The sequence below is a fragment of the Juglans regia genome, chromosome 3 (genome assembly GCF_001411555.2).
Source record: "Juglans regia cultivar Chandler chromosome 3, Walnut 2.0, whole genome shotgun sequence".
In the NCBI taxonomy this organism is placed as follows: Eukaryota; Viridiplantae; Streptophyta; class Magnoliopsida; order Fagales; family Juglandaceae; genus Juglans; species Juglans regia.
Genome location: NC_049903.1, coordinates 30,838,990 through 30,896,877, shown reverse-complemented (window position 1 = coordinate 30,896,877; position 57,888 = coordinate 30,838,990). Strand labels below are relative to the sequence as shown.

Genomic DNA, 57,888 nt, shown 5'->3' with positions numbered 1-57,888 from the left:
AAGAGAAGCATGGCGATTGTTAAACTAGAGGTGTATTTTAATTGATTGGTTGCTACCATGACTTCAAACGAACCTATTGCACCCGAGAAATTTGGAGGAATCAATTTTAAGCGTTGGCAAGAAAATATGAAAATCTTTCTTACAATGCTTGGATTATATTTTGTTATTGAGAATGATCCTCCTTCTGATGATTTACATGAGCCCGCACGTACAATTGAATTGCAAACATATACAGAAAAAGATAATTTGTGTAGATGTAGGATTTTAAATCATTTAAGTAACACACTTTTTTATGTTTATCTACACATTAAATCTGCCAAAGATATTTGGAATGCTCTTGATAAGAAATATGGTGTACAAGATGCCGGAATGGATAAGTATACCGAAAGCCAATTTCTTGTTTTCAAGATGGATGATTCCAAATCTGTGGTAGAGCAAGCCCATGAGTTAACTATTCTTTACCATGAATTGGGCCAACGGGGAATGGGTATTACCGAGCGTCTCCAAGTTGCTTGTACAATAAACAAGTTGCCTCCTTCATGGAAGAATTTTGGCCTATCTCTTAAACATAAGACTGAAGATATGACTATTGAAACTTTGATCTCTGCCATTAGGATCCAAGAACAACACTTGGAAAATGATCTCATCCCACCATTGGTTTCTGATTTTCAGTCTAAAGCAAATATTATAGAAGGCCATAAAACTCATAAGAACCCACTACATCAGAAGTCCAAATTCAATAAGGGTAAAACTAATTATGGGAATAATTTGAAACCAAAATCCTATATTAACAAAAATTATAAAAGACCTATTTGTTTTAACTGTAACAAACCGGGTCATTTGGCTAAAAATTGTCGCTATAAGAAGAGGAAATATCAAGGCAATGAACAACCAAGATCGCCTAACCCACAGGCTCATATGGTGCTTTCCGGGACCGACTCTGTTGGAACCAATGAACGGTATGTAACCATAAGTCCCCAAGTTTATTTGGCTTATAGTGCTACTGATTGGATAGTAGACACAGGAGCCAATGTACATGTCACTTCTAACTCAAAATTTTTTCAACATATCAGGATACAAGCGGCATGAAAGTGACGATGGGTAACTCCACCTCTGCACAAGTATTTGGAGTAGGAAAAATTGTACTCAAATTAACATCTGGAAATACTCTTCCTTTAGAAGAAGTATTTTACGTACCAGAGGCGAGGAGAAACCTAATTAGTGGATCTTTACTCAATGGAGCAGGCTACACATTATTATTTCAATCCAATAAAGTTATTGTAACTAAATATGGATCATTTGTGGGGAAAGGCTATGTGAGTGGTGGTTTGTTTGTAATAAATATTCAAAATAATGTAGTAAACAAATTTGATTCTAATAATAAATTTATATTTTCTACATGTTCCTCTTCAATATGGCATGCTAGATTAGGCCATGTTAATTATCATAATGTCAAAAGAATGATAGATTTAGAGATTATTCCTAAAATTCCTGTTGATTTGAATGAAAAATGTTTAATTTGTGTTTAATCAAAACAGCCTAGAAAACCATTTAAATCTATTATAAGAAACTCATCGCTATTTGAATTAATTCATAGTGATGGTTGTTATTTAAATGGTATCTCCTCTAAAGGTGGTAATAAATACTTCATTACTTTTATAGATGATATGTCCAAATTTTGTTATGTTTATTTGATGAAAACAAAAGATGAATCATTTAGTAAATTTGTCATCTATAAAACTGAAGTTGAAAACCAATTGGAGAGAAAAATTAAAATTATCAGGTCTGATAAAGGAGGTGAATACTCCTCTAATCAATTGGCTCAATACTGTGAGGAGAATGGTATTATACATGAGGAAACTGCTCCATATTCTCCTCAATCCAATGGTGTTTCTGAAAGGAAAAATAGAATTTTGATGGATATGGTCAAATGCATGCTCTCTAGTTCCGGCCTACCTGAACAATGGTGGGAGGAAGCAATACTTGCATCCTGTTTTATCTTGAATAGGGTATCATTTAAAGGATCTGACAAGACACCGTATGAACTCTGGAAGGGTAGAATACCCAATATTAATTTCTTTAGAGTTTGGGGTTGTCTTGCAAAGGTTAATGTTCCAAAAATTAAGAAAATGAAATTAGGTCCCAACACAGTAGATGCAGTATTCATTGGGTATGCTAGACATAGTTCTGCATATAGGTTTTTGATAATCAAATCAGAAGTCCAAGGTATTGATCCCAACATCATCATGGAGTCTAGAGATGCAACATTCTTTGAAGATCTATTTCCTTTCAAAAATAAATTAGAAAGATCTTTACCTACAGTAAGTTTTCCTTCCACCAGTAGTCAACCTACCATTATAAATAATCCTGATAGTGTATCTGGATTAGAAAATGAACTTGGAAGAGGAAAACGAGTTAGAAAGGAAAAGAATTTTGGACATGACTTTTATACTTATTCTATGGAGGAAGATTGACTTTCAAGGAAGCCATGCTTTCTATTGATTCTACTTTCTGGAAAGAAGCAGTAAATAGTAAGATAGAATCTCTTAAGATTAATGGTACTTGGAATTTATGTGATCTTCCACCTGGATGTAAAACCATTAGATGTAAGTGGATTTTTAAAAAGAAATTGAGACCTGATGGTACTATTGATAAATTTAAAGCTGTGTTGGTTGCAAAGGGCTTTACACAAAGAGGGGGTATCGATTATTTTGATACATATTCTCCTGTTACTAGAATAACCACAATTCGTGTTCTAATTGCTCTAGCAGCTATCCATAAACTTGAAGTCCACCAAATGGACGTAAAGACTGCATTTCTAAATGGCGATCTAGAAGAAGAGATATACATGGATCAACCAGAGGGATTTGTGGTTTCAGGACAGGAAAGAAAAGTTTGTAAACTTATTAAATCTCTCTATGGTTTAAAGCAAGCTCCTAAACAATGGCACCAAAAGTTTGATGAAATAATTTTATCTTATGATTTTAAGATAAATGAATCTGATAAGTGTTTATACACTAAAATAGTTGATGGTGCATGCGTAATGCTATGTCTTTACGTTGATGATATTCTCATCTTTGGTACTAATATAGATATTGTTCTTGATGTTAAAAATTTTTTATCTAAGAATTTTGACATGAAAGACATGGGAGAGGCACAAGTAATTCTTGGTATTAAATTAATGAGATCTCGTGATGGTATTAACATAAATCAATCTCATTATATTGAAAAGATTCTTAAAAAATTTGAGAGATTCGAATGCAAACCTGTTAGTACTCCTCTTGATCCTTGTTTGCATTTAAGTAAGAATTTTGGAGATCCTGTGTCACAACTGAGATATTCTCAGATTATTGGTACGTTACTGTATATTGCTAATTCTACTAGACCTGATATTTCATATGCTGTGAGTAGACTTAGCAGATATACTAGTAGGCCTGATAATTCTCATTGGAAGGCATTGGAAAGAATTCTTAAATATTTGAAAGGAACCATGACATATGGTATCCGTTATTCTGGGTATCCCACTGTATTAGAAGCATACAGTGATGCTAGTTGGATAACTGACACAGTAGATCGTAAGGGAACGAGTGGATATATTTTCACTCTCGGTGGAACAGTTGTGGCTTGGAGATCTTCTAAGCAAACTGTGATTTCACGATCTACTATGGAAGCTGAATTAATAGCCTTAGATACTACCGGACATGAGGTAGAGTGGCTTAAGAATTTATTATCAGAAATTCCACTAGTTAAAAAACCAATGCCAGCCATTTCTGTTCTTTGTAACAATCAGGCTGTGATAAGTATTTGTAATAATAAACACTTTAATCATAAGAGGAGACATTTAAGTATCAGGCATTCTACGATAAGATACCTGATAAAGAATGGATACCTGACTTTGGAATATGTAAAGTCAGAAGATAACCTTGCGGATCTTTTGACGAAAGGACTGGCAAAGTCGAAGGTTATACGTACATCAAGGGGAATGGGACTGAAGTCCATTAATTAGGTCACAAATAGTGGCAACCCAACCTTCCTGACTGGAGATCCCAAGAAGAAGGTTCAATGGGAAGAACAAACTATTTGAGTGACTGGATAGCACTATTAAAATATTATTATAGGTTCATCCCTAGGGTGTGAGTGCTTCAAATGCAATGGCAAAGGAAAAGCGAAATGCTTTGAATGAGTCCAAGACTAAGGCGAGGTATTGAATTGCAGGTACCCTTGGAGGACTCACCTATGTGAGTGTGACTGTGGGGCCGCAGTCTATGGCAATTGGGCTATTTCCTAGAGCGCTTATGAATCCAAGATACGGTGCACGGCCTTTATGCACCACTTTGAAAGGAACCTGATATATGTCGTACTATGTGTGTGGTGTGAAGAAGCCTGAGTTAAAGATTTTGGTTCAAGACTTGGTTCACCATGGATTTTTCAGATGGAAACACGCTAACACTAGGTAGACATTCAAAGCCGCAAGCTACCTTTATTGATGCATAGTACTTAGTCCAAAGAAATAAAATTGTATTCTATTCTGTTCTTTAAAAATATTTTAATCAGGTGGGGGATTGTTAGTTTTTCATCTTATAAATGATTAAAATATTTGATGTAAAGTGAAAAATAATATGAACCATTACCATTGTTCAATGTATCGGTTCGGTTATCTAGGTTTTGTGTCTTGGTACTTGAACCAATATATACCTCTTAGGGATATGAGCCTTAACCGCTTCCCAACCAAACAAATGGTTGTGTCCTTTGGTGAATTAGAAACATTTTCAATGTATTCTCTAATATTTGAGAAGTTGTGACTTCTCAAAAGTGATCATTCATTTAAGTTGTGACCTTTCACAAACACCATTTCATTTATGTGATGTGACTTTTCACATGTACCCTTTAATTTAATAAGTTGTGACTTTTCACATGTGACCTTTCATTCTCTATAAATAGGGAACCCCACCCACAAATTCATTAACTAAAAATTATCTACAAAATTTAGAGAAACACCTCCTTCTTCTCTTTGTCTTTCTTTCTTTGGGATTTGGCTATTTTATATCAGGTTCGAGGATCTCCTTTTGTGTGCACCGACGAGGAGATTAACAGGAACCAACGTTGTTGTATCTTGGGAGTAGACTGTCAAGAAGCCTAGTGCATGTTTAATATTGGAGGCGACGGAATCTACTCTAAGGAAAGCGTCTATCACAACGTGCCTCAACACCGGGTTCTCTCTTTCAAATTTGTTCTTGTTATTTTACATATTCTCTAGTTTACAAAGCATTTCAGAATATTTCACAACAATGATGGCCTATAAATAGGGGTCATTGGTGCACAAACAAATGCACTCAATTTCCTTTGCTCATCACCAACTTGTGGGACAAATACCCTCACGGGAGTGTTACCATATTGTCGTAATTCCGTTTCTATTTGTTGTTTAATTCTCTACAGTGGTATCAGAGCCAGGTTATGTCAGAGGAAATTTTATCGCGCATTACAAAGACGATAAATAGGCAAGTACTTGGTTTGGCAACCACACTTGCATATTTTAATCATCTTCGTTTGCTTGAAAATCTGAGAGAGAAACTTTTTCAAATCACGGTGGGGGGTTTAGAGTATACTGGTAATCTTCAAAATTTAGTAAATTGTTACTATTTTGAAGAAAATTATTGGTATTATTTTACACAAAGAAATAGTGATTTAAATAGCCCATTTGCACACAAAGTTACTTTTTCTGCCGGTCGCCGGAGCCCCTCACCGCCGCCGGACGTCGTGGACCTCAGGAGCACGTCGGAGTCATCGTCGCCGGCCACCATTTGGTCGGACGGAACTGAGGAAACCGCACGCAGGGACACTGCAGTGGGCCAGCGTGAGGTTGAAGACAACCCAGGACGAAACGGTGCCGTTTCGTCCAACGGTCATCCCATTCAAATCTGTCCAGGGCTAAACGACACTGTCGTTCAGCCAATGGAGGTCAATTCCGACAAAAACGACATTGTCGTTTTGCCCGTTTCTAAACCTCTGGAGTCGAGCCACCAAGCCGAGCCGAGAGCGGAGCCATTGACCGAGCCGAGAACCGAGCCGTTGACCGAGCCGCCGACTCAGGATTTTCTCCCAAACCCGGCTTGAACCGGCTGAACCAGTTCACCCGGTTTCCTGAACCGGTTTAGGGCAGAAATTTTCAATCGGGCCGTTCGAGATCATTTCAAGCCCGATTTCGTCCGTTCAAAAGCCGTTGTGCTCCAAATTTCAAGCCAAATCATTATAAAGCACCTGTTGATCGAAATTATCGCCAGAAATTCTTTGAAAGAGGTGAAATATCAAGGAAAGGTCGTGGATATCCTCGATCGGGGCGTCACTTTTATCATTCTCCTTATATAAAATATAATAGGAGAATTTCTAGGCTGCCACCTTGGATTAAATCCAAGGGTTATTATTACTAATTAAGTTTGTAATAATTTTAATTTTTCACAGTTAAACTATTATATTTAAATAGTACACATTTATTATTTCTACATTCTTCTTGTTGATTAATTTTTTAAGGTTTATTATTCATGGCACCGAAGAAAAGTATTGATCCCTCGGGGATAGAAAAATTGAATGGAAGAAATTTCCGAGCCTGGAAAAGGCATATAACTTTTCTTCTAACCCATGAAAAGACCTTATATACATTAACAACACCAAAGCCATGTGAAGGAATTGTAGAAGATGATGAAAGTGAAAGTGTAAACAGCATTTCAAATGTAGATAAATGGATATAACACAATGCATGGGCAAAAGCTTTAATTTTGCATTGCATGAGTGATCACATTATTCCTTTATTTGAAGACTATGAAACTGCTAAAGAAATTATGGATGCAGTTGAAGCAAAGTATGGTTTAAGGTCGGATACTTATATACAGTTATTGTTGGATAAGTATAACCGGACTTGTATGAAAGAGAATGATGATATTGGCAATCATGTACTTCAAATGGAGTTGATGACGAAAGAATTAAATGATGCCGGTCATCCTCTCACTGATAAAATGCAAATTACAACCATACTAAATAGTCTTCCTTCATCTTGGGATCACATTATTACTTCTTTAACACACAGTGGAAATGAAGTAACAATGATATCGCTTCCAGTACTTTTAGTACTTGAAGGAGAAATGATGAAAAGAATGAATAAAGATGGTGAATCATCCAATTTATTAATGGCTCAAGATAAGCGTTCTACACAGAATAAGATAAAGACAAAACAGTTCAAGAAAAAAAAATGGTTAAAAAGAAAACAAAATAAACCATTTTCTGGAAACTGTTTTAAGTGTGGAAAGAATGGTTATTACAAATCACAATATCCTAACAAAAGAAAAGCACAAGAAAGCAAAGAATTTGTGATGACTATCTCAGAAGTAATGCTAGTGGAATCAGTGACAAATTCATGGTGGGTTGACTCTGCAGCGACAAGACATATATGTAGGAACAAATATATGTTTGTCAAACTTGAAGATAAACAAACTGGAGAGCACAAAGTCTATATGGGCAACAATACATATTTACGATGTCTTGGGGCAAGGTACATGTAAATTCAAAGTGAATAGTTTCATTATTTTACTTAGTGATATTTTATATGTACCTAGTATTCGTAGGAATTTAGTATCTGTGCCTGTACTAGATCAGAAAGGCTACACAGTTGAGTTTAAGTCTGGAACCGTTGTAATAAGTAAGGGAAATGTGTCAGTGAAAGGCGTGAAAGATCACAATATGTATGTACTGAATGTTGATATTAATAAAGTACCTATTTCTGAGTATTTGAATGTGTCTACAAATTGTGCATATTTATGGCATTTAAGATTAGGTCATATAAATAAAATAATATGATCAGAATGTATAAAAGTGGATTAATACCACAAATAAACTCAGATAATTTTGATATATGTGAATCATGTATCAAAGGAAAAATGAGTAGTAAATCTTTTTCAAAAAGTTGTAAATCTACGGATTTACTAGAAATTATACATTCTGATGTGTGTAGACCTTTTAAAACAAAAACTCATAGATGAATGGAGTACTTTATTACTTTCATTGATGATTATTCAAGATATGGGCATATCTACTTACTCAAGCATAAATCTGAAGCAATTGAGAAATTTAAAGAATTTAAATTAGAAGTAGAAATCTAGTTGGGTAGACCCATTAAAAGTTTGAATAGTGATAGAGGAGGAGAATTTGAAGTTTTAGACAATTTCTGCAAATTGAATGGTATAAGACATATTTATACTATGCCATATAAACCTCAACAAAATGGCATTGCAGAAAGGAGAAATAGAACTCTATTGGATATGGTGCAATCGATGATGGCATATGCTGATCTACCAATACATTTTTGGGGTGAAGCATTATCGACTGCTACATATATATTAAATAGAGTTGAAACTAAAGCGAAACCTCTTACACCTTACGAATTATAGACGGGACATAAACCAGACTTAAGTAAGCTCAAAGTGTGGGGTTGTAAGGCACAAGTGCTTATCCCAAGGCCACTAAGGGATAAATTAAAAAGTAAAACTTGGGAATGCAGGTTTATTGGGTATGTAGAAAACGGAAGTGGCTACAGATTTTATCATTCTGAAAAAGGATTGATAGAAAGTAGGGATGCCGTTTTCTTGGAAAACACGAACCTTGTTACTCCTGTTGATCAAATAGATTTATTAAATGATTTAGAGAATCAACGGATCTCCACAGAATCTAACAATGAAAATAATGATATTATTCAAATCCAGAATAATAAAAGAAAGTCAGATGAAAATCAATCTTCAGGCATTGATGTTAGAGACAGTGGGAGTAAAAGATCCAGAAGACCATCAAAATTATTTCAAGATCATTATGCACTAAATACCAGTTTGGAAAATTTAGATAAGGATCCTGAAAATTTTTCTGAGACAGTTAATAGTATTGATTCAGATAAATGGCTTGAGGCCATGAAAGATGAAATAGAATCAATAAACAAAAATAATGTTTGGGAGTTAACAGATCTTCCAAAAGATAGAAAAGCTATTAGCTGTAAATGAGTTCTCAGAAAAAAATTTAAAGTTGATGGCAGTTTGGAAAGGTACAAAGCAAGATTAGTGGCCAATGGATATACTCAACAACCAGGTGTAGACTTTGTGGATACATATTCGCCTGTGGCGAAGTTCACATCCGTAAGGATCATCATGTCCATTGTTGCTAGGATGAATTTGGAATTACATCAGTTAGATGTAAAAATAGATTTTCTCAATGGTAAATTAAAAGAGGATATCTTTATGATTCAACTAGAAGGATTCCAAATTAAAGGACATGAAGAGAAAGTCTACAGGTTGAGAAAGTCACTGTATGGACTTAAGCAATCTTCAAGACAGTGGTACTTGAAATTTCACCAAGCCATTTTGGAAATGAGATATGAAATGAGTCCACTAGATCACTGTGTATACATATGGAAAAATGATAATCAATTAACATTATTATCATTGTATGTTGATGATATATTACTGGCAAGTAATTGTCTAGATATGATGCATGCAACAAAGGAATTCTTGAAATCTAAATTTGAAATGAAAGACATAGGTGAAGCCGCTTATGTTCTTGGTATAAGAATTTCTAGAGATAGAAATTCAAATCTATTGTATTTAGATCAAGAGAAATATCTAGAAAAAGTACTTAAAAGATTTGGTATGGAAAATTATAAATTTTTAAGTACGCCTGCTTGCAAAACTCATACTTTAAATAAAAGTATGTGCCCAAAAGATGAGGATGAAATAAGTGAAATGCTTAAAGTTCCCTATGTTCAAGCTGTGGGAAGCCTCATGTATGCAATGATAAGTACCAGACCAGATATTTGTCATGCAGTTGGATTGGTAAGTAGATTTCAATTCAATCCAGGTAAAGAACATTGGCAAGCAGTGAAGCGTATATTGAGATATTTACAAGGTACCAAAAATTTGAAATTGTGCTTTGGAAACAGTGATCTAGAATTAATCGGCTATAGTGATGCTGATTTTGGAAGTGATGTAGATGATAGAAAATCTATAACTGGATATATATTTCTATTTGGTGGAACAACATTTTCTTGGTTAAGTAAGAAACAGGGCTGTGTTGCTAAGTCTACTATGGAAGCAGAATATATTGCTTGTAGTACTGCAGTGAGTAATGCGGTGTGGATAAAACGCTTTGTTGAAAGCTTAAATTTGGGAAAACCCACAGAACCAATCAATGTGTTTGTGATAATCAGTCTGCCATTTCTTTGATAAAAAGTGAAACACAGAGTTCTAAGGGAAAACACATTGATGTGCATTATCACTATATTTTAGATATAGTGGAAAGAGGTGAGATCAAGGTTAATTTCGTTTTCTCGACCGAGATGGTAGCAGATCCAATGACCAAAGGTTTATTTCTGGAGAAATTTAGAGAACATGTGACTAGAATGAGATTGAGAGAAACCTAGGTGAACCAATCTCATGGTCAGCATGTATAACTCAGCAAATTCTGGGGACGCCTAGAAAATTGGAGTTATGGAGATACCCAAATGAAAATTTTGGTAATTTGTAAAGTCACTGATAAGGTGATCAAGAAAAACCTCAGGAATGGCCTTAGGGTGAGTACTTGATAAAATTTCAGTGCAAATTGATTAATCAAGTAAAATGTTGATCATGGTAAAGTCGCTGATAAGGTGATTAAGGAAAGACTCAGGTGAGTAAGTACTTAACGAAAATTCAGTGCCATTCACTAAAGTTTTAGTAAAATGTGATTTGATTACCCAAGTAAATGGTTAATCATTTGCAAAGTCGTTGATAAGGTGATTAGGGAAAAACCTCAGGAATAGCCTCTAGATGAAGTATTTAACGAAAATTCAGCGCAGGTCGATACATGTGTTATGTATTCGGCTGAAGTCGTCAATTGTGACAGAGATATGAATTGTTGATCCAGTTACGGAGAATTGATGCCATTCACTAAAAATTTTTAGTGAAATGTAGTCACCCCTAATATGTGATTAGTGGGAGCACATATGGTAAATGGTGCGGTCAGATAAGGTAATGACAAAAACGTGTGCACGTAGAGGCTTGTCATGCTCTGACGCCGATCTGCAAGAGTTGCAGATGAGAGTTGAGTAGTGGAAAGCTCATATTGGTACCAAGGTAAAATACTCAACTGGATCATCACCGTTTTGTATGATCAAGTGGGAGATGTTATTCTAAGGGGTGTGATCACCAAACGGTGTATCCATTGGAATGATATTCTCTAATATGGTGATGTTAAAGGAAGTGTCAAGAGACACAACCTTTTGATTTAGTCAAAAGGTTGTGTCACTTCTTAAGGATGTGACTTTTGGGTTACCATTGGTTTACCAATGGTTATGCCCTTTCACAATAGGATGTGTCACTCCTTAAGGTTGTGACCTTTGGGTTACCATTTGTTAACCAATGGATGTGCCCTTTACCAACCGGTGCATGATGGCCTATAAATAGGGGTCATTAGTGCACAAACAAATGCACTCAATTCCCTTTGCTCATCACCAACTTGTGGGACAAATAACATCACGGGAGTGTTACCATATTGTCGTAATTCCGCTTTCATTTGTTGTTTAATTCTCTACAGGTCTGCGTCCAGTACTCTAAACCCAAGGCCAGGAAGCCTTTCAATATAAAAAGGGTCTATCAGTCACTGGCTTTGGTCACTGCTATCTAGCACTGTAGTAAGTCTCTTTTAATACAGAGTGATTCCCTAACCTAGAATATTGCAACCTAAAAAAGAGGTCAAGTCATTCATATCCTTGAACAAAGATGCCACTTAATACCATATAAAGTGTTATGCTATCTAAGTGGGGGGTTTAGGAAATATTGAACGACACACCATTGATCGATCGGCCTCGTTTGTTTTCGTATATGAAATGAAATGAGTTAAAATAAAATTAAATAAAATATTATTAGAATATATTTTTTTAATATTATTTTTATTTTAAGATTTAAAAAAGTTGACTTGTTTATTTTATTTTATGTGAAAATTTAAAAAAATTATAATAATTAGATGAGATGAGATAAGATGAGATAAAAAGTTTTATGAAAATGAACGAGGCCAAAATTATGATAATCACGTATTCACAATATGGATAAATAGAAACTATTAAAGATCATGTAGTTACTAGATCAATTTCGATTGTGAAGTAAATCATTGCACCTACAATCCATTAAGTTGAAAGAGAATTGATAGATTCTTTTTTGGAAGCAATTTATCATTCTGGAACACAGCATATAACTCTCTTATATACAAATTGAATTCGATAAACTAAATCATAGAATCTACTTAAAAAAAAAAAAAAGAGTACACGGTGTTTATATAACACATAACTTTATCTCGTATTATTTTTTATTATAAATGCTTAGAAGGAAAAAATCCCTAATACTTAATTAAGATATTATAATTTGAGCTAATTACACAAGGCTCAACCTTTGATCGTCTTAATGGAATCGGTGACACATCATCCTTATCATGTTTTTATTCCCCCACCGACACCCACAGATGAGCATTTCTCAATTTGTTTCTCTGGGGGACGTAAAAGAGCAGATCAAGCTTATAGTGTAAGGGTACGGCCATTGCTTTGCTCCGCCAATTAAAATCTTGCTTTATGATTGTAGTTAATTAACTAAAGCTTAACTAAAGCTCAACTCTCTCTTTTCCCTTTTTTAATCTTTCATATGAAAAATAAAATAAAATGACAAAACAAGCTTTTTAAGGTTCTTCTATCTTTTTATTTTATTATTATTTAAGAATTCTTTCATCTTTATATATATATATATATATATATAGATTTTGTATATTATCTGCTCTCTGTTTATGATTATTTTGGATTTAGAGATGAAATGGTTTTAGATGAAAGATAAAAGTTAAAAAAAATATTATTAAAATATTATTTTTTAATATTATTATTATTTTAAAATTTAAAAAAATTAAATTTATATTTATTATATTTTGTATAAAAATTTAAAAAAATTATAATAAAGAGATGAGATGAAATATTTTTTAAATCTATACGGAGCTTATATTAGAGAAACTTTGATTCACAGTGCGCACAGGGACGAAACCTTCAATGGAAGCAATGCATATGCCCATCGTCAAGCTGAAACTGAAAGTGAAAAGAGAATAGATAAAGCAAAAGATAAGAGAATGGTGTACTCACTGAGCCACTAGTGATGTCTCCAGTTCCACGAACTTCCTTAAAAAGGTCGCAGCTAGCGCTGTCAAAATCAATACTTGTGACAAGATAGATAGCTGGAAGTCCTTCCCCTACTACCTAGCTACTTCCCTTGCATCTCTCTACACAACCATCCATCTCTTAAATCAAACTCTGTATGAGAAGAACAAAAAACAACATGACAATGTCTACTTCCCTATTTCTCCGGCCCCTTCTCTTTTGTCTAGTCGCCTCTATCTCATTCACAAGTAATTCTTCTGCTATCTTTATCCGTGGTTTTGTACATTTTCCATTCAACCTCTGATGTCTTCTTTGTTGTTCTTATTTATTTCTTTTGTGTTTTTGTAGATGGGGCACAACTGATTCTAGTGAACAATTGTAATGAAAGTGTATGGCCCGGAATACTTGGTGGTGCAGGGCATCAGACCCCAAAAGATGGTGGATTCCATCTTGGCAGTGGGGAGGAAGTTGTCCTTGACGTGGCTGAGAAATGGTCAGGAAGGATCTGGGGCAGACAAGGTTGTAGCTTCGACAACAATGGAAAAGGCTCATGCAACACTGGAGATTGTTCAGGCAAACTACATTGCCAAGGCACAGGAGGTGTGCCGCCAGCAACAGTAGTCGAGATGACACTCGGCACCTCCATTTCTCCCTTGCATTACTATGATGTGAGCTTGGTCGATGGCTTCAATTTGCCCGTTTCGATGAAACCAGTTGGGGGTGGCATTGGATGTGGTATTGCATCGTGCGAGGTTGATTTGAACATTTGCTGCCCATCTGCATTGGAAATGAAGGTAGGAGGCAAGGTGGTGGGGTGCAAGAGTGCCTGCTTGGCCATGCAATCTGCAAAGTATTGCTGCACAGGGGACTATTCCAACCCAAAGAATTGCAAGCCCACCCTTTTCGCAAATCTCTTTAAGGCTATTTGCCCCAAGGCTTATAGCTATGCTTTTGATGACTCTACCAGTCTTAACAAATGCAGGGCCACAAGGTATGTCATCACTTTCTGCCCTCCCAAGTGAGAAGATCAGGACCAAGTTAAGGTTTGCTGTCTGTCATTCAAGTTCTACAAGGATGTTGATTTTGGTGCCAATTTAGTAGTATTTTGGAATACTCTTAGATCATGATTATAATTGAAAACCAAGAGCTTCTTTTGGCTTGGGAATGTACTTAGATTTGCAGTTTATATTAATGTTTGTTTAGTTATACATTGTATTGTCTGGTAATAAGTTGTTGTTTTGGGAATGTACTTGGACTACCTAGAGTTAAATGAGTTAATGTTATAGACTTATTAGAAGTACTCTTATGTATCCCATGTGAAGAGTAATTATAGATCAAATTAAGTTGATGAGTACTATATATTGTTCCATGTTCCTCTCTTCCTTCAACCTAAACTATTTCTTGAGTGATTGTAGTATCATTCAGATTTCAGAGATAAACATTGAATCATTTGACAATTTATCTTGACACATGAGCATATGGCTTTATCGAATCCAAGATCTATGCAGCTTGCAACTTTCTTTTCTAAATTCAGATCCCATTACCTCTAACCCTTGATGCAGTCCTGGTAATTTTGAATTCAACTTTGACTGCACTTTACCTTGTACTAGTGGCATGCATGCTGTACGAGAGGTTTGGATAGTGAGTTGAGTTGAATTGAGATTAAATGAGATGAAAGTTTAAAGTTAAATAAAATATTATTAGAATATAATTTTTTAATATAATTTTTGTTTTGAGATTTGAAAAAATTAAATTGTTTATTATATTTTATATGAGAGTTTGAAAAAATTATAAAATTATGAGATAAAATGAAATGAGCCATGCAATACACTGTCTTTGTGCAAGCTATGCAACAACAAGACGTGATGGAAATGTAAATGGATATGATCCATTCGTTATGGAGAAATTATACTTGCAGTCGTGAGTGTGTAAATGTCATGCAGTCGTTTTGAAAAAAGTGAATAAATACGAAACCCACATGAAAAGAAATTAATTTTTTAATAATAAATCATATTTTTTTTCAAAGCGACTGCACGACATTTGCGCATTCCACGACTATACGTAGAATTACGAGAAATGATACTTGCAGTCGTGAGTATGCAAGTACCGTGCAGTCGCTTTGAAAAAAGTGAATAAATATGAGATTTACATGAAAAGAAATTAATTTTTTTAATAGTAAATTCTATTTTTTTAAATGATTATACAATATTTATAAATTTTATGACTATATATAACATTCCTCACATGTCAATTATCAATTATCAGGAGGCGGAGGCCACTAGGGAAACGTTCATGCAGTAACGAAAATAGAGTTACAAAAAAATCCAAATCACAAACCACCAACCTCAAAATTAATCATTTTACGCTTGGATTCTGATCTATCAACGTCGAGATTGAATGTCCTTTTTCTTTACGTCCTGCTTCGGACATGGGACCTCCTCACATAAATGTAGGATTAATTATTTTTTAAATCAATCTTAATTTTTTATATAATTTATCGTTTAAATTAAATTATACAACGTAAATGTTACGTCGTGTAAAAATTTTTAAATAAAATTATTTAATTTTGTGTGAATTAGTTATAAAAAATTTCGATTTCTCGAATGAAAACATTAAAAACAAAAAACTCAAAAAACTTAAAACTCTCTTTCAGTGTCACTGGTGGTCTTCTAATTTCAGTATCTTGTGCGGCAGCCGTCTCCTGAAAAACAAAAGAATAAGGTCCGTTTGGATATTGGATAGTGACAAGAGGAAATGAGTTGAGATGGTTTATGAATAATAATAAGATTATTAGTTGAAATTAGATGAAATGAAGTGTTTTATCTCATATCCAAACGGGTCCTAAGTCGGCTTGGGTATAGGGAACCAAAGGAATTATTCACCAATTTAATCTTCACTTCTGGGGAGTTCAAGATCACAAGATTGAAGTGATCATCTATGGCTATAAATTCATGGGAGCATTGAGGAACGGATTACTAACTAAAATCTCAAAGCCCAACTCTTCCAGGCATAGGAAACATGGATTCCAATATGAAGGAATTTGCAGAGGAGACTTACGTTCCCACTTATGCACCATCTCTTCCAGTTCCAAATGTTCAAGAAATGATGAGGTCTGACCCTTTTCAGATTCCTGATAGATACGCAAGGAAACATGACGACATGCAGAATGATACAGTTCAGCCTCATCTTTCCTTCGAGATTCCTGTCCTTGATTTATCATTGCTGTCAAAAGGAGACGCAGAGGAGCTTAAGAGGCTGGATCTTGCATGCAAAGACTGGGGCTTCTTTCAGGTAATTATATTCATTCATATTTTGCAAACTAAGCAGAGATAAAAGGTTGCAGATAAGATGCTATTTTGCATCTTGGATGAGGTTGAGAGTCTCCAGCATATATAAAATCTCAGCTTTCACATTGAAAACGCATTTTGATCAGGTGATAAATCACGGAGTAACAAGCGAAGTGCTGCAGAATACAAAGGACATCACAGCTGAGTTTTTTGATCTTCCACTAGAAGAGAAGAACAGGTATTCAATGCCATCGGATGACATACAAGGTTACGGACATGCTTATGTGGTTTCTGAAGAGCAGACACTCGACTGGTCCGATGCACTTATTCTCGTCGTTTATCCAACCCAATATCGTAAGCTACAACTTTGGCCAAACCAACCCAAGGGAATCAGGTACGTTTCCAATACATTTGAGTTCAAGAAAACTGGAGGATTCTGCAATTTGAAAACTAAGATTATCCCACAAATGCAGGGAAGCCATTGAGATGTACTCGAGCGAAGTCAAAAGAATCGCGGTGGAGCTCCTAGGTTCACTGTCTCTGATTATGGGGACAGAAAAGGATGCTCTGCTTGGTCTGCACAAAGAGTTGGTACAAGCTTTGCGTGTAAACTACTATCCTCCCTGCCGCACTCCTGACAAAGTACTAGGTTTAAGTCCACACTCGGACTCAAGCACCATAACCATACTCATGCAGAAGGATGATGTATGCGGGTTACAAGTTAGACATGGAGGAGCATGGGTGCCCCTCAAGCCCATCCCCAATGCTCTTGTTGTGAATGTTGGAGATGCTATTGAGGTATTGGTCCCCAAGTCTCGACTTTCTCCTTTAAGAAAACATATTCCGCAAGGAATTCCCATAATAGCATAGGAAAAATGCTAATCTACACAAATTTTACAAAAGTTATTATACACAGACATGGCATCCACGTTTTTAGTGTCATGTCATCATTTGAAGAAAACACAGAGGCATGAGAATGAGAGCATTTTTGTAAAATTTTTGTGTAGACATAATATTTTTCTCAAGAAATCTCAAGTTTTTTACACCAAGTGTAGATATAATATTTTTCAAGTATTTTGATCATACTACTTAGTATGATCAAAATAGAATGAGAGTGTGGTGTATAGTATTATGCTTTTTCTAAACTTGAAAGTCCTAAGTGGAAGAAAAGTAGGCACATGAAGAATGCACCGCGTAGGTTTAGATAGTGAGATGAGAATTTTTGGTTTTAGATGAAAGTTTAAAATTTTATTTTTTAATATTATTATTGTTTTGAGATTTAAAAAAGTTGAATTGTTTATTATATTTTGTGTAAAAATTTGAAAAAGTTGTAATGATGAGATAAGATGAGAATTTTGTATCTCATCCCACTTACTCAATAAATATTATAAAACTCACTTCACATGCATATCTCTCTCCCACTTGAGATTAGGAATCTCGATGCCCTTATAACAAGTAATAGAGTTCATGCAAGACTCTAAGGTCTAGAATGGAAGAGAGAGATAGACACAAAGTAAGTCTCATGACAATTATTGAATATTAAATATCGTGTGAAATCCACTTTATATATCTATCTCTTTTCCAGTCTAAGCCATAGAGTTGGAATCAGAATTCTATGGAATCCAAATTATACCTATTCCTGGAACTCAAGATTTGGTTAGTTTTGTTGTAATATCAGATATGGAGCAATGGGAAGTACAAAAGCATTGAGCACAGGGCTGTGACAAACGGGAGCAAGGCAAGGATATCTTATGCAGCATTTGTCTGCCCACACGATGATGTAGAAATTGAGCCATTAGGGTATGTGTCAGATGCCGAAAGGTCCAGTAAGATGTACAAGAAAGTCAGGTTTGGAGATTATCTGAGGCAATCCATGAAGAGGAAAATGGATGGAAAGGCCCACACTGACTTCGCAAAACTGGAAACACTTAAGTAGAGGGCAAATTGAAAGATTGACAATTTGACATACTCTGTTTCTATGTAACGTTATTTCTTGCATTTCTCTTCTCCACCGTAGCCTTTTCATACTTTGTACAATGAAAGACAACCATATAAATTTATAGGAGATGATTGAACTCAATGTGTATGCTGTTCATTGCACAAACGGTATATTATGAGCAAAGTATCAATCCAAATCAGAAGACAAAAGTTCGAAAAACACTAGATTCTACAGCACATTAACTCATTAAGGCTACCAAACTTCAGACTTTAGTACCAAACTAAGGCAAAAAGCAAACGAGAACTTCTGGCAACATTCCTAAGATTCGGATGTGAGAACAAGCAGGGGAGATGTGCTGAAAAAATACATAACGAAAGGCATGATACGTTAGGAAAACAAAAAATCCCACGCTCCAAAGGCTTGCTCCGGCCCCATATTCTCTCTAGGTTTACCCATTCAACTGTCCATTGGCATCCTCTCCTTCACCTGAGTTATTCCGACCATCTGCAGCATCAGGCGGAGGACCTGATCCTAAAAGCAAAGGAGTTTGTTTCTTTTCAGAACTGGGGCTTTTAGCAGACGGGTTTGCAGCCCAAGCTCTAAGAGGTGGTTCAAAATGCTTGCTGGCAACATCAGGTGGAAGTGCATCTTCCCCAGGAAGAACAAGAAGCCCCTTCTCTCGCAGAGAAGATGGCTCTTTGTAACAAGTATTCCACAGGGAGTCTACAAGCTGCCTCTCCTCCCAAGCAGCCGCAAGATCTTCAGGAGACATCAAGCTGATACCCTTAATCCGTTCTTGGAGAAGCTGCTTCAATTTTTCATCTTCCTCACCTAGACTGCCATTGGCTCCCTCTGTCTTGTCACGAGCAAGCTCAAGAAGGCCCCGAAAGGCAGCTTCTCGTACCTCTGCATCTTCACTTGAAGCTAGGTGCATCATCATGCGAGGAAAGCCTAGCTCACTTACTACATTGCAATCTGAATTATTCTCACGCAGTAGGTAATGGATCAAATTGAGGGCCTTCCTGAAAAGTGGCTAGTTTTGTTAGAAATCTAGATTAAGGAAGTTAATCTAACATATATAGTAAATTATATATGCACCTCAAAATACTAAAACCAAATATATTCAAATCCGGCCTTTTTTTTTTCAATTTGTTTTTCAAGTTTTCAATCATTTCCAATGGAAAAAGAAAATGACAACATAACTAAATAGTTCCCACACGTTACCTTTGAAATCTCACACTATCAGAACCTAAAGCATCTCTCAAAGCTGCATAACCATTTGCTAGACGGAATGCGGTGATACCCGGTTTGTTGTGCCGGATTAAAGCTACAGAGTCAACCCCAAAGCAAAATTTACATATATCAGTCGCAGCCTAAGCAACTATAATTTAACCACAAAAGATGTTCTTTACAGAACTACAGTCAGTGCTTACAAGATAGTGCCCCAAGTGCTTTAGTTTGAACAGCCACATCAGGGTCTGAAGTAAAATTGGAGAGGAGAGGTTCTAAGCCATTTGCTTCCATGACTAGTTGTTGACTGCGGGGATTATTCTGGACAATAGTTGCTACAACTTCAGCAGCCTTTGCCCGAATATTTGCATGGGAGTTTTTCAGGTAACCAAGAAGAGGGACCAAACCACCGATTGAGTGCAGGTCTGGCACAAATGCATTAGCAGCCAAAGAGATGAGGCAAACTCTTGAACATAACTAAAGCAGTATTAAGACAAGAAAAAACGAAGTGCATAATACTGTTATATATATTAAAAATCATTGCATCTGATGCTATATATAAAAATCCAACGACAACATCCTATTATCATAAAACATCGATTCAAATTGGATCAATTCCTCAATTCACCTAACATCATTCAATGGCATGACATTTCATGGGTATTTTTTGAAAATATTTTCAAGAAGAGCAAGCCAAACACTTCAGCAACTTTATCTCCCTCTCGAGTGATTGAAGGAACAGCTAATAAAAATTCTTTGTAATAAGCAGATAGGATACATAATGAAAGCCCTTTTAAGAATATAGCAGCAGGCAAATGACTAGATAATTTAGTGTCAAGCATCCAAAAGACCTGGAGAACATATGATTATATGGTGCGATACATGGACATGATATCAACCATCAAGATGATAGTCACTAACAAGCACTCATTCGCATATTACAACTAAAAGCAAGTACCATAAGATACAACTACCAAATCCCCCAATGTAATACCACCATTAGAGAAGCTTTACAAAACAATATAAACATCCGCCAGATGTAAGAACTTACCGTTGGCCATGTCAATAGACTCCACGTGCTCTTGTAACTCATCCAATATATCTACCAGAATACAAGACCACGAACAGAAGCCCAAATCAATATTCCATAAAAACTGCATGAAAATTGGGAGAAAAAAGGACAAATAAAACTATGCTTTCGTGATTGTCACCTTCAATATCTGCGGGAGTCACTCCTTGAGCCTCTAAGACTTGCTCAGGAGTTTGCATAACAAGAGTTATCTCCTTCATACGCTTAATAACATCAACGGTCTGTGATTGCATAGCCTCCATGAACCATCTTCGATCCTCCTCACTGTTGAACACAAATTAATCAACGCCCATTTCATTAAAGTTAAATGCTGTTCGAGCACCTAACAAGATTATCTTCAAGAACCTTAGATTTCCAGTTACACAGAGAAATTTGCTTCTAATAAAACTTCAGAAAACAGCGAGAAATGATATTTAATTCATAGACTAGTTTACTTGAATCGATCAAAGGGACCACGAACGATACCTCAAATTACGAGGGGGCTGAGTACCATCGGCGTGAGCGAGGCTCCATTTGAGCAATCCCTCCCAGTTGGGTCCGTCTTTAGCCATTATTACTACAACCCAGAAGCCTAAAATTAAAAAATAAAACACCCTTTCTTCTTCTGCTTCGTTCTTCTTCTTCTTCTTCTTTGCTTGGTTAGCGAGGAAAGCGGAAATGTAGAGAAGAATCCTTGAAATGGAATTAGAGTGGTATATGTAGGCAGCAAATAGAGGGTTCAGGAAAGATCTCGAGATTGCGAGAGAGAGGTGGTGACTTGAGATCAGAAAGGTAAAGTTAGTGGGCTTGACTCGTCTATGGTTTTCGGGCCCAATTAAGGCCCGGCCTGTGATGACCAATTTGTGACATATGCGCATGCGAATGTCACAAACCAATTGAAAAAAAAAATGCAAAGTAGAAACCAATTAGCCAACAAAAATTAAAATAATGAAAAAATAAGAAATATTTTTTTATTGGTTTTAAACGATATTTGGATCAAATTTGAAACAATTATAAAAATCATAAGTTTTTTTAAAGAAAAAATCTATTAATTATTTATTTTATCATCATAATTTCATTATTTCATGATGCGACATTAGATGATTGTAAATTATTTATTATATTTCACTTGTGAACCTATCATCTAATGCCACATCATGAGATAATGAGAAAATGATGAGAATTGAGATGATTAATAGCATTTCCCTTTTTCTAAAAGAATGAAACCTAATGTACGTGACCTATTAGTTCTTATTTCAAGGTTTATAAGCATTAAAAAGATCGAGAAGTTAAATTCTTTTACAATTGAATTATACCATATATTACATTTACATCACACTTTTATCTCATTGTAATAATAAGAAAAATGAGAGTATAGTATATAATATTTTTCTTTATAACTTTTATGATTGTTAATAAAAATTATAATTATAACATTAAATATTTAGTATATATTATGGAATAACTTCGTATTTTTATTACTTGAAAAATATATAAATATATTTATATAATTTGTTAATCAGAGCTTTTGTTCCCATTGAGTCACGTGAAAATCTTAAAAAGGTTTTAAAGACAAACGTTTGAATGACAAATATTTAATGAAAGATAGCTAGATTCGAATATCTTATAAATCTAACTGTTGAAACTCAAAAAGTATTGAAGAGTCTCCTCTTTGGTCTCTCTTGAGAGTTTCCACTTGAGCGAAACTAGAGGTGGTGAAGGTCAGTAGAACTTGTGTTGAATAATAAAGAAAGCGGAAGATTTTTCGAAGAGGGAGTGAGTAGCGAAGGGTGGAATTGAAAGAGTTGGAGGAGTTATGAGAACAAATGAAGTTAACAGAAGAAGAAGCGGAGACAATCGACTTGAATGAAGATGAAACAAAGACAATACAAAAGAAATGAGAGAAATGCCTGATTGGGAAAGTATGTCTAGATCGGGTTATAAGCAAGTTAGTAATTTCATCTACTATGGCTAAGATATGGACTCAGAGTAAACAAGAAACATTTCAAGAAGTGGGTACGAATTTATTTGTTAGTCTTCAATACTCATGTGGATAAGCAAAAAGTTGAAGAAGGCAGACCTTGGCTATTTGATAATAGCATGTTCGTCATAAGGAGATTTGAAGGTGAATCACAATCAAGGAAAATAAACTTTGATCATGAGTCTTTGTGGGTGCAATTGTATAATTTGCCATTGGTAAACACAAATAGAGACACGGGGTAGAGAATAGGCAATTCGATTGGAAAAGTGGAAGATGTAGATGATGATAAAGATAGGATAGGATGGGGGAAGTGCCTTAGAGTAAAAGTGGAAATTGATCTTACTAAGGCACTAGCTAGAGGACAAACAATCAGGGTGAATGGTTCAAGAGTGTGGATTCCATTAAAATATGAGAAACTATCTCGGGTGTGTTTCACCTGTGAAAGAATAATGCATGACACTCAGTTGTGTAAACAATAGAAGGAAATGAGAGAAGGAATGGCAAATTAACTTGGGCCATGCCTACAGGCAGAGACTAGCAGCAGAATAGGAAAGTTTGGAAGTAATGGCGGAGGGGAAGAGGGTAGAGGAGAGGTAACAGACCTCGGGCCTAAATGAGAAGGTGATCATGACAACGATGGGTGGAAAAAAGGGATTAAGGCAAAAAAAAAAAATGGCTAACTTTTTTAGAACCAATCAAAATGTAATGGAGACCGAAAAGGAATTAAAGGATAGGAAGAAATAAACAGATGTGAGTATTCTAAAAGGAAATTCAAATTTCCTAACGGTGGATGAAGGCGAGGGGTTATGGATTCAAAATTGGGATATGATTGTATCTCCTGGAGACAATATCAATGTCCTGGGGGAGAAAAAAGTGCAGGAAATGAAGGAGAGAACCAAAGTGGGCTAGACTCTAATTTATGGCCTAATTGTGTTGACAATTCACTAGAAGAACCATTGGCTTGTATCGACAAGAGCAAAGACACCATTTCACTTGATACTGATGTTTAGGAGACGGTGCTGCTTAGTAAGGAAAGGAAAGTAGAAATCAAGAAGCACGGATCAGGAAGCTAGAAACGACTGGCGAGAGGAAATGGTACATTTTCTAATACTCATGTTATAGTGGGTAAGAAAAGAGATTGGCTAGAGGTAGTGGAAACTGAAATGCATGATGTAGTGGGAAAAAAGAATCAAGAGAATGAATGACGGACCAATGTAGGTGAATGGTGATGAATTGGCGGGGGTTGCTTAGAGTTGGCGAAGGTTGCTAAGCAACCCCACCATTACCAATGAAAACCTTAAGTTGAAACTACTAGTGGCTAGGGAACCCCCGAATAGTTCAGAACCTTATCTTTATGGTAAGGGATAAGAAGCTCAGCTTGGTTTTTCTAACGGAGACCATGCTTAAGTCTGGTTGAACAAATTTTCTAAAAAAGTGATTAGGGTATGAAGGATGTTTTGTGGTGGACTTAGTAGGTAGAAGTGGAGGACTCATGTTGCTATGGAAAGAAGAATTGAATGTTGAGAGTACCAACTACTCACAAAGACATATTAATGGATGAGTGACAAATCAAAATGAGAAATGCAGGTGGATTTTAACAGGCTTCTGTGGCCAACCAGAAGTAAGTAAGAGAAAAGAAAGCTGGGAATTGTTGGAGTCCCTTAAACCACCTACTAATATGTTGTGTGTTATAGGAGATTTCAATGAGATTTTAACTTAGAAGGAGAAATATGGGGGGAGGCCTAGAAATGAAAGTCAAATGGAAAGGTTCATAATGGCTTTATAAAATTGTAATATGTTTGATATGGGTTAGACATGAAACTTATTTATACATGATGTAATAAAAAATCACTGTGATGAATCTTTTACAAAGGAAAGATTAGACAAGGTGGTAGCAAACTTGAAATTGTTTGAATCTTATAGTGATGTGAGTGTAGAGAAGTTAGCAGCTTGTAGTTCTAATCATAAATCTATTATGCTAAATTCGAGTAAGAGGCAGAACAACAATGAGAAAAGCTTCAAGTCAGAACCGGTGTAAACTTTAGAATTACACCAACCAATAAAAAATAGACATGTAAGAGACTCACTTAATTTACCATGGGTGCGCACTGAGAGCATTTTATCATTCTCCAAAAACCTTCCAGTCTTATATCTCTCCCTCTCTCACTCTCTCACTCTCTCTCTTTATCTAAACAGATCCAGTTACAATATTTCTCAGCACTCTCTCTCTCTATCCGAACAAATCCCGTTTAGAACCTTAGCACAACCGATGAGGTCACAAGTTCAACGAAAGCAGCAGTAGTATTTCTCATTCTTCAGAAGAAGCCCTTTCAATCTTGGTCTCTCTCCCTCTCTCGCACTCTCTCTCTCTATACAAATAGATCCAGTTCGGAACTTATTTGTTGAGTGTACTTTTGTCCATTTGCGAAAGTGGGATTCGCATGTTTATGAAGGTTGTTGTCTGGACATGTGGGTTTTTCTAATTCATTATTTGGGTGGGGTTGTGGTTGAGGTGAATGAAATTAATTTCAATTTAATTTGGAATGAGGATGGGATGGTTGTTTATTTTGTGGCTTAAGAACGCTGCTAATTATCTATTTCATCTTGTAGAATATAATTTATGTGTAAAAATATTATCCTAAACTTTATCAATACTTTTCTAATGTTATGACCTTTCAAAGTGCGAATTGTTTGAATTTCACTTTTGTGATGCATTTTGGTGCGTTCTTTATACATTATATGTGGCTGCTATAATTTTGAAACCAATTTCGATGAATATTTTGGGTTAACCGAATATTTGGCAACCTCTAATGCAGACTGAGAATGAAGCAATATACCATGGTAATGTGTTAAGAAAGAATTTAAGAATGTCTGGCCTTACCAGTTTTTACTTCTCGATCAGTTTTACAATACCAGAGAGGGAAGGCTGAGAATCGGGGTCCAGATTATCGGATACTTTGAAGGAGAGAGAAAGGCCGAAATGAGTGAACAAGGAAAACATTGAAGAGAGGGGAAAAAGGCATGGGTCCTGAGACCAAAAGTTCCTACAATTCACTACAATCAATTCTATTTCACTTTTAAAAAAACTCTAATGTATCACCTTATAATTGGATGGTGTAAAAGGTGTAAATACACCCAATCCTGCTACCAGCCACTCCCAACAACAATTTTGCATAAATAATGAAATTTAAGTATGAAATCAGTTGGGCACTAGAGGAAAATTGTGGTAAAATCATAAAAGTAGAATGGAAGAAAGAGGTTTCAATCTCAGCTCCAATGAATAGAGTACAAAGAAGATTACAATTTTTTAGTTCTGCTCTCAGCAAATAGAGCAGTCACACTTTTAAGCATAGGGAGATAATAATCAAAGAGAAAACTGAGCAATTGAGACAGATGCAGTTAAATGAAGGAATTGGGAATATGGAGGAAATAAAGAAGCTAAAGAAAGAGGTGGGTATCATGCTAGAACAGGAGGATCTAAAATGGACACAAAGAGAAACTGGAGAGAAATTGGTACCAACATGGGGATAGGAAAACAAAGTACTTTCATGTTTATGCAACTGAACGAAGGAGGAGAATCAACATACTACAGATTAAAGATACCAGTAATAATTTGTAGACAAGGATGGAGGGAATAAAGAGGCCCTTTAAAGATTACTTTGAAGGAAATTCCTCCTCTACATCTCATTTCTCAGAGGATATAAAAGTTGTTTTGGATACTGTAGAGGTCAGCCTCACAACACAGATGAATGAGCAACTGTGAAAAAGTTTCACAGTAGAAGAAATTAATGAAGCACTCAGCCAAATGTCTCCATTAAAGTCACTTGGACCTGATGGCTTTGGAGCAAGGTTCTATAAAAATATTGGAGCATAGTTAAAGAGGAGAGGTATGAATTGCAGCCCTTGATTTTCTAAATAATGGGATTACTTCACCAACTCTGAATTTTACATATATTGCTTTGATTTCAAAGGTTAATAATCCTAAGGTTGTGTAGGATTTTAAACTTATAAGTCTGTGTAACGTACTATATAAGATAATTTCAAAGACTAGCAAACGGATTTAAGAAAGTGCTACCAGAAATCATTGCATTTTCTCAGAGTGCCTTTATTCCAGAGAAGTTAATTTCTGATAATATCATGGCTGTCTATGAAGTTCTTCACACCTTGAAGACTAAGGAAAAAGGCATTCAATAAAGTATGGCTTTGAAGCTAGATATATCGAAGACATATGATCATGTGGAGTATGGTTATTTAGCAGCATTGATGAGGAAGATAGGATTTGAGCAGAGATGGATTGCATTAATCATTAACCGTGTCAAAACAGTACATTATTCTGTGTTAGTAAATGGAAAACCAGGTGAAAGAATTATTCCAAAATGTGGTCTGAGACAGGGAGATCCTCTTTCTCCCTACCTCTTTATTTTATGTGTAGAGGAATTAAGTTCCTTGCTTAACAGATCAGAGCAGAAGGATCTAATAAGAGGAGTTAAAGTGGCAAGAATGGGACCAAGAATCAATCATCTACTATTTACAGATGATTGTGTCATCTTCTGTAGGGCAAAACAATTGGGTTGGGATAGTTTACAACTATTACTTAAGGTATAGAAGAAAACATCTTGTCATAAATCGAATCGACATAAGACATCTATCTTCTTTAGTTCAAATACTAGAGCAACAATAAAAAATCATATTGTTAGGGAAGCAGGTGCAGTGGCCTTTGGGAGCTATGAAAAATACATGGGATTGCCATCTATAGTAAGAAAGTTAAATATAATACATTTAGAGGAATTAAAGATCGAATTTGGCGGAAAATAAATAGCTATTTATCTAAGGTAGGGAAAAAAAAAATCCTAATCAAAGTTGTATTGCAGCTTGTTCTTACCTACACTATGAATGTCTTTAAACTCCCTAAAAGACTCTACCATGAGATCTCAACTATGTTGGCTAAATTTTGGTGGGTTAATCACCAAAATAAGAATGGTATAAATTGGAAGAGTTGAGATTATTTGGGAAGGGCAAAGAGTAATGGAGGTTTGGGATTTCGAAATACAGAAAATTTTAATATGGCTTTACTAGCAAAGCATAGTTGGAGGTTTTTACATTATCCTTCATCACCAGTGGCAAGAGTTTATAAATGAAAATATTTCAATGGAGGAAGTATATTGGATGCTAAATTGGGCAGTTCTCCATCATTAATCTGGACGACTGTGTGGTTAGCAAAAGAGTTCATGAATGAAGGTATGATTTGGAGGGTAGGTAATGGTAAGCAGATTAAAATCTGAGGACAAAAGTGGCTGCCTAAACCATCAACTTATTGTATGCAATCTCAAGTTTCTTCATTGGATTCGGAAGCAAAAGTGAGTGATTTAATTATATAAGACTTGAAAGTGTGGAATGAAGAGCTGATCATAAGAGCTAATTTTAACAATGAGAAAGCTGACATGATAATGATTAGTGAGAGATTGTGATTAACTTGTCCATTAGAATTACTTGATTTAGCAAGTTATATTTGTCCCAAATATTAAAATACACAATATTCTGAAAAATAGTTTTAATAATATGCAAAATGATTATTAGGCCCATTTACTTACTAATGCTGGGCCTTTTGTAAGGCATACTAACCTGTTGAAATTAATCCATTATAGTACTCCTGGCCGCATGATAGGCTCAAGGCCAAAATTGGCCCATGACTCTTACAAGGGACTTAAGTCATGTACTGATCAAAAGGAAAAGAAGAGGGCTACAGGAAGAATTTAGAGACCCTCGGGAGCAAAGAGAGAAAACCCTTGAGGGTAGATCCATGAACATCGAGGGAGAATTAGTTACAAGAGAGAGAAAAAGGCAATAGAGATGAGAATAAAAGGAGGAGAAGTGCCAGAGGAAGATTCATTCTTTTTTGTGGGAAGCATTAGGATTTTCTTTCTTCGTTTTTCTGAATCTTTCACTGATAGTTGTTAGTGTTTTTATTGTGCTTGTGTTCATCAACAAAATGATGATCTGAGGCTAGATTTGAAACTTGGGTTGCAGAGGAAGGTTTTCATTTGCTTCGATAATTGTTTGGTATCTGTGATTTTCATATTATTCTCTTCATTATGTTGATAAACATGATTTGCATGCGAGTATTCGAGGAATTTCTTGTTCTTAATTTGTTGTAGACTCACAACACAACAAAAAATTGAATCAATCAAGGATTCCTCTTATCGAGAGCTAAACACGATGTTGGATATTAATTTGACGAGGGATTTTAAATATTGGTGTGTAAATTGCATGCTTTATTTCAAAGTTATTGATTCCTTGATTGGGTTAGTAATAGCAGATAGCACCTAAAAATCGAATCCTTTATTCGATTAAAATGAAACCCTAACCTACAACCCAAGTGCTTGTTAAACTGTTTCTTAGACCTTTTTCTTTGTTCAGATTTTGATTGCATCATTTTGTGTGAATCCACATCGGTACATACAAAATTTATAATTTCAGTATCAAGAGGATTTTAATCTCGTTGTTTTTTTTTTTTTTTTTTTTTTATCTTCAAAATGAAATCCAAGTTTTCACTGATTCACAACCAAATACGTGATCCATATTTCCCACAACCTCTATACATATGCCGTTGATCATTTTATAGTTTTGTAAATTTTTTATACAGAAAATCCAGAACACAGACAATCACATTATCTTACGTTTTCTTTTTGTCCTTGCATATTTTTGCATTGTAAAACTTGTGAAACCCATTGTCCCTGAGGAAATGATCTTGGGATCTCACCAAATATACTAGTTATGCTTTTATACTTGAAGGCATTAATTGGCGAGTATCATATACCTATAAGTAGTAGAGGTACAGAGGACAAGTTAATATGGAACTACAACAAAGATGGTAAATTTATAGTTAGGTGTGCTTATTATGTGGCCCACAACATAAGAAGACAAAAAGTGGAAGTCATCAAGATTTGAGCAAGCAGATGGGAGATGAAAGAAAATCTAGAAGCTAAATGTTTCTGGTCTACCAAGCACTTCCTATGGAGGGTAGGTATTGATTCTCTTCCTACAAAAGCCCTACTTTTTAATAGGAAGATCGGTGAAAATACAAATTGTCTCATCTGTAAAATAATATGTGAAACTATAATGCATGCTTTCTGGCGTTTGATTGATTGCTTATGAATGTTTGCATTATTTTAAAAAAAAAAAGTTAAAATTCTATTCAAACTCTTTAGATTAAAGAGAAACAAAAATAGAAATATGATATAATTTTGTAATATTTATAATTAAGATTATAAATAAACAATACTACTCGAAAAATCGTTTTAGATTGACTTATTTAAATTCGAGCTTGATTTGTCCATTAAATAAGGTGTTCATCAACATAAAATTATGATCAATTATTAAACGACATAGTTCGTATAAAATTTGGTACAACTTGCTTAAAATCTTGGATTGACTCATAGAGCGGTGCTACTCTGTCATCTGAGTAGCACCGCTCCAAGTGACCGCTAGGCCAAATTGGTATTTTCAATTTTTGTTTTAATTTTTTTATTCATAAATTTTTATATTTTAAAACATTTTTAAAAAATATAAAAAATATATCAATATATTAATAGTCATTTTCTTAACTATTAAGTAAAAAAAAAATTAAAATACATGAAGTGTTAAGATGAGGGGACAAGTTGAGTGGACAAAGTAGTATTTTTCTTGACTCATAAATTCAAATAACTTCATATTTATTATTTTATAGTATTATATCTATATTTATAGTAGCAATATTTAAGATATTTAAAGATACAGCGGAAATCATATTCCTATTACTAAATAAATTTATTTAATTCTTGTGCGTCTTATCATTGAAATATGTATATATATAAACTTAAAGATATTAAAAGAAAATTAAACTCGATTTGTAAAAATTTGTACATAAAAAGATAAATAATATAATATTAATTATTAAACATGAAATTTAAAGCCATGGAAAGTTCAATTAAACCAACGAAACTTAACACCCTTGAACTCGATTACGCCCCTCAAGCATAGTTATGAATTTCGTATCGTATTGGTTGGTACGGTTGAAATTTTTTATACCAATTGTCTGGTCGGTATATGTACTATATCTATTTCGTACCGGCTTTAATTTCGGCCAGTACTCACCGATATTTTGGTCAGTGTTTTTATTTTTCATTTTTTCAAACTACAAGCTTATTTTTTAACTCCCAATTCAGACTAGACTATTTATAATTTATATATATATGTATTTATATATAATTTATTTATATATCGACTATTCCGTAATATTATTTCGAAACGATACCGGTATCGAAATATTTCGTTCCAGTACTTTGATCGATACAACATCCAATACGGTATTCAAAATATTGCCCACAAGGCAAACACATTATTACATTTTTATTTTTATTTTTATTTTTTTCCTTTTGAATGGAAAATATTAGTTTTAATAAACAAAAATAAAAAAGGAAAAAGATTAAAGAAATGAAAATGATTCAGTAATTAATGCGTGGGCTGCACGCTTGAATTGTGACGCGTTGAGGTGCGTTTCTACGCTACCCCTTTGAGCATATCCTTCTCATATTCTCATTTTCTTTTTCCACAACTCTCTCTCTCTCTCTCTCTCTCTCTGCTTCTTCAGTACCTTTCCTAGAAATTAGGTTTTCGGTGCTTCCCAATTCCTCCTCAATTAGCCTCCTCATAGATCACCAGAATTCAATTTCTCTGTTTTCTTCACTATCACGATCTCTGATGACAAAGAAGTGACGCTCTTTCCGTGGTCGCTTACCATCTCATTCCATTTCTTGATTTCTGTCTCAAAGTTTACTCGAAAGTTTTAATCTTTGATCGACTTTTCGCGGATTTGACCAAGAAATTGCTGGCCTTTTTCCTCTTATTTGAGATTTGAGATTTGAGAGAAAGGGGGACTTTGGGTTTCGTTTCTTTCTTTCCCAGCGGATTTCCCCGATGGCTTCGATGGGCTCCTCCTACTGGTGCTACAGATGCAACCGATTCATACTGGTTCGGGTCCGTGCCAATGACACCTTCCTCTGCCCCGACTGCGGTGGTGGATTTGTCGAAGAAATCCGGACCCCGACTCGATCTCCGCTCCACCGGTTCCCCGCTGCCTCAGTGTACATCGATGACCCGCCCATTCCCGAACACAACGCCATTCCGAGGCTCCAGCGTAGCCGTAGGAATGGTGGGGATCGCTCGCCTTTCAACCCCGTCATCGTCCTCCGTGGGCCGGTAGATGGAGGCGGCCGAAATGAACCCGAAAGAGGGAATTTTGAGCTCTATTACGACGATGGAGCTGGTTCGGGGCTCCGGCCTCTACCCACTAGCATGTCGGAGTTCTTGATGGGCTCCGGATTCGACCGCCTCCTCGACCAATTGGCGCAGTTGGAGGTAAATGGAGTCGGGAGGTTAGAGCACCCGCCCGCGTCAAAGGCTGCTATTGAGTCGATGCCTATTATCAAGATCGTCGCGAGCCACGTTTCGACGGAGTCGCATTGCGCGGTCTGTAAGGAGCAATTCGAGCTCGATTCGGAGGCACGGGAGATGCCTTGTAAGCACATTTACCATTCGGATTGTATACTACCGTGGCTCTCCATGAGGAATTCTTGTCCGGTGTGTCGGCACGAGTTGCCCACGGATGTGCGTGTGAGTGGGAGCGGTAGGAATTCACCGGAGCCTGATGGAGCTCGAGACGAAGAGGCCGTGGGATTGACGATTTGGAGACTTCCTGGTGGTGGGTTTGCCGTTGGTAGGTTTACTGGGGGGATAAGAGCCGCGGAGCGTGAGCTACCTGTTGTTTACACGGAGGTGGATGGTGGGTTCAACACTGGTGGCGTTCCCAGAAGGATTTCGTGGGAGACGAGTGTGAGAAGCTCAAGGGAAACCGGTGGACTGCGACGTGCGTTTCGTAGCTTCTTATCATTTTTCGGTCGGCTTAGACCTGCTTCATCATCCTCTCGTTCGAGTTCTGAACCGGGGCTAACTCGTAGGAGGAGTGGCTCTAATGCGGTGTTTAATCGTTCGTGGAGGAGGCGCCGCGGCCATCCTGTGGCTTTGGATGATTCCACTCGGTGAATCTTGATTCTTTAACGTTGTATTCTTTGTTAAGTTTATCTATTGAGTTACCTAAATTGTTGCAGTAAGAGAAATTTTCAAAACTTGTATGTTGTATGATCTTACCTGCTGTACATAACAACACTTTGAAGAAGAGTTGAGGAATCTCTCTGTTAACAATTCCGTCAGAGAGAATTTTGGACTTGGCTGGCCATTAGATTTCTGACTGATGCAAGGAGAAGAAGATAGTTCTGCAGTTCGAGTAGGCCTTCGGACGTTGCAGAGGTGCTAGGCCGTGTATCTGTTCCTGTACTACTTTTAATCCCCATATAGTCCTACCGCTGGTTTTTGACATTTTGTTACAATCGTGAACAGTTATCTTTTTCTCTTAATGTATCGTTAGAAGCAGATTGGTATGTAATATTGGCCTTTTCTTACAGAAGTTCTTGACATTTTCATACGCAACATGGTCTGCTCTGGTGGTCTTGTCTGCTTTTGGGCGTTCTTGACTCAATATGCCAATGTTCAATAACAATGGGCCTACTTGCTGGGATTTGTCAGGTTTTGATTTCCTCGGTCCATGTAATTGGTTCCTTCGAGTCTAATGTGTATTATGATAGGTGTTTGGCTCACAAACGGGTAGTTAAGAATGGGACTATGGTCATTATTACTTTTAGGGATTGCAATGCCATTGAATGAAGAGTTAACGAGGAGACCATGTTGATCATCTTCGATTCAATAGCTTTCTGGAAACGGATGTTGGGTAGAATGCACTCATTGCTTATTGTTTGCATAGACGGGTTGCAGTACATTCATAAGACGACGTTCTTGATCACCGATACTAGTTGGGTATCTTTTATTTGTTTCATTAAACCTATTCTTATGATGAAGGAAGAACTTTGGTTGCCACAGGTCAGTTTTCATAGCGTATTGATGTGGAAAACTTGTGATAAAGACTTTTGTTTTTCCCCTTAAAGCTATTGTTACTCTATCCAAGAAATATGGCTCGACTCATGCAAGGTCATTCCATGTCCTTGCAATAAATGATAGAATATGCTGTTAAGCTTCTCCTCTTTTTAATGCTATGCAGTCTGGCTCTTGAATTTAAGCATCTCTTGCTTATGTTGGTTGGGTTACACCTTAGGCAGAGCCTGCAGAGGACTTCAGATTACATCATTGTACCAGCACTGTTGAAATTATAGAATAAGATGGGGGCACAAGAAATTATGTTGGCATGAGATTATAATTATTGATGCGCATCTTCTGTTAGACAACTCTCGTCTACAAAGGAATAAGGTGGGAATTGGAAATCTATATGAAACACTAGAATCGACAGGCATTTGCTTCCCCTAAAATGGGTCATGTGATCCAGTGTGGATTCGATCTTGAAGGAGCAAACCAACTTTGGTATACAGCTGATAACAAATGTTGAATTCATTTTGGATCCGAATGCGAAAAGTTATATGGGAAAGCGCTAGTCATAACCCCAAAAGATTAGTCAATTTATGATTTTTCTTAGAATCAATTATAAAGTTTAGTTCACCCAGTAAATGGCTAATGTGGGATTTAGTTGTGACTATTGTTATAACCTACTACTCACTTTATGCAAGAGGAATATGTGGGGTTGGGGTGTTACAAACTTCCCTTAAATTTTCTACATCTTCGTTGGTGCCATGTCATACACTTCCTAGTATCACTTGACTTGTTTTATTAGGTGGCTCTAGTTCCATGTGTAACAACCAATAGAAAGCACTAGTCACATCTATGTTATAACCTTAAAAAAAATCTAGTCAATTTGAAGCTTCCTTAGATTCAATTATAAAGCACAATTTAATGAGTAGCTAGTGTGAAACTTCGCACTCATGGCTACCTTTATAACTTACCCTCTGTCTTTTTTATAACTACATCTCAGACAGTATCAAGGAAAGGGAATTTTTGAATTAGTAAAGATTTACGTCTAGAATGTTTGGAAGGAGGGGAGGACAGCTATGCAGTTAGAGTTGGCCTTCAGTTAGAATTTATAGTTTAGTCATGTGGTATGCCTCCCAATAATACATATCAGCTTGCTCTTTCTCCTTCATAAAAATGTTGTTATTGAGCAAGTGACAATGTTCATCGTTTGAAAGATCTATGGAATCATGTATTGTTAGGCAAGGTCGAACTTGTAGCCATTTTCTTGTGTGCTCATCTCTTAGCATATTCTGAACTGCCTCTGCAGCTAAATGATAAGCATTAGAGCGGTATAAGAAATACGAGTGCCTTTCTGTGTAGGAAAAGCCACAGGTTGTTGTTCCCATTATGAACATTACTAGAAAATAAAATGCCAAACAAGGATATATGCTGTTCTGCGTATGGTTTGTCAGAGGTCTTTGCCGTCAGCTCATTTTTGCGAAAAGATATTCGAGTCCAAGTATTCTTATCTTTATGCTTTTCTTCTTAAAACTACCGTTAGCTCATCCATACAAAAAAGTGCATTAAATATGCGGGCGTCGTGTACTGCAAGCAGTTGATGCCATTTTTTGCAACCAGATAAACATTGGACCGAGCTTGAGGTCCTGTCTCTTTTGTTGGTATGCAGCGCTGCGCGTATCTGTATTTTGGGTACGTTTGAATTGGCATTACCGGATGCACCCATTTGAGATAATAAGTTGATAGCATACCGTTGTTTAATGCATAGAACATCATGTTTTTTTTGAAGTTCTGGGAAGAGAAACAAAAGTTGGAAATTGAGAATGCCAATAATACCGAGCAGCAGAGTGTGCAGCTGGTAAAACCAGTTCCTTTGATGAGTTATGATTAAAAAAAAAAACAGCAAAAATAATGGGAGCGGGACATAAGATCATATTATAATACCTTCATTACATCAGACTTTTGTATGCCCTTCATCTTATCTTGTCTACGTTCCATGTACCTCAATTATCAAGCTTTCTCTGAAACCAGGAATCTTAATCGATGGAGTCTGTGTTTTTCATGCTCTTTCGAGTTTAATAGATATTGATTGCTTTTTCCCTTCTGTGAGCATCAGCGAAAGTATGCTAATGCTCTTCTAAATACCAGTTCGTGAAAATTTCAGAAGTTGTGGATGTTTCGGCCATGGAATGAAGAGCTTAAAGACTTGTTCATATATAAAGTAAATGAATTTTTCTACTCATCATTCATACATTACATACCACACACCAGCTTTGAGCTCCAGTCACCCATAGTTGAATCACAGCATGAGTAGGAGTTCTGCAAAGCACCATAAACGTTGGTTCATTTCTTAAAAGTAATGGCGAAAAAATTTACAAGAACTTGCAACACGTTGAGCATCAAGCAGTAAAACCACCTCGCAAAAAATGAGAGGTTGGTTTTCTTGGATCAAAGGGGTTGGGACCCAGCCTTATCCACAAAACAGCAAGAATCTTGACGTGGCCTTATCCAAGTTGGGCAAGCAAAACCCTGTGAAAACACAGCAAGTCAGCCAAACCCTTGGTATAAAAAAACCTTGCACCGTGTCATTTTGACATCCAACAATTCCAACTCTCCCATCTCTTCCTTTTCAACAGTGCAGAAGATTTATTAGAGTTAAACAAGATGGTATCGGTAGCTGCTCTTAAGCCCATTTTTCCCACAAAAGCGCAGAGTCAATCAGCATTTGCCGCTAGCCCTTCTCGCCCTGTCTTTTGTGCTCCACCAGCACAAGGTGGCTCAACAGCAACATCGTGGAAAAGGACTGACATAAACAACAAGAAAAGGGGATTATCAACTGTGGTTGCTGCTGTTGGAGACGTGTCCGCAGATGGCACCACCTACCTGATTGCTGGTGCTGTTGCTGTTGCCCTCCTTGGAACTGCCTTCCCTATCCTCTTTTCCCGCAAGGACTTGTAACTACACCTTCCTCTCTTATTGCTTTAGTTTTTGGGATTTCCCTCCCCCCCACCCCACACCCCCCCATTGAGGTCTGATATTGCTGGTTTCTTGAATTGATTTCAAACTTGTAAATTTTAATCAAGATGCTTATTGCAAAAATGGGACCAAAGTAAGGTAAAAGATGTTTGAAACTTGGGATAGCAACATATTTTACCTAATAAAGTTGTATATCATTTTTGGTATTGTGATCCAATCACTTTATTGTATATCATATTTTAAATGATTATCGTTTGAGCAATTGATATATGAAGACATTTATGACTAAAAATGACAATCTAAAGTTACTACTCGTTCAGTTTTGTTCCGAATACCCTTTGATATGTGCTCTTTTATATAACAGATGTCCTGAATGCGATGGAGCGGGGTTTGTCCGGCGGGGAGGGGCGGTACTGAGGGCAAACGCGGCACGTAAGGACCAGACACAAATCGTGTGCGCTCGTTGCAATGGTCTTGGCAAGCTCAACCAAATTGACAAGTAAATGACCACCGTACTATATACCCTCTCCTCTTATTTTTCGCTCTGTAATTCAACCACGACCTTCGCTCTTAAAAGCTATGAGGTCCCTCCTTGGAAATCATGTATTTGTCGTAATAAGCAAGGCAGATATTTGCAGGATTGTAAGCAATATAATGATGATGTATATCTCCCTTCCCTTATTTATTTCCTTCAATTAATTGTTTATCTTGGTGTTCTTTGGACTCTGGAATGCACGGTCTTAGTGACCATGATTATAGGAACCCAATTGCAAAGGCATTAAACTGATAAAAACCCAATGGCCTGCAAAAACTCGTGTGCGCGCGCGCGTGTAAGTCACTTTTATCTGCATAATGAGCTGCCTATGTCCTTGTTTCGTCCTAGGCCACAAGATATGATCCCTTGAGATATTCCATCCAAACATGATTTACTCGGCAACCTAGCTAACTTCCATAGAATCGTGAAGGAAGCATCACTGTGAAGGGGGAAAATCCTTTGGATTGGGCTAAAGGTAGGGCCCTGGTTAAAACTCAGATCTTAGGTCTGGGCTAGATCGGGCTACACAAGGCCCAGGTACATAATATGGACTGGGTCAAATGGTAGCACCTGGGTTAAGGCTTGGGTATAAAACTCGGGTCTGATCGTGTTTACATCAAGAAACAATACAGGAAATGCAGGCAGGGCTTAAAAGGAAGGAGTATAGCATTCAATGCCAGACGAGAAAACTTGCGACAGTTCACACCCAGCATTAAAAAGATGGAAAGGCTCTAAGACAAGATAAACGCTGCATTCAATGCGACCCAAGGCTCAAACAGTACTCAGTAGCACTAAGCACTTCATAGCTCGACGAACTAATGGCAAAAGGCTAGCTCTGCGAGTTGACAGCATGAATATATGATCTCCTGTTATGTAGCACTCCACTATCGTGGAGACCAGGTCGGTAAGTATAAATAATACTATCTGCAGCACATAGGTAAACGATCTAACACAATCATAGTCAATATCAATGTTTTGAATACCGTACCGGATGGCGTACCGGTCAAGACACTGGAACGAAATATTTCGGTACCGGTACCGTTTCGTGTACCGTTTCGGGATAGTCGATATATGAATAAATTATATATATAAATATATATAACAATTATATTCTAAAATAATAGTTTATATATGAATAAATTATATATAAATACATACATACATATAAATTATAAATAGTTTAGTCTAAATTGGGGGTCAAAAAATAAATTTGTAGTTTGAAAAAATGAAAAAAAAAAAAAACACAGGCCGAAATATCGCCGGCAATCGAAAATATATGAAGATGAAATTTAGGCCGAAACGGCCGGTACAGTCCGGTACGGCTGGTATTTTGGCCGGTATGGAACATATATAGTACCTGTACCGGCCGGATTGCCGAAACGAAAAATTTCGGCCGTACCAGGCGGTACGGTACGAAATTAAAAACATTGGTCAATGTACTTCATCTTCAACCTCAGCACCATACTGACTTAAGCATCGGAGCATCAACGGATCCCGAGGTCCCCCTTTGTTACTGTGCAGGTGATCGCACGAGCATTGACCGAGTGAAATTGTCCAGACTCGCGAAACACGACATCAATAATAACAATGAAACAGTTGAAACTTCATGAGATATCACCAATAGGAAGGGGTAAAAAACAATCACAGACAAACTAACGAAACGGTCCTAACTTCGGATTATCTCAAAAGTGTCGCTTGCATGGTTGATTTTATTTGTCTATCATCTACCCTCAAAGAAGAAAATCTTATTCAACATCTTTAATTGAATATGTGCAGGCAGTCAATGAACATTTTTACTCGTGTGAGCTCACCCTCCATTGGTTTTCTAAGGGAGACTAGCTGCTTTTCTACTTCAGCTAGCGTACCAGAGACCACAACCATCTGATCCTGATTCTTTATTGAATAAACCTCTAATTTTTTAAGGAATATTTGAAAAAGAAGATATGCCAACTTCCACACACCTAAGTTATCTGCATCTATGGACTCCCAATTTCTATATTGGTGTCTTGCTTTTTATTATACTCTGCAAGTTGAAAATCTCCGGTTTGTAGTATTCCTGTGTGGAGTACATCATTATGATGAGCAATAATCTGGCATCATTATTCCCAGACGCCTAAGCAAAGGCGCATTAATGAAGACTATGAAGTTGCAGGTGCAACACACTTCATCATAAGGCATGTGCTATTACGCCCCTTTCATAACTAAATCAATTCTTAACACTGTTTCAGATTGTAAGTTGCATATTGATTGCAAGTGTTGGTTTGCTCTGTTTATGTATATTTATTATTGGCACACGTATTGGTTTTGGGGGGTTTTTTAAAGGAGGTAGGTGGTGTGCTTGAGGTTCATACGCCCACATGATGGGGTTGGGGCTTGGTTCACCAAAAAGAAAACAAAGAAAAGGTTACTGTGAGGTGGGGGTGAGTGATAATGGATGCTAGGAAGGTGTAAATCTGAGCAGCAATAAAAAACTTAGAAAGAAAAAAAAGCCTAAAAACTGAAGGAAAAACATAAAAAGTGTAGAGATCATCAGGGCTTTTGTTTTAATGGCTATTGCATCCGGTTCCTCCTCCTAAGCCAACGGGCCATTAGTTCTAGTCTTCTAGAAGCGCCATTAATTATAGTTGGTGCAGCTAAAAATTCATTACTCCATTAAATTTAGATTACAATTTAGATTACTGGTATATATAGCTACGAAAAGATTAGATAAAAATAATCTTATAAATTGACGTAATTTTATGTGATCTGTTAGATCTACTTTACAATAAAATTAACTTTATAATATGATAAACCACATCAATTTATGATATTATTTTTATGTAATTTCTATAACCAAGCTTGACTTGGATGAATTAATCTTAATTGGTTTTAGAAATAAAACTTATATAATAATATATAAGTACCATCCTGATCAATCGATCGCTTGCTTAGAAACTCCTTAACCAACCAACGTGATTGATCTCTCTCTATCATCAACCTGGTACGTTTGGTTATCAAATTCATCTCAACTCATCATTACAATTTTTTTAAGTTTCAACACAAAATATAATAAATAATTTAATTTTTTTTAATCCTAAAATAATAATAATAATATTAAAAAATAATATTTTAACAATATTTTATCATCTCAACTCAACTCAGTTTAACATCTAAATGCAATCATGTCCATGAAAGTCATGAACAAACCGTGATACGCGGTATGGTGAAATTAGACTGGGAATTAGGCGTTATTGATTAGTAGTATGCTATTTATTTTAAACATCAATAAAAAGAATATAACTCCATTCCCTCACATTTAAATCTCGACTCTCTTTTGGGGACATTCTAATATGAGAAATGTTATTTACTATCTCTTTTACTATTATCATCCAACCATTCCACGATATAGGATTAAATTGTCAGAGACTTTTTGTTATGTATCATCTTTTTTTAAAACTTTGTTATGTATCATTCGTGAGCCAATCATTTGATGTTATGTTAAGAGGTATTGAGAGAATGATAGTAAGTATGATAATGAATAGAATTTTTCTTCTAATATTAATCTTGACTTTTATAACGAAGCAGCAATATTTTTATCACAAGTTGTTCAACCTTGATATATAGGTGTGGGATGTGAAAGTGAATAGTAACTGATACATAGAATTCTTATATATATATATATATATGTATGTTTGTACAACCTTGAAAGCTGCCTTGCTGCTTCAAACTCTCTGTCCGAAGTTCAGTTCACTATACTCCCTCACCTTCTCAAAAGAGAAAGGGAGTGAGCAAGGGAGATAAATGGGTTTGTCAGTGCCAAACATGAGATTTTGTTTTTTCACATTCACAGCCATTCTTGTCCTTCCTCGACTTGCAGCAGGCACAACCAGGCACTACACATTTAATGCATGCGCCACTGCCATATTTGTTATCTTGGCACCTATATATGTATATATTATGTAGTTATATGTTATTTATTTCTTCAAGTATCATGAAAGATTTGAACTATATATTGTGTAGATCACCATGCAAACTGTCACACGCCTGTGCCACACCAAAAGCATGGTTACTGTAAATGGACAGTTTCCATGGCCTTGCCTTGTGGCTAGGAAGGGTGACCATCTTCTTATTCAAGTCTTCAACCATGTCGAAAGGAATATCACTATTCATTGGTATATATATCCTCTAATATCATATGGGTATCAGAAATTAGGATTATGAACAAGGTTGGCTGAATAAATCAAAGACCACAAGGTTAGTGACATAAGGCTTTGTAATTTGGAACAGGCATGGAGTTCGACTGCATAAAAGTGGGTGGGCAGATGGGCCTGCATACATAACTCAGTGCCCTATACAACCTGGACAGAGCTATGTCTACAACTACGCAATTGTAGGACAAAGAGGGACTCTGCTTTGGCATGCCCATATTTCATGGCTAATTGCTATTATTAATATTATCTTGCATCCTTAGTAACTAAGTTTCCTAGCTAACATAAGGCAGAAACCTTAATTGCAGGAGAGTGGTTTAATACAGATCCTGAGAATATCATCAGCCAGGCCCTCCAAACAGGTGGAGGCCCAAGTGTCTCTGATGCCTATCAATAGCCTCCCAGGACCGTTGTATAATTGCTCAGAAGGTTTCATTTTCATTTTCTTTAATACTAAACTGTTTTGGTCGAGATAATATATTTTGATATCAAGCTGAGTTTGCTTTAGTTTTCTGTTCTTTGATTTTGCATATAAGACTATACAGATCAACTGCATATAAACAAAATGCTCTTTGGCAGATAGATTCAGGCTGAAGGTAAAAGATGGGAAAACTTATCTTCTCCATTTAATTAATGCTGCACTCAACGATGAGCTCTTCTTCAGTATTGCAAACCACACACACCCTCACAGTTGTTGAAGTTGATGCAGTTTATGTCAAACCCTTTTGAGATTGATACAATTCTCATAGCCCCTGGACAAACCACAAACGTTCTTCTCAAAACTAAACCTCACTTCCAAAATGCCACTTTTCTCATGCCTGCTAGGCCATATGCCACAGGCCTCGGCACCTTTGACAACTCCACTGTGGCAGGTCTCCTTGAATACGAATTTCCATCTGATTTCCCTCTTTCCATAACCTCAACTCAGAAGTTCTCACTCTTCAAACCAGCTCTACCCCAACTCAATGACACTTCCTTTGCTGCAAACTATACAAGCAGACTTCGCAGCTTAGCGAGTGCTCAATACCCAGCTCATGTTCCATAAAGTGTGGAAAAGAGCTTCTTCTTCACAGTAGGGCTTGGAACAAACCCTTGCCCGGAAAACCAAACACGTCAAGGACCCAATGGGACAAAGTTCGCAGCTTCGATCAATAATATATCCTTCCCACTTCCAGCTTTAGCCCTCCTCCAAGCCCACTTCTTTGGACAATCAAATGGCGTTTACACTGCCGATTTTCCTAGCAATCCAATCATTTCTTTTAACTATACAGGCACTTCCCAGCAGAACAACCATACCAGGGTTATCAACGGAAACAGAGTGGTGATTCTCCTCTTCAACGCCAGTGTAGAGGTTGTGTTGCAGGACTTCTTGGGGCAGAGAGCCACCCTCTGCATCTGCATGGCTATAATTTCTTTGTTGTTGAGCAAGGTTTCGGGAACTATAATCCGGACAAGGACCCACTTAAGTTCAATCTTATTGACCCGTTGAAAGAAACACAGCGGGTGTACCTTCTGGAGGTTGGCTTGCAATTCGGTTTCAAGCAGACAACCCAGGTGGAGAAAAGCTGTACACAAATACATCTACTTAATTCAATCCTAGTTGACACACAAACACCGTATAACTTCTTATAGGCAGGCATGGAAGGGATATTCTTTGAACAACCATGTTCTCTCTGCCGTTGGTTGCTAATTCAATTTCAAGAGCTGTGCTACGCATCAGCCAGAAGCCGCAGCACATCTCACATGTATATATATATATATAATATATTTACTCAATGCATTGAGTGTGAGGCGGCTTCAGGATGATGCGAATTTTTTTTCTCAATTTCAATAAAAGATATTTGCATTAATTTTTTATTGATCGATTCTACTCTTTTCTAAAAAGAATGCATGATGCTTGCACAACATCTAGCATTATTCATTTATTTTAGTTCATTTATCTCTACAAGGAGAAACTCGTGATTGGTTTGGTTATACAAACTAAACTATCTCATATTATTTCATCTCATATGATTATTATAGCCTTTTCAAACTCACACATAAATATAATAAATAATTTAATTTTTTTAAAAGTTAAAATAAAATTAATATTTAAAAATTATATTATAATAATATTTTTTTTAATTTTTAATTCTCATCTGTAACCAAACTAGATTTTAGTTTCTTTCATTCCTTTCTCATTTTTTATTGGGCGGAAAAAGTAAATCAAGGGAACTCATTTAATGGTTTGTGCAACAGGGGTATGGATAATGCATTGCCATTACGATACACACATGAGCTGGGGTCTAAGAATGGCTGGGGTTGTATTATATGGAAAGCATCCCAATAAGAATGTTAAGAACGTGAAACTAGAATAATTTTATTCTCAAAATGACTTATTGATTATAATGATACACTGCTGATTAAATAGATATAGGAAGTCAAACTAAATATGGAAATAAACAAATGTAAGGAAATAATTGATATTTACAAATCAATGGAAATAACTGATGATTCCTTGGCTGATTTTGTGCAAATTGAAATCCTGAGAATAGGATTTGATTGTGTTAATACTCCCCCTCAAGTTGGCGCATGAAGATCCGTAATGCCCAACTTGCATAAAAAATGATGAAAAAGTTCTCTGCCTAACGGTTTAGTAAAGATGTCTGCAATTTGTTCATGTGATGACATGTGGACAGCAGTGAGGAGTCCAGACCGGATCTTGTCTCGAATAATGTGGCAATCAATCTCAATGTGCTTGGTGCGTTCATGGAACACAGGATTATGGGCAATGTGCAGAGCAGATTGATTATCACAGTGCAAACTGAAAGGTTCAGGATGAGGAATACCAAAGTCAGTTAGGAGTTTTTTCAACCAGATAAGCTCGCATGTGGTGACGGCCATGGCACGATATTCAGCTTCGGCGGAAGAACGGGCTATGGTCGTCTATTTTTTTGTGCGCCATGAAATAGGACTTGTGTCGAGCTGAATGAAAAAACCAGTGGTGGAGCGACGAGTGGTGGGACAGCTGGCCCAATCAGAATCAGTGTAGGCTGTAACATGTAGAGGATTGGAGGACGGAAAGAAAATGCCTTGACCTGGGCTGCCTTTGATGTAGCGAAGAACACGAGTGGCGGCTTGCATGTGTGGAAGGCGACGAGCATGCATAAATTGACTGAGGATGTTCACAGCGAAGACAATATCAGAACGAGTGATGGTCAGGTAGATGAGTCGGCCCACGAGTTGTTGAAAGGCACTCAGATCAGAAAGAAGGGGACCATCTTGATTGGTGAGTTTTAAATTTTGTTCCATGGGACCAAGTTGGCCACTGTCATTCAGTATGTCAAGAGCATATTTTCGTTGGTTAAGGAAGATGCCTTTTTTAGAATGAGCAACTTCGAGACCAAGAAAATATTTGAAGGGGCCAAGATCCTTAGTTTTGAAATTGGTGGAGAGAGCACGTTTGAAGACCTCGATTTGAGAGATATCATTGCCAGCAACCAGGATATCATCGACGTAGACAAGCACAACAGTGATACTCGTGGTGGTGACTAATGTGAACAAAGAGTGATCTGCTTGAGATTGAGTGAAACCTGCATCAAGAAGCACAGCGGTTAGTTTAAAAAATCAGTTGCAGGAGGCTTGTTTGAGGCCATAGAGAGATTTGCGGAGACGGCAGACGTGGGTCTCCCCCTAAGGACAATATTCGAGAGGTGGTGTCATGTACACTTCTTCATCAAGATCACCGTGGAGGAAGGCATTGTTGACGTCTAATTGGTGGATGATCCATTGTTGAGTGGCAGCGACAGCTAACAAATACCGGACAGTAGTCATTTTTGCAACGGGTGCTAAAGTCTCATGATAATCGAAACCTTCAACTTGAGTGTAGCCTTTTGCAACGAGACGAGCTTTATATCATTCAACTGAGCCATCGGCTTTGAGTTTGGTTTTAAAGACCCATTTGCAACCAGTGGGTTTTTTTCTAGGAGGGAGGGGCTCAAATGTCCGGGTGGAATTGGCTTCAAGGGCACGTAGCTCATTAGACATTGCTTCCCGCCAATGAGAATAACTAAGAGCAGTAGAATAGCAAGAAGGTTCAATAGAAGTGGTGAGAGCATATAAATATGTAAGATGAGAAGGAGAAAAACGAGAATAAGAAAGAAAATCAGATAAAGGGTGAGCAGTACCTGAGGTTGATGCAACGAGTGATGATGCCGTGGGCCCTGCCGTGTAGTGTCGGACAAACATAATCCTGGAGATAAGCTGGTCGAGTAGTAGTGCGACGAGGACGAGTGGATGGAGGTTCTGGGATAGAAATAGGCAGAGAGTCCTTGGTGATAGGAGGAGGAGAGGCCGTGGTGATAGGAGGAGGAGAGGGAGGTGAGGTTGGTAGAGGAGGTTCGGGAACGGGTAAGGGAAGTATAGGGAGAGGTGAGTGAGAAATATCTGGAAGATCTTGAAAAGGAAAGATGTCTTCATGAAAGGTGACATCACGGGAAAAAAGGATGGTTTGGGTGTCGAGGTTATATAGTTTGTACGCTTTGTGATTGTTGGGGTAGTCAAGAAATATACATTTTGAGGCACGAGGAGAGAATTTATCTCGATGAGCAGCGAGGGTTTGAGCGTAACAGAGACAACCAAAGACACGAAGATGAGTATAGTTTGGAATAGTGTCAAAGAGAAGTTCAAAAGGAAATTTATTTTGAAGAGTGCGACTGGGTGTTTGATTAATAAGATATGCAGCAGTGAGCACACATTCGCCCCAAAATTTGAGGGGTAAGTGGGCTTGGAAATGAAGACTACGAACAATATTTAATAGGTGTCTGTGTTTTCGCTACGCAACACCATTTTGTTGGGGAGTTTCAACACAGGTACGTTCATGAATAGTGTCGTGATTATGAAGATATGTTTGGAATTTGTGCGAAAGAAATTCTTGACCATTATCAGTGCGAATTTTTTTGATCGTGGTATTGAATTGATTTTGGACAAGGGCAAAGAAATGCATAAGATTGGTATATGCTTCAGATTTATGACGCATAAGATAGAGCTAAGTGGTACGGGAAAAATCATCAACAATAGTGAGAAAATAATGAGAACCACAAATGGAAGAAGTGTGATAACCACCCCAAATGTCACAAAATATTCTATTAAAAGCAAAAATACTTTTATTATCATTAGAGGAAAAAGGCAAACGTGTGTGCTTAGAACGAGCACAAATATCACAATCCGAGACAACATGAGAATTATTAAATAATTGAGGAAGAAAAAAACGAGAATAATGACCTAGGCGTCGGTGCCATAAGTCTTTATTAGTAGAGGATTGCACGGAAAAAATCAGGACGTTGTTGGGCCGGTACACATAAAGCCTATTGCAAAAATCATCCGCTCCAATCAGCCGCGTCGACTGTGGGTCCTGAAAGAAAAAATTTTTAGAGGGAAAAGATAATGCAATTTGTGTTAGTGGTGAGCTGAGGGACAAACAAGAGATTAAAATGAAAATCAGGGATAAAATAGACATTAAAAAGTATAAGGGAATGGGATAAGTGACAAGTGACAAGTGCCGATACCCTTAATAGAAAGGGTATGGCCATTCGGGAGTTTAACCGAGAGAGAAGGGGGGGGGGGGATTGCAGATCGACAAACGCACTTCGGTCGTGGCACATGTGGGCGCTAGCGCCGCTGTCCATGACCCAATCTCGGTGGCTATGAAAGGAGACGGAAGAGGAAATGGCATTATCGACGAAGTTGGTGGAGATGGATGTGGGGTTCAGCAAATCCATCAATTTTTTGTAGAGTTCCGGCGTCAATCCAAGAAGAGGCGACGAATCGGCGGAGGAAGAGACTTGATTGACTATCGGTGCTGAGCTAGGCGGTGGTTTGCTGAGAATGGAGGGGCGCGGCTTGGATCGTTGGTCTTGTCCAGATGGGTAGCCGATAAGCCTCCAGCAGCGGTCACGGGTGTGGCCCCATTTGCCTCATTCGGTGCAACGAAGGTGGCTCCGTGGGTTGCTGGAGGTGGCGGCTGCAAACACCATGGAATCCGATGGCAGTGGGTGGAGCTGAAGGAGGTGCTTCTATTCTTCCTGAAATAAAATAGAAAAAACCTTGGTGATGGGAGGAAGAGGGTCCATAGCTAGGATTTGGGTTCTGAGTTGGGCAAAGGAGTCGTTGAGGCCAAGGAGAAACTGGAAGACACGCTCATCATCAGCTTGTTTTTGCATGTCTTTGAGATCATTGATGATTTGAAGGTAACTTAATTCATTCCAAATTTGTTTGATGTGGTTGTAATACTCATGGATGGAATTGGTGTTTTATTGCAGAGAGGAAAGCGCGCGCTTGAGGTGGTAGAGACGGGCGTTGTTGCCGTGGTTGAAACGCAACTGGAGGTCAACCCAAACATCGCATGGGTTTGTGTGATATTCAAGAGAGTTGGCTAGAGATGGACTGATGGAGTTCAAAATCCAGGTAAGGACCATGTCTTTGGTTTGGTTCCATTGTTTGTATTCGGGAGAACTAGAATTAGGGGGTGGGAAGGGAGCCATCGACAAAGCTGAGTTTATTCTTGGCATTGAGTGTGCGGGTCATGGCTTTTTGCCATTTTGAAAAATTATCTCCTGTAAGGAGACAAAAAATAAGGATTAGGCTAGGAGAATCAGAGGGATGGAGAATATATGGAGAGGGGACATCGGTTAGGGAAGAGGAAGAAGAAGGGGAAGACATGAAGGGTTCGGGTTAGGGAGGGATTGTGTTTAGGCTGTTACCATGTTAAGAATGTGAAACTAGAATAATTTTATTCTCAAAATGACTTGTTGATTACAATGATACACTGCTGATTAAATAGATACAGGAAGTCAAACTAAGTATGGAAATAAACAAATGTAAGGAAATAACTGATATTTACAAATCAATGGAAATAACTGATGATTCCTTGGCTGATTTTGTGCAAATTGAAATCCTGAGAATTGGATTTGATTGTGTCAATACAGAAGCTGCCTCCTCCACCAGCAGATCTTCCCAAATGTTGATTTCACAAATTCTGGATCAAAATCTCTGATTTCTTCGCAGTGAACTTAATTGGAATAAAAATTTGAAATTATCAACTTGTGGACGGGTCCTATCCGTGCCGACCACAGCCCATTTGTATTAAACGGGTGCATCGTTGTAATTATATGTGTAGTTTGGAGAGTAAATGAAAGGTTTGGTAAGATCAATAGTTGTATGTGTTTCCAATTCAAGCAAGTAAAATTGTTGGTAGAATTAAACCTCTCTCTCTTCGTCTCTCCTCAATCCCCAGTGAACCCCTACTCCTCTATAGAGTCTTCCCCTTACTGTTAAAATCCTAGCTCATAAGTCATAATCGAGTTACAATCTCCACCTGAATTGGAAATGGATTTCCTGATATCACAAACTGAAACTCTCTCATGGCAAGATCTCAAACTAGAACCTACAGTGAAAGAAGCAAATAAATAAATAAATAAAAATCATCAGAGCTAGCATTGGTAGGGCATCTAGTTGCAGCACGCCCTTTAAACAAACTTGCAATTCATGCAAGCATCAAAACTGTATGGAATTTCATATTAAAACTCTTAATAGAAGACCTGGAAGCAAATTTGTTCTTATTCACTTTACAATCTTCTCAAGACAAACACAGGGTTCTCAACCAAGCCTCATGGAACTTTGAATGACACTTGCTCATCCTTAGACCGTGGCCACCTAGTTCTACATTGCAGGAAATTCGTCTAAACAACTCAACTTTTCTTGTGCTGATACATGGCCACCCATTGGACCATATGACTCATGATAATGCTACATGTATTAGAAAAGCTTTGGGCAACTTACTAGAGGTAGAAGAAGATATCCAATTCGGAATTACATGTAGGAATTTATCAGGATAAAAGTTGAAATTGACATCACCTTTCCACTGAAACAAGGTTTCACTCTCCCAAGAGCCTACAACTTAGAGACTTGGGTTTCTTTCAAATATGAAAGGTTGTCGGGTTTTTGCTATGCTTGTGGAAGATTAGGTCATTCTCAAATTTTCTACACTTTCCTAAAATCTATTCTCACAAATCTTCCTTTCAGTCCATGGTTATGAGTTGAGAACCCTAACCTGCCAATATCTCAGACAAACCCACAAATCCCAAGCCAATCAAAAGAACCACATTTGACCCTCTCCACTAATCGGTTCTCAACAACTCCCCTTCAAAGCAAGCCCCTTCCACCGCATTATTTGGATCTCAACATCCCTACCCTTTAGCAAATTCTTCTAACTGGAGCAACCTTATCAGATCCAAATATAACAATTCTCAACAAAAAAGGCAAAGGGGAAAGTAAAAATGGTTGAAAAGGCACAATAAATACTAGAAAGAAATTTCGCAAAGTCTCAATCGATGGAACTCACTTACGGAAAAAGCCATGATAGCATCGGTTTGGCTTTCAAGAACCTATTGTCATTCTAGCAATCGAAAATCTCTCGGTACTTGGCGATTCCGATGCACTTTCTGGAAATCCAAGGAAAGGAGCTACTGTTGCACAATATTTACTCATCTGAATTTAATCCACCAGCACCAACCATCTCCAACCCGATCCAAGAGGGGTATAATTTTTTTCACTATTAATCCTCTATCATCATCTGTCAAGGCAAAATCAAATCTCCCATCACTAAAGGCTAATTATGTCTTCCAAGCTTGGATCGTTTCGGCACCTCAAGAAGGGATTTTATCTCCCTCAACACTTACGAAGAAGCCTCCCTGGCGTTCACAATGGAGACAAGTACATCGACAGTACAAGGTTATCAAGCACAAGGCTCATCTCCTCTCGGCCCATCACAGTGACTGTGAGCCCATTTCTACTTTCTCGAATTTTATTCTAAAATGTTTTTTTCTTAATAAGCAAGCCTAGTCAATTACCCTTCCTAAACCTAGTAGTCCAAACCGCTCAAGCCCATGGGTTATGCCAATAGTCACTCCCAAAAATGTCATTCGCTCCAATAGCCCACCTTCATCCATAGAAGTAGAGGCAAAATTGCAATGATATTGCTGCAAATAACCGGGAGTCTTGTGCATTCTAGTTGATCTTCTAAGTGGAGGGAAGTGTAAGGTATTATTTAAAGAGATGTTAGAAGCTGATAGAGAAATAGATGATGAAGAAATGTTAAGAGGATGGAGGATTGTATAAAAATCAAAGAGTATTAAAACCAGAAACTGGTTTGGTAAAACTGGGAGTAGAAAGATTAGAAGGGAAAGAAAGGCACAATATTTTTAGTGGGATTAAAACTCTGGAAAGGAAAAATCGATTCATGAAATATAACATTCCTAGAAATAAAAGGTGTTTGAGATTCCAAATCAAAGACTTTATATCCTTTGGAACCAAAAGGATAACCCAGGAAAAGACATATCTTGGCACGAGATGCAAACTTTGACTGATGTTGAATTGAAGTGAAAGCATAACATAAAAATAAAAAACTCTAAGATGAGAGTAATTTGGCAAGGAATGATAGAGAAGTTCATTGGGAGAATGAATTTTGTTTATGAGGTATGCAGTTGTTAGAATACAACCACTCAAAAAAATCAAAAGAAGATTAAATTGAAATTGAAGGGCTCGAGCCACATTGAGAAGATGTTGGTGTTTCCATTTTACTACTGAGTTTTGTTGAGTTTCAACACAACTTGTTTGATGAATTATAACCTACAAGACAAATTCTTGGCCATTGTCAGTTACGATGGATTTGATTCTAATATTAAATTGGGTCTACATCAGCCAATAGAAAGAGGATAACAAAGTCTTAACTTCAAACTTGTGCTTTATTAGGTAGATCTATGTACAATGAGTGCAATCATCAACTATTGTTAACAAATAATGAAATCCATTGTAAGTACTAATTCAAAATGGACCCCAAATGTCATAATGGATGACGGTAAAAGGATATGAAGAAACATCAGAATCATCTAAATCATCTTCAATTGTGCTAGGTCTTGTATAAAGAAAAAATCATATAGAAATATGAAAAACAATTCTGAGATTTTGTTAAGATTCTTACAAAAAGAAGGTTAAAATTGAAGGAAGATACACACAAAACATCTGTTAGAACAAGAGAATCCAAAATATAAATGGTACCAGCATGGGTGTAATAAATCACTCCTGAATGTAACAAGGAAAAGCAGAATACTAGAAACTATGGATTGTGATGGAAATAAGACTCATAAGATTCATATGTTTGTACACAGGGTATTCGAGGTACCCAATCCTCCAGGAAGAACAATAAGGACATGCAGATTTTTCCAAAATGAATCCCATCTCTCTCTTGACCTCTTTTTACAATTCGCTCAACACCCACAGCGTAACAAACTCAACAAAAAAGTACAAAGGATAAAATGTCTGAAGAAACAACATAAGAAAATGACAGGCAACGTAAACTACAAAACTTAGCACAATACGCACAACTTTGACCCCAAGACAAACAACTTCGATAACATAAACGCATCATCTTATTCCTTCTTCCCAAAAGGAATCGTCTCCCTTCAAGCTTCAAATGACACCGTTTTGAGATGCATCTTCTACTACACTTCAGCACTTCGATAGATTCACTTCAACCCTTGCACCAAACTCGAACCAGTTAGGGTTCCTGACATTTTTTCTCTCTTAGAGCACCTTGCCCACAAGGTCGGGGTAGAGTCGACGCATCTTCCACAGAATTTCACAACTATTATATTTCTCTATCGTTCCAACCCCTTTAATCAATACCTTAGTCCTGCATTTGTTTCCCTTGCACCTCACCCTTCGATCCACCACAGCTTCCAGTTTTGGAAGGATTTCCCCACTCGAATCCACGAGAGGCAGAGTAGCTAGGGGTTGAATTTGTGTTTCTACGTTATTCTTGAGACAAGAAACATGGAAGGTAAGATGGATTTTTGCTGTGGACGGCAGAGCCAGCTGGTACGCCACTGCACCAATACGTCGGGTCACTTGGAAATGACCATAAAAGCAAGGGGATATCTTCAGATTGTGTCAAGTGGGCAGGAGTTTTTGCCTGTAAGCTACAACTGTAATTAAGAGCCCCCCCCCCCCCAAGCCGCTGCGACTCCCTCTCCCCTGTTTCCCTGCTTCCCTTCTCACTTCTCTCTCTGTCACACACACACACACACACACACACACACACACTCTCTCTCTCTCTCATCTCCGTCGTAATCCATCCTTCCATTATACGCTTACGCCATCGTCGTCCTTCTGCATCTCTGTCGCCGAAGGTAAGTCAGCTTGAGCCTTGAGTCTGAAGCTTTATTTTATTTATTTATTATTTTTTTTTTTTGAGTTATGGAGATTGGAGAAAAGTTGGGATTAAATGGAGGAGTTGGAGGATGAAATTGTGTCTTTGTGAATTGTGTACTGTGAAGATTTGATTGTGCATGTGTTTTGAATCTTTGATATTGTGATTTTGTGTTTCGAATCTTTGAAACCCCTAAATTAATTTATTCAAACCCTAAACTAATATAAGGTTCCAATCCTTTAAGGTTTAGGATTGGACCATATTCCTAAAGAACAATATATATTATAAAATAAGACATGAATTAATTTATTTCCTCAATTTGTTATCATGAAAAAATATTATTAAAATGTTGAGAAGTATATAAATATGTGAAACAAGGAAGATAGAGAGCATGTTCTTTGAATATGTAATGGCTTGTTGTGAGACTGATCCAAAAACTTTGTTCATTCCATCTTCTCAGTATTTAGAAACAATCTGGACCTATTTTGACTCATTTTTTAAAGAAATAAATTAAATCACCAACAATAGTAATTTATAATTATTTACTATTTTTCTTAATTACCACCTTGTGCATCGTTTAATTCCTAGAAATTAAGAAACTAAAGGTAAAATATGCATGTAATTGAATTTCCATTGCATTTTGAAATAGGAGAAAATATAGATGTTATTTCGAAATTCAAATATTTCCGCTGTTGATTTTTATACATTGCATTTTTTGGATTTGTGATGTTGCTGTGAATTTATGGTGTTTATGTGAATACTTGATAAGGGCTTACTACTTGTATGAAATTTACTAAAATTGTAGATTTTTTAACTTTTTTAATAGGTTACTACTTTTATGAAATTTTCTAAAATTTTGTTCTAAAAAGTTTTTACAACTGATCATACATGTGCATTGAATTGATCATACATTGCATTGAATTTCTGTTTTTTTTTTTTTTTTAAATGTGAATCATTGGTGTTTATCTTTTCATTTCAAAATTTTTGCTTGTTTTGGAGAATGTCTACTCCGTCATATTTTAGTAATAGCTCTCCTCCCCCTGGATCTGATAATTGTTGATTTTATTTTATTATTTTGATTTATTTTATTTATATTCATTTCATCAGTATTAATTTCAAATTTAATTGTTCTAATAATATATGAGATGATGTCTACCTTCGCTGTAGTATGACTTCACCATATTAGACCCTGACCCACCATTGTCATTTGTCATAGGTTTATACAATTTGTATTGTCTTTTAATTATTTTTTGGATTTATATAATTTATGGTATCTAATTGTTTTTATAATCTTCCTGTCATATGCACAGCTCAAGCCTTAATCCTAATCCCACGCCCAAGGACCAAAATTCAAATGATATATTCTCATTGTCTCATTTTGATTTCCATCTCATCTTGGTTAGTCAGATTTTAGTTTGTTATTTTTTATTTCTAATGGTTCTTTATAATTTTAATTTTTGTTTCTTTTTTATAATTCTAATTTATCCTCCTATTAAATTGTTAATGTTTCAGATTTTATAATCTCACGACTCACATCAGGTAGCACTAAATTCTAATTACATATTTCCACCCTTGGCCACCCACCCTAAATGTCAAACAACTCACTTAGTAGTTACTAGTTAGTTCAGTTGTATTTAGTGATTCGGTTATTTGTAATATTGATACAATGTCCCTTTTATGTTTGTAATTATGTAATTATTTTCTCTTAATTTATATTATTGTAATTGGTTAGTTATTATTATTAATTTATTAGGTAGGAGTAGTACTTTATAGTTCATTTTCAATTAATTTGTATATTATTTTTATTATTGTAAATTCATTTTTGTTTGTTATTTATTTATAGTTAATTTATGGGCCCATTTGCCCATCTGGGCCGTTTTTTTTTTTTTTTTTTGGAGGGTGTGGTGGGGGCCGCACTCCAATACCTGGACGGGGTACCCCGCCCCCCACACCAGGGGCAGTTGTTGCCCGGCCCATGCGGGGCGGGGGGGGGGGAGGGGGCTACTCTGCGAGTAGCACCCCTAGTTGACCATTGTAGAGAAAACAGTTCCTTTGACAAAAATGGGATCTCTGTCTAAGACAATGCTCTTCGACAGGCCATGTAACTTCAAGACTGAGTTTAGAAATGCCTGTGCAACAGCGGGTGATGTAAAGGGATGAGCTAAGGGTATAAAATGTCCATATTTTGTAAAAATGTCCACCACTACAAAAATAGTACTATACCCTTGAGATATGGGTAGACCCTCTATAAAATTCATAGAGATGTCCACCCAAGCTTGCTGGGGAATGGGGAGAGGTTGGAAGAGTCCAACAGGGGGTGTGGTTTCAAGCTTGCACACCTCACATTCTTTCACTATGTTTTTAATATCTCCTTCATCCCAACCCAATAGAAATCATGTTTGGCCATTTGATAGGATTTTAGATACTCTGACTGTCCTACTAGAGGATCAACATGTATATAGTGTAGAATTCTCCTCTTAGATAAAGAATCCGAGTTTCAACAATCATCCATTTTTTAAGCAACAGTCCCATGCTGGAGTTGATATCCACCTTCATAGCTTAGTCCCTGATATAGCTTTGAAACTATAGTTGGCAGTTCAATTGACCGACCATAAGTGCCCTTTAACCACGCAGGATTAGGAAAATAAATCATAGACAATAAACCATTAGATTTATCCCCCATTTCATGTTTTCTTGAAAGAGCATCCACCACTACATTCTCCTTCCCATTTTTATATATTGAATTACAAAATCATAATCCAGTAATTTTGTTATCCATTTCTATTGTACAACAGTACCAACCCTTTGCTCTAGCAAAAATCTTACGGTTTGTTGATTTGTTTTAATAACAAATGATCGTCTTAAAGGGTAAGGAGCCACCTTTGGATAGCTCCCACTAAAGCCAATAGCTACTTCTCGTAGATAGATAGTAACAGTGTCCTTCATTTCAATAACTTGCTCATATATGTTATAGGTTGGCTCGATTGCATTAAAACTGCCCGTACCCTTCTTCCACTTGCATCACACACTATTGTGAATGACTGTGAAAAATCTGATAATTTTAGGATAGGGGATTGTGTCACTACCCTTTTTAATTCTTCACAAGCCTTTGTAGCCCTTTCATTCCATTCAAATGCATTTTTCTTCAATAAATCCTTTAGGGGTGCTGCAATTAGCCTATAATTTTGAATAAACTTCCTATAGCCCAAGAACCCTCTATATGCTTTGGTATTCATAGGAATTGGTCACTCAAGCATATATTAGATTTTGGCTGGGTCGACCTTGACCCCATCAGCAGTGATGATATGACCTAAATAGTCAATCTCCTTCATACCAAATTTGCATTTATTGACCTTAGCATACAGTTTATGTTACTGTAGAATTCCAACACCTTTCTCAAATTTGATACATGTTCTAGTATTATCTTACTGTAGACTAAGATATCATAAAAAAATACGAGTACAAACTTTCTTAGAAAAAGTCTGAAGACCTCATTCATCAACCCTTAAAATGTTGGAGGTGCATTAGTAAGACTGAAGGGCATGACAAGGAATTCATAATGCCCTTTGTGCGTTCAAAACACTATTTTTTCCACATTATTAGGTACCACCCTTATTTGGTTGTAACTGGACCTTAAGTCCAATTTAGAAAATACTTTAGACCCATAAAGTTCATCCAATAGCTCATCTATGACGGGTATGGAGAATTTGTCTTTGACCGTTCCATATTTAAAAGCTTGATAGTCCACAAATAACCTCCGACTCCCGTCTGCCTTCCTCACTAATAAAATTGGGGATGAAAAGGGGCTTGAACTAGGCCTGATCACACTAGATTGCATCGACTCAAAAACTATCTTTTCAATCTCAGTTTTCTGATAATAAGGATAACGATAGGGCCTAGTAAAGATTGGTTGGGTTCCCTCCTTGAGTACTTTCTTATGGTCATGAGAGCGTGATGGAAGTAGATTGTGAGGTAAGATAGTATTTGAAGAGAAAACAAAATGATGAGAAGGAAGTGTAAAAGGTTGTGAATGAGAACTACTTGAAATATTCAATTGGGAGCTAACATTAGCAACTTGAAGATTAGTAGGTGAAGAATTGGAACCAGTTTGGGAATTCAAGAATGATAAGATCTATTGGCATTGTTGTTGTAGTAAAGGCAACTGAGTCAATATATCCCAAGGAGAATCAATAGGAGATGTCAAAGTAGAGACTTAATTGGAAGTAGATGATTTGCCTATAGACTTGAAGTCGAATGGATAACCATGGAGCTTATAACACTTGTCAACAGTTTCACTAGTAAGTCCACAATGAGAGCAAACGAGTTTCTTTCACATAGGAGGTTTATTGTAAAGAGATCTTGAAGTTTATGTTTTCTTGTTAAGAAAAGTAGTAGTTTGAATGACATGAGAATTAGCATAGGCAGGTTTAAGTTGTTATTCTTCTTGTTGGACTAAAGAAAGAACTTTCATCGTAGGGGGTAAAAGATTTAGGAGTAAAATCTGTTCGCAAGCACGAGAAACTTCATAGGAATGTCAACATTCCTGGTACTAGAGTAGAACTCAAACAACACCACAAGAACAAGCAAGAAGACTACAATTAAGCAATTCATCCCAAATAGCTTTTAACTTAATATAGTAAAGATTGACTTAAAGATCATTATAAGATAAAGAAGAAAATTCTTTTTCTAATTGATAAATCTTTGGGCCATTACCTTGTGAGAAACGATCTTGAAACTCTTGCCTGATTTCCTTAGCCTTGTATATTATGCTTGAAGCAATGTCCTTAGAGACAATTAATAATTCAAGAAAGAATTAAAGTATTACAACATAACCAAGCAATGTAAGAAGGATTAGTATCCATCAGTTGTGGAACCGTAGTATCGACAAATCCAATTTTATTCTTAACAACGAGTGCCATCTCCATAGATCAGTTCTGGGCTGTGTGATAATTATCACCTACTTATAAGGAATGAAAGCACCAAATCAAATGATCAACAATCAATTGCACATGATTTCAGCAAACATATCCCCCCTAAGCTGCAACATGTTAACTGATATGCTATTCTTGGAAAGTCTAGGTTGTTAGCTGTATAGTCAATGTATATTCTCCTTTATTGTAGCCAATGTATATTCTCCTTTATTGTAGCATTCTTTCAATTCTTTCCATTTGTATAGTTTCCTTAGTTGAAACAACTTGGAATGATTCTATATATGTAAATGATAAGCACCCTTTCTATCTAAACTCGTGAGATAGTATTTTCTCAAAACATCTTCA

General features: G+C 36.8%; 5 protein-coding genes, 1 long non-coding RNA gene and 1 pseudogene across 6 annotated transcripts; 5 read left to right on the top strand and 2 right to left on the bottom strand.

Annotated features, from left to right (window-relative positions):
• The first annotated feature begins 13,246 nt into the window (after positions 1-13,246).
• On the top strand, positions 13,247-14,552 carry LOC108979931 (thaumatin-like protein). The gene is made up of 2 exons (XM_018950728.2): positions 13,247-13,443; positions 13,544-14,552. The coding sequence occupies exons 1-2, from the start codon at positions 13,353-13,355 to the stop codon at positions 14,215-14,217; spliced, it is 765 nt and encodes a 254-aa protein (XP_018806273.1). The 5' UTR covers positions 13,247-13,352; the 3' UTR covers positions 14,218-14,552.
• Positions 14,553-16,213: 1,661 nt separating this feature from the next.
• Positions 16,214-18,418, top strand: LOC108979932 (protein SRG1-like). Its single transcript, XM_018950729.2, has 4 exons — positions 16,214-16,486; positions 16,629-16,876; positions 16,956-17,280; positions 18,161-18,418. The coding sequence occupies exons 1-4, from the start codon at positions 16,214-16,216 to the stop codon at positions 18,416-18,418; spliced, it is 1,104 nt and encodes a 367-aa protein (XP_018806274.2).
• Positions 18,419-18,552: 134 nt separating this feature from the next.
• On the bottom strand, positions 18,553-21,479 carry LOC108979936 (hsp70-binding protein 1). The gene is made up of 6 exons (XM_018950733.2): positions 21,207-21,479; positions 20,863-21,005; positions 20,703-20,753; positions 19,855-20,076; positions 19,646-19,748; positions 18,553-19,443 (listed from the first exon to the last, which is right to left on the bottom strand). Exons 1-6 carry the CDS (start codon positions 21,290-21,292, stop codon positions 18,870-18,872), a joined length of 1,179 nt encoding a protein of 392 aa, XP_018806278.1. The 5' UTR covers positions 21,293-21,479; the 3' UTR covers positions 18,553-18,869.
• A 9,773-nt stretch (positions 21,480-31,252) lies between these two features.
• LOC108979935 (E3 ubiquitin-protein ligase RDUF1-like) lies at positions 31,253-33,524 on the top strand. Its single transcript, XM_035688651.1, has one exon. It carries the CDS (start codon positions 31,657-31,659, stop codon positions 32,779-32,781), a length of 1,125 nt encoding a protein of 374 aa, XP_035544544.1. The 5' UTR covers positions 31,253-31,656; the 3' UTR covers positions 32,782-33,524.
• A 2,306-nt stretch (positions 33,525-35,830) lies between these two features.
• On the bottom strand, positions 35,831-36,177 carry LOC118347902. The gene is made up of 2 exons (XR_004801057.1): positions 36,086-36,177; positions 35,831-35,988 (listed from the first exon to the last, which is right to left on the bottom strand). It is a non-coding gene; the product is annotated as an uncharacterized LOC118347902 (long non-coding RNA).
• A 64-nt stretch (positions 36,178-36,241) lies between these two features.
• On the top strand, positions 36,242-37,361 carry LOC108979943. The gene is made up of 2 exons (XM_018950746.2): positions 36,242-36,623; positions 37,010-37,361. The coding sequence occupies exons 1-2, from the start codon at positions 36,334-36,336 to the stop codon at positions 37,146-37,148; spliced, it is 429 nt and encodes a 142-aa protein (XP_018806291.2). The 5' UTR covers positions 36,242-36,333; the 3' UTR covers positions 37,149-37,361.
• A 3,818-nt stretch (positions 37,362-41,179) lies between these two features.
• LOC108979934 lies at positions 41,180-48,371 on the top strand (annotated as a pseudogene).
• The last annotated feature ends 9,517 nt before the right edge of the window (positions 48,372-57,888 follow it).

Excerpts from the sequence above, each read along its gene's own strand:
- LOC108979931 (XM_018950728.2), top strand. The coding sequence starts at position 13,353 with ATGAGAAGAACAAAAAACAACATGACAATGTCTACTTCCCTATTTCTC. Across the intron at positions 13,444-13,543 it reads CGCCTCTATCTCATTCACAA|ATGGGGCACAACTGATTCTA; the intron begins GTAATTCTTCTG and ends GTGTTTTTGTAG.
- LOC108979932 (XM_018950729.2), top strand. The coding sequence starts at position 16,214 with ATGGATTCCAATATGAAGGAATTTGCAGAGGAGACTTACGTTCCCACT. Across the intron at positions 16,877-16,955 it reads AACCAACCCAAGGGAATCAG|GGAAGCCATTGAGATGTACT; the intron begins GTACGTTTCCAA and ends CCACAAATGCAG. Across the intron at positions 17,281-18,160 it reads ATGTTGGAGATGCTATTGAG|ATATGGAGCAATGGGAAGTA; the intron begins GTATTGGTCCCC and ends TTGTAATATCAG.
- LOC108979936 (XM_018950733.2), bottom strand. The coding sequence starts at position 21,292 with ATGGCTAAAGACGGACCCAACTGGGAGGGATTGCTCAAATGGAGCCTC. Across the intron at positions 20,754-20,862 it reads GACTCCCGCAGATATTGAAG|ATATATTGGATGAGTTACAA; the intron begins GTGACAATCACG and ends GTATTCTGGTAG. Across the intron at positions 19,444-19,645 it reads GATAGTGTGAGATTTCAAAG|GAAGGCCCTCAATTTGATCC; the intron begins GTAACGTGTGGG and ends GCCACTTTTCAG.
- LOC108979935 (XM_035688651.1), top strand. The coding sequence starts at position 31,657 with ATGGCTTCGATGGGCTCCTCCTACTGGTGCTACAGATGCAACCGATTC.
- LOC108979943 (XM_018950746.2), top strand. The coding sequence starts at position 36,334 with ATGGTATCGGTAGCTGCTCTTAAGCCCATTTTTCCCACAAAAGCGCAG. Across the intron at positions 36,624-37,009 it reads CTCTTTTCCCGCAAGGACTT|ATGTCCTGAATGCGATGGAG; the intron begins GTAACTACACCT and ends TTTATATAACAG.